Genomic DNA, 72,089 nt, shown 5'->3' on the forward strand with positions numbered 1-72,089 from the left:
CAGCTCACTCCAGGCCCCGCCTTCACAGCTCACATCAGGCAGAGCTGCAGGAACCTTCAGGGTTCAAGAAGCCTGTAAGAATTACTGCTTGTTGATAAACATTTCATACAATTAAAATCTTTCCTTCATCCATGTAGATTCGGTTTACATGATGCTGTGGTACAGAAGGACTTTTGCACGTGAGGGTTCATTACACTTTGAGTGTATTTTCAACATCTTCCTACGCTGACTTTCTCTCTTCACCACGAATGTTCCTGCTCCCTTAGACATTTCATGTCTACTCTCATGTCACATTTGCATACGTGATCGTATCTAGCTATGTAAAATCTAGACTATCTGTATAAAATCTAAGCACTACAAACAAGAGAAGACACAGTATTTGTCTTTCCGGACTGGCCCAGTTGGCTTAATAGGATTGTCTCCAGTGGCATCATTTTCCTGCAGATAACAAACGTCATTCTTTGTTGTAGTTGAGCGCTAACAGACTGGTCATCCTGACAGAATATCAACAGTAGAACAACTCAGTTAAATGACATCATCATGCAAATCACCCAGAAGACAGCTTCAGAATGTTCTATGAGAAGCTGTAGAATAGATAAATGTTCTTCTCAGGTTCCCAGCATCCTTTCTCTGAAGCAGATCTAGATAATCCTATATTCTAGGACATAAAACAAGCCTACCAAACACAGGAACATGGAAATCATTTCTTATATTCGATTTAACCACAATGGAATAAAACTAGAAATCAACATCAAGAGAAATTACAGAACATGTACAAACTCGTGGAGACGGAACAAAAGTCTCTTGAATAATAAGTAAGTCTTTGAAGAAATTAAGAAGGAAATTTTCTATTAATAGAATTAAGTGAAAATTCGAAAGCACAACATGCCAAAAACTATGCGATATAATAAAGCACTCCTTAGAGGGAAGTTTATATTTATAAATGCCTATAGCAAAACGTCAAAGAAATCTCAAATAACGGGAACTATCCTAAACCTCCATATTAATTAATTACTTAATGCACATTTTGTTCTGTGATATTCCTTTACTCATCGAAAGTCATTACTACAAGGTATTGAGGAAATGGCTTAGGGACTAAAATGCTTGCTATGCCAGTATGTGGACCTGGATTTAGATGCCCAGCACCTATATAAAGGCCCAGGGAGGCCTGACAGGAGGGACCTCAGAGGTTGACTCACCAGACAGTATGGCTGAATAGGTGAGCGGTAGATTCAGTAAGAGACTGTCTCAATGTACTAATTAATGCTAATACTAGTAAGTTTGACAGCCATTGGAAAAGTCGTCCAACATTGATGTCAAGCTTTCACATGTACTTGCAAGGATACATGAATTCACATGAACACAAGGGCATGGTGCACATGTGACCATATGCATACACACACACACACACACACACACACACACACACACACACAAAGGTAATAAAAAGAATACCTGTTCCTACAACTGACTTTTTGAGGGTTTTCTGGGCATGGCGGTGAATCTTCATAGTCTATTTGATTTAATTTTGAATACACAGCTCTGGGTGTATCTGTGAGGGTGTTTTTAGAAAAGTTTAACGGAGCAGAGAAGACTTATTCTGAATGTGGACACACCGTCCTCTGCAGAGAGCCAGCACTCATCCCCCTGCTCCCTGATGGCAGATGCCACGTGACCCTCCGCCTCGTGCCCATGTCACCACTATGATGGGCTATGATGGGCTGTATCTTCAAACTGTTAGTCAAATAACACTTGAGTTGCTTCTTGTCAGAGATTTGGTCACAGCAACGAGAGAGGTAAAAAACCACCACCAACAACAAAAACCGCTCAGCATGTTTAACTTGTCTTGCTTAATTAAATTCTTTCAGTCTGCAAGATGAAGGTTAAACACTCCAGTTTTTCATGATGGGCCTCCTTATGCAGAGGTACAGTTGTCACTGGTCCTGCCTTCTGTGTGGAGCGGAGAGCTGCTGCTGTCCCTGCTCTGTCTACTCCACTCTGGAGTCCACAATGGGAACTTGGTTTCTCACCCCGGCCACTGGGCAATTGTACAAGTTTGTTGTGGGAGTTTGCACAGGGCTGGACATACCTCTGGGGTTTACACTGCTGTGTGCTTCCTCTTGGCTTCCTGCCCCACACTGGAACTCTTCCACTTGGCTACAATCCCCGTGACGTGACCCCACACATCTTGTCAACCTTTCAGGAGTCTTCAACAAGACCATGACACCCACAAGAACACAACCCTTCCTCTCTTGGTGTCTCAGTTTTACTTCTCCTTATTAATAGATATGCAGAAAAGGTTCATTTTGTTATATAACTGTCTTCTTCTTGGCTTCAAACTCAATGTCCCTGTCCACGATACTTACTTCCTTAGTGTGCCCATACATGTTTCTCGCATACTTGGTCATGCCCTCCTCCAATTATAATCACAGCAGTATACACAAATATGCTTTTTATTTTTTAAAATCTCAGTCTTCAATTTTACCAATAAATATTTGGGAGCCAGATGCTGGGGTGAAAGCCTGCTAGCTCAGAGAGACAGAGAAAGCATCTTACTGACTTTGCTCCTCAGCTGATGTCCCAGAAAACTCCTGCCTTCTCCCCATACCATTTCAAGCCACTCTCCTCAATCTAAATGTCCCTCCCTTTTACTTCCTATGTATCTCTCTATCCATCCTCCTGACTCCCTCTTACTCTATATGGTATTTTCTTAATAATCTCATGTTTACTTCCTGTCTACTGATTTCTTGCTCCACCTCTTGACTTATGGTTGATTTTATTTAATCCTGTTTTCAATATTCAAGCAGACAGCTTTGAATAGGTTAAAGGTGTGTGAAAGGGCTGAGCCACACCACTAGAAACAGGTTTCTTCCATAAATAACACAATCTTGGGGTTCACAGCAAGACCAAATATCCTGCAAAACAAATGAAATTCATGTCCCAAAGTCCAGTCACTATAGGAATTACTCCACAAATTGTTCTTTGACTAACTCTTGTCCTTGTGTTCTGTGTGCGCTGTGTAACTCGAGGGTCCTTATCTGACACCTAGGGTCCCAGTCTTCTGTGTGTGCCCTGCATAACTCTTGTCTTTGTGTTAGATGTTTACGCTGAGAAAACCATCTCTATTCCTATTTCAGTAAGCAATCCTCTCTACCCGCAGGTGTGAAAAAATAGATAGCGAATGAAGTTTACATGATAAAAAAAGGTAGAACTAAGAGGTGTGAGTTCGATGTGTGGTTCTGAGGTTTTTAATTTAATGTCATGACAAAAGTAATCAATACACAACATCTTTGAGCTACAAGAGCGGCACAGTGAGGAAATGATAAGCCTTGAATCTGAAATGATAGCTACTTCCGGCGGGGGAAGGTGAGGAGCGGAAGTGTGTGAGGGGGAACTGGTGCGGTTATAATTTAATCAACCACTGTACACCGTGTTCTAGGCTCTAAGTTTTATTTGGGGTCATGATCTAATGCTTCTGTGTGATCCTGATATCTAGGTCTGCTTTAGGCCAGAGCATGCTGGAGATTATAGTCAACACCAGTAAAATCATCAGTGCCCTGAAGACTGTGGAACAGAAGCTTCTTGCCTCTAGGCCGGAATGACACCTGATCTGAGGATGCCCTAGGCAGCTTGGTCTCTGAAAAAGCAACCCAGGGAGCGCTTGTGAAATGCTGACTGGTGCTAACACTCCTCAGCCTAAATTATTTAATAAACAGGCAATTTGGTAGTGTTATAACTTTTAAGTAGAACTTGTCCACAAAGTAAATTGCTAAATTAAATGTATTCCCCTATTGCCACATAGAATTAGAAGTCACTTTTGACGCTAAGCTACTGGTGAACCAGAGGACCCCTCTCCGGTATTGACTCTTTGCGTTCCTAATGTGAGTCACGAGTTGTTCGAACTTTATTGTTGAGTCACCAGAAACAAGAAAATCATTGACAAAACGTGAACTTTTGTTACTCATTTCTCAAATAATTGCTATCCTAAAGTGATAATTAAAGCGGATGTAGAGTCTTTTTTTAGAAGAAAAACAAAGAGCCGTCAATTCAGTAGTTTTCTCACATGTTGAAAATGACGTGACTAAGGTGAGCGCTTCGATGTCTGACTTGTCAGGAAATGATTAAGCAGCTGTGAGTCCTGAGTCACAGGCTGTGGATTTTCATGTGACTCTCGTTTCCCTAATAGAAAATCTTACACCCTGGCTCCTCCGTGGAATAAAACACCACTAGCAGAGCTGATGGGTGTGTCCTAAACTCAACCATAATGTTGCACAATGTCACAGTCTGATTTCTGTTGCTGTGTAAAAACACTGTGACCAGAAACAACTTAGAAGGGGACAGGCTTTATCTGGATCACACTTCCACCACTGAGGGAAGTCAGGGCAGGAACTCCAAAGGAAACCACAGAGAAATGCTGTTTGCTAACTCATTCATAAGCCCTTGCTCAGCGAGCTTTCTTGTATAGCCAAGAATCTTTTACATGGGAAATGGCTCTGCCCACAGTGGGTTGGGCTTTCTTACATCAAGTAATAATGAAGACAGTCCCTCCCAGATGTGCCTCAAAGGTCAATACGACCTGGGCAATGCCTCAGTTGAGACTCCTTTTCATGTGACCTGAGGCCGTGTCAAGTTGACAAAGCAAACCAGAACACATATCTCACACAGAGGCCAGTCCAGATGTTGCAAAACGTATCCCAATTCCATCTGACAAAGAGGAGAGCTATTTGTGGGGCCTTGCAGCAGCAAGAGATGAGTGTTGGTGCTCAGCTGGCATCCTTTGCATCCTTTTTTTATTCAGTTTGGGATGCCAGTCCACGAGGTGGTACCATCCATATGAAAGGAGAGTCTTCTCCCAGTTAAACCTGATTGGAAACTCCCTCACAGACCTTGCGTTTCACTATGGTCCTAGCTGTTTGTCATATGATCTCACTGACAGTGAAGTCCACCACCACCCGAAGCAGAGGCTTAGTTACTCACACCTTCAGAGGTTTTTCTTCTTTTGACAGTGCTCACCCTTGGAGTCCTAGGTTAGCTCTGGCACAATGGATAAGGGCCTGAAATAAAGGAGCCTGGCATTTTGTATCTGACCTTGAAAGGTACTGCTCGGCAGAGAAATTCTTGAGATGCAAGGCTCCTGGGGCTGTTGGAGCAGACGATAGGAGAATCTGAACACCTTAGGCATTGCACCCTGACTTTTCTGTGTGTGTTCCCCTAACTCTGCAGACAAAGTGGGCCTACCAACAGCTGCGTGTTTTAATAATTGACAACTTGATGTCATTCACCAGCTACCACAGCCTCTGCTGGGAATTTCTCCTGCATACCCATCTGAAACAGGATGTGAGCAAGGCACTTAGTAAGATGGCATGAGCCTCTGCATTCAATACTCTTAAAAAGTCATTTGATATTTTGTCATGTGAGTGTGAAAAACTTGGAATCACTTTCGGCTTAATTTTTCCCATTTCATGGCTGATGTGAGCTACGGTAAGAAAACCAATCTGTAAGTTGAAGGGAATGCAACACTTTCCCTTTTCTGCTTAAAATTTAGTTGATTCTAGAATAAAAAGGAGTAGAATGTCATCTCACATATCGGAAGCCTCTGGGAATATGAAGACTACCCTGAAATGATTCATTGTTTTATTGATCTTATTCTTCTAGAAGAGGCATTATATCTTACCAGCCTAACAGGCCTGTTCTCTGAGCTCTTGAAGGCATTTCAGTGAAAGCCACTCATCTGCCACATATACAGACATAAACACACACACATACATCAGAGCACACAGATGCACATACATATATGATGCATACATATGTCTTCACATATAAACATGTGTATACACAGATGCATACAGAAACACACATACATGCAGAAAAACACATATGGATACCCATGCATAGGCATACACATGCACACATGTCTATACACATAATGTATATGTATATGTGCACACATGTACACATATGCACATACAGAGACACATAGGTCTATACCTATGCATATGCATGCATACGATACTCATGCCTACAAATACAAGGTACAGACATAAACCTGCTTGTGTGTATACATGTGCACACACAGGCACACACAGGAGCACACATGTATGTAGACACAGGAATGCCCACAGACACATGGACACTAACCAAATGCACAGACACAGACATATACTGGTAAGCATACGTGCACATAAACATCTTAGATATATGTTCTACTTCTTCCATTCAATATCTAGCTCCTAAAAGGAAGCAAAGACGCATGGAAAGTCACAGGAAAATACAGAGCCAGAAACCAGAGAACAGGGAGTCTGGGTAACATTTCCAAAGCAGGGCATTTTAAATCTGAGATGGTGTGAGTGTTGAGAAAGATTCCTCTCACTAAACACAGGACATCTTACAAGGAAAAAGGTGGAAGTTTTAGAATATTTACAACAGAAGCAGAAGCAGCTCCCGGAGTCCCGGAGGCGGGGGGGGGGGGGGGGGGGGGGGGGGGGGGGGGGGGGGGGGGGGGGGGGGGGGGGGGGGGACACAATGAATACAAGCCCTTGCTGCTCTTGCAGAGGACCAAAGTTTGGCTCTCAGTACTTCCACTGCCAGGTCCAGAGGATTCCGCACTCTCTATAGCCTCTGAGGGCACGGCACCTCCCACCCGCTATAAAAACAAAATAAATACAATAATCTTGGGAAGAAAAAGGCAGCACCTCTTTCTTCTTCTGTGTCCTCCAGGACCCTGCTTGGGACTTGGCCTAATGATCACCACCTTTATCTCCCCAGGGCTGCAGAAATGGGTGGAGCTGGTGAGTCCCCAGGAGGGGAAGTAGGAGCAACAAGTCCTTCAGCCTTACCAGTCTGGGAAGCTAATATTCTTCCATGGCACTCTGTAGACGACACTCCCAGTCAGTAAAATAAGCTACTGTGTTAGCATTCAGTCCTTTACACTGGCCTGCTATGAATCTAGCAGCAAGATGTCATCAGCAGCAGCCAAGATGTGACATGTTAGCTCTCTCACTATACGCATTCGCTATTTCTCTTCTCGGGCCCCACCCCCACCCCTTTCCTTCTGCTCTTGCTCATAGGCTGTCTCTGCACCTCCACCCAAATAAACCTCCCAGGTGAGCAGTTGTATGGTGTGATTTTGCGGTGCCCCTTGGCTCCAAGCCACCAAGGTCGTCTTCCTCCGCTAAACTTTTACATACTGACTTCAGTACCGACTGAGAGGCCCGTGGCTATGTGTAAGGGGTGCTGTTTTAAACAGTGTGTTCAAACTTTGTCTTTTTGTGCAGAAAGATAAACTAAGCGCCAGCAGGGGCAACGTCTTAGTAGGCTCAAAGTGTTTCCCCTGATCAAAGAGGAAAGCTTATTTTAGAGAAGGGGATATTCCTCAATAGTTTCAGCGGTATTTTATTTTTAAAGCCTGAAGACAGTTCTTGGAATATTTTGTTGTAGACAGTTGAGTCATATTTTCTTATTGCTTTCTGGAAGTTTCTGAAAGCCTTTGATTTGTATATAATGAGTATTTGTTTTGCAACACAGCAAAAGCAATTTTCTCCTTAATTATCCAGTGAAACTCGCCCCCTCCCAGGGGGCTCTTTGCTTTCCAATCTTTTCCAATCTACTGAGCTGAGCACAGTGACGTACTGGTTCCGTTCATTTAACATCGCACATTTTAAGGAATTTTCGCTTCTGAAGTGTTGTGTTTATTTGAAACTCCCTTCTGGTGGAACAACTCTAGTTTTCTGGTAATAAACAAAAACTCCTACTTTCTGCTTCAAGCCCCAAAATAGCTTAACTTCTTAGGAGCAAATTCTCACAGGAGCAGTAAGTTTGGGTACAGTTCCCTTCTCTCTCTCTCTCTCTCTCTCTCTCTCTCTCTCTCTCTCTCTCTCTCAATGTCTTTATCTTTCCCATACAATGTTAAAACATTTTGATATTTCCCCGGTATTTCCTAGCCTGGTATATATAATGAGAGAGGACAATGTGGGCCACAGACTGATTCACAGTTAAACACTAGTAGCGAAAGCAGGAAGGCCACTGGCAACAGGGATGAACAAAAGAAACAACTTCGGATGGGGACGGGAGCTGCCAGTGGCCATGGCAGGACCCGTATTCTCCAGGGTGACTCGTGAGAAACAGCTCTGAGAGATGACTTGACACTCGGCTTTGACACTCTGTCCTCTGGGAGCTCCTGGAACTAATTTATACTGTCTGAAATTGCGTTTTTTATATATGTGATGTCTACATCTCCGTTGCTCATGCACAATGTTTATATCAAGCATTCAGCACCCCCAGGCTCATTTCAAACAACGATGGAAGTTCTTATAAAGATGATCAAATGAGTTTTACTAACTTTCTGTCCTTGTGAATTTCAAGACAAAACTCTTCTCACCTGGAGACTTCTAGTTTGGTTTAAGTACTAAATTTTAACTTAGTTTTATTTAGTTACACAAATTTCAATTGTTCCCAAAGCTACTGAAATGTTGCTAACTCCTAATGCAGCTCAAATGTAGGTTTTTTTTTTTCCTCCTGCCATTTAGTGACCTGGCTTCATGCTCTGATGTCCCTTGTGAGACTCCAGAGTTAGCCCTTACTGTGTCATCGCCATGGAAATGTGATGTAGTTACCTCTTCCCCCCCCCTTCCTTTCCCACCCCCAGAGTCAGTTTTTTAAGCCTTATTCCGTCCAGGGTCACAATATTTATCTGAACAGATTGGCCTAGAGAACCTATCTCTTTTTCTCTGGAGAAAGGTTGTGCGAGTTGATGTCATTTCTTGAGATTTTTACAGGAGAAATCACTTAGATATAGAGAAAGTAGGAAAAGAGATATTAATGTAAGGAGAAACAATCACCAATTTACATTTATTTATATATCAGGGGAATCAGTAAAAAGTAACCAGGTCTTGCTTTCCATTTATGGCCTGTTGGAAGCAGCGGCAACGGCAACCCCCTACATAAAAGCAACCATTTATTTGGCCTCCCTGCAGTAGCAGGCTTTTGTGTGGCCTTCCTGAGAACAGTCTGGCTGTGCTGACCTGAGACGGCTGTTTCTACACAAAAGGTCTGAAAGGCTGTGCTCTCTTCCTTGTTGTGTGCGGCCGGGAGCTAACGACCCCGAGAAGTCCGCAGTCACTGCTGAGACTCTCTCCGTTACTGCTGCCGCTCTGCTTTAAATAGCAGTCCAGGGTAACGCTCCTCTGTGGGACTCAAGTAAATTTAATAATTTCTATTCAGACGCACGTGTGCTTTAATAATTTCTATTCAGACGCACGTGTGCGCACTCCACTGAAGCACCGCTGGAGTGATGGGTTCCAAACGGTCCAGCAACAGCACGGGCACAGCAGGGGCGATGGATGCCTGCCTCCAAGACCCACGCCTCTCTCCCCTTCTCTCTGCAAAGGGCAGGGTCCTGTGTCACCCTCAGCTGAACAGAGGCATGGCTTTAGCATCCTACAAGTGCTATCTGCTTTCGTTAGCATCGGCGATAGCTTCGCGTTCCATAAACAACACACGAATTCCAGTGGGTAGACTGGGTGTGTGTCAGCTCGCATGGTTTTTTGAGACAGAGATTCTCTGTGGCCTAGGCTGGCGCGGAACTCCCTGACTCCTCCACCTCAGTCTCTGCAGTGTTAGGATGTCAGGTGTACATCAACTTGCCCAGCACAAATGCATGTGTCTTTAGGTAGTGTATGTTAAAATCAGGGTAGGAGACATCCTGGCTGCTTTATTTAAAGATGGGAAATAAATTGCTTGAAATGGTAAATTCTTATTTCATAAGCAAAAATGAAGAGGGTTTGAATTGCTGTGCTTTAGCTTCAGCAGGAGAGAAGGTGGTTACATATGAAGTCAACAATGCATGTGTGTTAATTTAGAGGTCAAAGGTTAATGTGTGCTAACTTATAAGTCAAAGTTCTCAGTTATGATCAAGACTCTGCTGCTTGGCCAACTCTCTCACAAGTGACCAGCAAACACATACTGGTACAGAAGAAGCAATCCTTCTCTGTAAAAGGCGGGAATAATAGCCGTAGGCCCCTCTACTGCAAGAGTTCAGTAGAAACAAGCGAAACCTGCATAAGCATCCTTCCTAAACAGCTGTGCTGAGGCCAGCGCTGTGTACGAGAGCCACAGACTTTGGTGTGTTTCCAAGTGTCACATAATTGTCATACTCCCTGGAAGGGAGCTAGGTGTTTCTGCATGCAGGGCAGTGCTAACCACAAACATAAAAAGGAGTGTTACGAATCCCACAGGTTCAGTTATTAGCCAACAGTGAACTGTCAGATATAAGGTTGGAAATCCTTGGAATTATGCCTTGTTTGCTCCCACAACACAAGACAAATTTGGAGTCCACACGCTCCCATGTGATCTCTATGCACAGCTCAGACCATACTTTGATATATACTGCACTAAGCACCTTTGTCACGGGTGACTTTCAGGAAGCTTGCCAAATTCATGAGAGCCCATTCTGCTGGTCCACCCATGCCCACTATACTTGACAGAAACGTCTTTCCATTTGGATCATCATATCCAGCAGACCAGCATAAGGAAAGAGATAGTACATGTTTTCTTTCATTTGTAGCCCTTAGAATTATTTACAGTTCCATAAAACTACACACACACACACACACACACATACACACACACGCACATGCACACACAGGTTCCATAAAACCACACACGCCCACGTGGACGCGCGCACGCGCACACACACACACACACACGCACACACACACGTGCACATGCACACACAGGAACACTCTGCAACAGGAAAGCAATAGGGAAACTAGGGGAGGGAGGAGCATAGGAAGAGACAATAGGGTGGGAACAATAAATGGAGGTAGTGGTCATAGCTTGAATTTGGTCAAAGTAGATGATCTACTTGAAAGCAACTATCTGTATAAAACTCAGCATGACAAGAATGAATAAACACCAATGCATGGGGACAGGAGAGAAGAGTAGTGAACCGTTCATCTCAACACGCCTAGAAACAAGGCTTGTTTTCTTTCTTCATCCAATGAGCATTTACTGACCGTCTTAGGTGGGGTTACTACTGCTGTGTTGAAACACCATAACCAAAGCAACTTGGGGAGGAGAGGCTTTATCCAGCTTACGTGTCCCATCCACAGCACCGTCCATCATTGAAGGAAGTCAGGACAGGAACTCAAACAGGGCAGGAATTGGAGGCAGGAGCTGATGCAGAAGCCATGAGGGGTGCTGCTTACTAGCTTGCTCCTTCTGGCTTTCTCAGCCTGTTTTCTTACAGAACCCAGGACCATGAGCCCATCACGGGCTGGACCATCTCTTATCAATCACTAATTAAGAAAATGCCTTACAGGATCTTACGAAGGCATTTTCTCAATTGACTCTAGCTTGGTCTCAACTCAAGGTCGACTAGCCAGGACACTGACTGTCTTCACAATGGCCCCTTGTGGTGGAGACTGAGACAGTGGGGGAGGGTAATGCTTGGGGGTCTTTCTGCAATACTGGGGTGAGCCGAGTCACAGGAGCACACTGGTGCTGATGAACTGTGAAGAAGGTTAAGGAGGAAAATCCCGAGATGTGAGGCAGGCTCAGAACACTGACCTCTCCCGTCTCCCTGCCGGTGTCCGAGCAAGGCTTTCTCATTGTGGAGCATGAGGATTAGCACCTGGACCGATACTAATTTGGGGGCCATGGGTCTTGCTGAAATCACAGATGACAAACATGGTTTGCCAAAGGGAATGTCAGGAGGCCAGTACGAAGCATTCAAGGATCCCAGGTGCATTGACTGACAAGTCTGGGAGCAACTGAGGCCTCTGGGAAAAGCAGGCTTCAGAGACCAAGAGGACTTTCTGGGACGTGTATTATGAATCCAATGAGAGCAGGAAGCGGATTTGCACGGAGTCAGAAACACCACACCCAGGGTGCAGCACGCTAGTGCAAGTCTGTAAACCTTGTTCACACAGTGAGTTCCAGGCCAGCTAGGGCTCCGTGAGACCTGTCTCAAAAACAAATATCCAAAGAAACAAACACAAAATAGGCTGAGGTATGCGTGAAGTGGCTTTTCTTATTTCTGTGGCCAAACGTCGGACAAACGCCATTTGAGAGGTTCACTTGGCTGGTTGAGGTGCTGTCATGCTGAGGAAAGCAAGGCTCTAGGAGCATAGCGCAGCTGCTCATAGGGCACCCATCATGAGGAAGCAGAGAGAAACAAATTCAGGTGCTCAAATCAACTTCTCCTTATTCGGTCTAGGTGGCCAGCCCATGGATGGGCGCTATGCACATTCAAGATGAGTTTCCTCTGCTCTATTCAATCATTCTGGAGCATCCTCATTGTCATGCCTTGAAATGTGTTTCCATGGAGATTCTAAGTCTGGTGAAGCTGACAGTGAAGACTAACCATCACAGAGAGTGGGTGTGGAAAGCGCAGAGGGACTTGGGAAGAAGAAAGGAACTTAGAAGAAAGGGGAGACCTGGTTGGATCCTAGAGGAGGGAAGACTTTAAGCCTGGCTACATTTTTGTAAGTGAAGTGAAGGAGAAGGAGGTCTGAAGTGATACCAATTACACATGGTCCTTGTTCTCCACCGTAGTTCTCTGGACCATGACATGTTCAGGAGGCATGTTGTAAAGACAAATTGAATTCCAGTAGCTCTCTCTTGTCTGTGCTGGGCTTGAGTGTCCAAGCGTCTGGCTTCTTCCTGGGTTAGCTAAGGTACATCCACTCTGTTCATGGCTAAGACCTACTTCATGTGCTCTCTGCCCAGTTCTACCCTTCCCTCTCTTCAGAGAAGGTCACCCAGAGGAAAAGTTTCTCTCATATTATCTTACTCATCTTAAAATCCAATAAAATGTGGAAATGTGATTACTATGGAAGAAACCATTTTAACCTGCTTATGGAAAAAATCGAATAACTCAGAGAATTTCTTGGTCTGAGTCATGTTTATTAGTACAAAGTTATTCTTGATTCATAACATACGTGGAGCCATAGCACACTTAGTACTAGCAGATAAACATTAATATAATTTTATATTATTGTCTAAGAGGAAGAAAAACAGGTTATAGTAATGCACTAGGAACGTTTCCATAAATAGACGTCTCATCAACCTTTTGTGCAAACTTGAAGACGTACAACAGAAAGATAGCATTGTACAAATACTTCATATCAGAATAGTTTGATACATTTTTAATGTAACTATTGCGTTTTATAGATAAAATACTTCCAAAGGCTCATGCATTGAAGCATAAGCCCTAGGGCTAGTGCCAGTAAGTGGTGATTACATTATGAGACTGTTGGTCTTCTCAATAGATTAACTCATTGATGCATTCACAGGTTAATAGCTATTAGAAGGTGGAGCCCGTTGGAGGAAGTTACTGGGAGTATAACTTTGAAGGATATGTGTAATTCTCACCCTTTCCTAGTAAGAGACTGATGTTTTACCATTGACCTCCACTGATCACATTCTGAGGCTCTAGGAGTTCCGTATCTGTGGTTGAATACAGTACCAAGGATCCATGAATCCCAAAACATGAACTTTGCATACCTGTGCCCTTCAGCAGGTCCAGAGCAGTGCTGGAGTTGACAGATGCAGTACACATACATGAGACATTGCAGGTAAGAAGCCATCTAGACAATGAGCCCTAAAGTAGGGCATTGTGTTTCTAAGTGTATAAGAAACGAATGGAACCATCATGTCATTTGGTGTTGGGTTCAGAGAAGTTTTGTGTCATCCCTTAAGTGTTTCATTTGCCATCAAATGTGTGGAATTATTACTCTAAAGAGCAATGGAGTTAAAATTCAAAGGAATACAAGAATATTGCAGTAATACTTATTATAGCACCACACTGTGCATATATAATAGACATCAAGAGGCAACGGTGGACAAAACACATGACAGTGGGACCAGGACAGGCACTAATGCACTCTTTCAGCAGTGTCTACTGGACCGTTGTGGGCCTATAAAGATATATGGAAGACCGGGCAAAGATGCAACAGAGCACAACTTTCTCTGGGAGCTAAGGAATCCTCCCTTAAGGTTGTAGACCAGCTAGGATCTGAGGATGGAATAAAGGTAGGCTATTGGGGTCTCAAGTGTGGTCTCTGGAGCTGCTGTCCAACATTACCCAGAGCATCGTTGGAAATGGAGGCTGCTGACCCATTGAGTTTGCAAGAGATACCCAGCGCTCTCTGCGGCTGTAGCCAGGGCTGCAGGTACAGGTCTAGTCTAAGAACAGTGTGCAATCTCAGAACCTGAGCAGAGGACCAGAGCTCAAAGTTACCCTCAACTCCATAAGAGATTAGCCAGCACTTCAGCGTGGAAACCTGTCTCAAAACAATATCACTAACAAGACTAGCTGAAATAAAGCTGTAATTATTTGCTAATGAATACCTTCAACTTTCACAATCTTACTATTTTAATGACTTATTATTTTTTTGAGTCAGCATGTTGCTCTGTAGTCTTGGCTAACCTGGAACCCATTACACAGTTCACGTTGTCCTTAAACTAAAAGTGATGTTTCTGCTCCAGTGATTTGTAATTTTTTTTAGTAAATACTAGTCATTGTATTTATATAAAAGTGTTATTAATACTCTTGCTTGTCTCTGTCTAAATAATCTGTGATGTAAGCATGTGAACAGAACAGGCCTCTGCTTAGTGTCTAAGACCCTAAATAATGAGGAGAATAATACATCCCATAGGCTGGTCTGTTGACTGACTCATGTGCCTGTCTCCAATTTCCTTGAATGGTCTCTTTATTACTAAACGCTAAATTACAATGTGTCTGAAGGAGAATTAGAAAGACATTTCTTATGAGATTGAAATCATCATTTAATTTCAGCAGACCCTAGTCTGTATAATTAAAATCTAAGGTTGTTGTGAATAAGAAAGCAAAACAATCAACTGGTGCTCCCTGATTAACTTAAAGAAGGAGTTTCTGCTCTCTGATTAACTTAAAGAAGGGGGTGCTACTCTCTGATAAACTTAAAGAAGAAGGGAGGTTCTGCTCTCTGATAAGCTTAAAGAAGGGGGTACTGCTCTCCAATTAACTCAGAGAATTGGGGTGCAACATTTCACTCACAGAAATGTACACACACACACACACACACACACACACACACACACATACACACACCACTGAAACAAAAACACTGACTCCTGCCACCATAAGATAACCCAGTAACTTAGTGAAAATGTGAAAGTTTTTGTTTGTTCCCTTAAGATTCAGGATTATGCCAACTCCATCTCTTCCTTGGAATTTGGGCTAGTTATCTGTAGTGGAAAGGGTTTTTTTTTTTTCTCTAATTCTGATGTGGGGTTAGTGAAAAACTCTCAACAGAGGAATCTAAGATGACTGAAAGACACTTAAGAAATGTTCAACATCCTTAGCCATCAGAGAAATGCAAATCAAAACAACTCTGAGTTTCCATCTTACACCTGTAAGAATGGCCAAGTTCAAAAACACTGATGACAACTTATGCTGGAGAGGTTATAGGGGAAAGGGAACACTTCTGCATTGCTGGTGGGAGTGCAAACTGGTACAGCCCCTTTGGATATCAGTATGTCAATTTCTCAGAAAATTAGAAAACAACCTTCCTCAAGACCCAGCAATACTACTTTGGGGTATATATCCAAAGGATGCTCAATCGTGCCATAAGGACATATGCTCAACTATGTTCATAACAGCATTGTTTGTCATAGCCAGAACCTGGAAACAACCTAAATGCCCCTCGACCAAAGAATGGATAAGGAAAATATGGTACATTTACACAATGGAGTACTAAACAGCAGGAAAAAATAATGACACCTTGAAATTTGCAGGCAAATGGATGGATCTAGAAAACATCATATTGAGTGGGGTAACCCAGACCCAGAAAGACAATTACCACATGTACTCACTCATAAGTGGTTTTTAAACATAAAGTAAAGAAAACCAGCCTACAAACCACAATCCCAGAGGACTTAGACAACAATGAGGACCCTAAGAGAGACTTACATAGATCTAGTCTACATGGGAAGCAGAAAAATGCAAGATCTCCTGAGTAAATTGGAAGCATGGGGACTATGAGAGAGGGTTGAAGGGGAGGTGAGAGGAAGAGAGAGGACCAGAGAAAAATGTATAGCTCAATAAAATCAATTTTAAAAAATGAAAAAAAAAAGAGTCACATGAGTAAGGTGTTCAGTCACAAAGACAAGCTACAAGTGGCAAAAACATGTTTCTCCATAGAGGCACATGAATAATAATAGTCAGCTGAAATTAATTATCTAATGTATACGCTCTCTATCTGCCACACCTGGGAGTGGCACAAAAACACAACCCCAGAACAATTCGGTTTTTCTGGAGGAACTGAGGTCACAGGACTCATGTCTTGTTTTCTTGGAGTTTTCTCACAAGTACTCAGAATTCCCCTGACGTTACTCCATTCTTGGATTGTGTTTCAGTCATCTGAAAGGAGAGAACTTCAGTTGAGAAAAATGTCTCCATAAGATTGGAGGGGGAGGGCATAGCCCATTGTGGGTGGTGCCATCCCTAGGCTGGTGGTCCTGGGTTTTATAAGAAAACAGGTTGAGCAAACCAGGGGAAGCAAGCAGGTAAGCAGCTTCATCTACAGCCCAACCTCGGCTCCTGCCTTCAGGTTGGAGTTCCTGTACTGAACACTGATATGAAAGTATAAGCCAAACAAACCCTTTCCTCCCATGTTGCTCTGGTCATGGTGTTTCATTGCAGCAATAGTAACCTAAGATGGTCAGTGTAGCTATGTAACAAAATACAAAAGATTGGAGCTAAATAGTCAGCATTCATTAGCTCATGCTGCACAGTCAGGCTCTGCTCCCAGACTGCAGAAGGATGCCTTCTTGTAGGGGTGGAGAGAGAGAGGGAGACAGGGAACTTCCACTCATCCTATAGACTAGACCCTAATTAGTGTTATTTCCTTCATCATAATTCCTTTCTAAAGCCCTCTTTCCCAGTGCAGCTACATCTGGTATTACAGATCTGAAAAGTGGATATAGTTGTGGGGTGCAAGTTGAGACCACAACGTGTATTGTGATCTCAGGTTAGTCAGTGTTTCTGAGTCTATCTTCTTGGAAGGTGCTGTGGGATAGTCCTCTTGTACACTGTCAAGATGTGTCATTCAAATTGATTGACCAGTAGCCAGACAGGAAGTACCAGTAGGGTGACAAAACTAAGGATGATGGGAAAGAGAAGGGTGGAGTTAGAGGAGTCACCAGACAGACACAGAAGGAGATGAATGTACCATGCTAATAAAGGTAATGCCACAAGGGTAGAGCGTAAATAAGGAATACAGATTAGCTTAAAATGTAAGAGTTACCTAGTAACAAGCTTGAGCTATCAGCTGAGTATTTAAAATTCACATTAAGCCTCCTAGTCAATTATTTGGGAAGTGGTTGCTGGGTATTTGGTAACAGGCAGGTGAGAGAGAAACGTCTGATTACAGGAGGGTGATACCATGAGGATAGGCTGAACAAAACCCCCTCACAGTGTGCTTAGAAACATAAGAGGAGAAGCCATGTGTGAGCGGAAGGAGCTGGTGATGCAGGATCCTCGCTTAGGCTCAGTTCATGGTTTCCCAGTGGCAGAGTGGGACAGCAGAGGAGTCAAATCTTCCTGGATGCCCTACCCCATGGTTCCACAGATCTTCTGTGAGCTCAGGTCTCCCCAGGTCCCATGCTCTCCACTGACTGAGGATGAAATCTCTCCACTTTCCTCAAGTCATTGTACTAAAAGTTGGACTTTAGGTCATTTATTTTCTCACAAGATGGACAGTTAGCTTTCTTCTCTAGCTTCTCAAGAACCAACACACTGGACTTGAAATATTAAGTTTCAGGATCTGTTGGTGTAGTTCAGGCAATACTGAAGCCAAGCATTTTTGCAAGATCACTGTTTGGCAATGCCTGTGTGTATGAGAGAGATGTACTTGGGGGTTTTTACCCATGTCAAGGGACAAGTAAGGACTACAAGACCACAGAGAGCAGCAGGGACACTAATTCAGGTGAAGTCATAACTTCTGCTCAATTTCTTATAAACCTGAGAGGAAACAGTCTTTAGCTCTCTGGTGGTGGAATCCATTAAATGGCCATAAAAATAGCTGTGCCCAAGAACCAGGCCCGTCAACCCAAAAACTGATGGAAGACCCACATCTAGCTGTTCACAAGAGCTAAACTAGTAAATATGCCTGAGACCACCAAGTGTGTTGGCTTTGGCACTGAGAATGTCCTTGGTCAGATCAACTGTTTCAAAATAAGAGATTCTCTGTAAAGGGAGCTGGGCCTACATACAGATAACTAATCCTCCTTTTTCCCATGAGGAGTGATTCAACGTGAAGCTCATGGAACAGACTTTTTCCTGCTTAGTGTTTATTCATGTATGCAAAGGTGTATTTGAAAGAGATACAGTATGAAGGAAACATTCTAAATTTTTCTAGTGGGTGAAAAACTGTTAAAATGGTTAATTTCTCATACAAATTAGCAGCTGGACATGAAATAAAGTATACAATACACACACCTAAGATGAGCAATGTTAGCAAGAACCTGTGAACAAAGGATGGAATGGAAGAGACATGATTTAAGCATGATTTGGGAGCTGGCAGACGTCAGCAGGGCAGGGAATGAGCCTGGGTAGTGTTTAATTGATGGACAATTATCTTCTATTTATTTCATGCACAGAGTAAGCTTGGACCTAAAGGGAACCCATACATCCGTGGCTAGCACCTGTGAAAATGACTCTTCTGTGAACTTCACTTTCAGGAAGGAGGCTCTGTGGAGTGGGCATGACCTGGAATGCATTAAAGATTCAGACAAGGTCAGAGGGGACACTTGTTCACAGTGGAGGGCTTGACTCGGGTAGAAAACAGCAGTCTCTGGAGCACGAAGCTGTGTGTACGAGGGAAAGCATTCTTTCCATGGAATTTCTAACTCCTTATTAATACTTGAACGCAACTCCACAGGCAGGGAGGCTAAAGTGTTTGTCTTCTCTTTAATTTAATAATCCTCCGGGGGCTGAACAAGTGCTTGAAACTTTATTATGACAGTCATATATCTGCTCATTTTAAACATAAGTGATTAAAGTTGAGATGCTTCCCCCATGGTATGTAATTAATTTTACGAGTGTGTGTGTGCGTGTGTTTTAGATATCGTCTTGGTTCTTGTTCTGTTGCTATGATAAAATGCTCAGAACAAACAGCTTAAGGCAGAGAGGGTTTATTCTGGCTTACATTTTAGGGGCACAGCCCTTCCCGTCGGGGAGGTGAAGCAGATAAACACACCACATCCATAATCAAGAGTGAAGAACCAATCGTCTTGCTCTGTGTCTTCTCTCTTCATCTTGTCTCAGGCCTCAAGTTCCAGGGGTCATTTTTCATAGACAGAGTTCTAATGTGACCCCAAGTTCTAAGGTGAACACACTGCGTGGTACCTTCCCTGAGTGGGCTCTGAGATAGCGGGCAATGTGATCCCTCAGCATCGTCAGCCCACATGAGACTTTCCTCCCAGGCTAGAGCCAGAATCCTCCTGCTGGGCTTGAAAAACAAGCAACTGCACTGAGACTTGCAGTGGAGGGCCCTGCTCTAGGCACCTTGTAGTTGAAGGAGGCCCCATCCAGGAGCTATTGGAAAGTCAGTCCAATAGGCTTGAGTTGGATGAGAAGCCAGGGATGGAGCTGCAATGGACCACTAGAAAAAAAAAATCTCAGTTTCATTTTTTTCTCCACTGAAGAATCCAGGTTAATTGCTTATCCAGACAGATACCTGCCCCAGCCACGAGGATTCCCGCTATGAGCTGCTGAATCATCCATTCTTCACCAAGGGCACTATTGGAATAAGCAGTAAAGTTAATTTTTGATTTGAAAAAATCTAGAATGACCTGGGAGGCACGCTTCTGGGCATGTTTATTACATTGACTGCTGTGGGAAGCCCCATCTCATTTATGAGTGGGATCATTGCCTGGGCAAGGAGGGGTCCAGGACTGCAGCATTCAGTCGCCTATCCGACTTGTTGGCTACAGATGGGATGGGATGGGACTAGCTCCTGTTGTTGTGAGCCGATCCCCCCACATGGTGTGCCATAACTGTGAGCTGTGAAAAAAAAAAAAAAACCCAAACCCTTTCCCTCCCATAAACTTCTTGCATCTAGGTATTTTTTTTTATCAGAGTAATAGGAAGGAAACTAAGGCAGTGTTCATGTGTCCGAGAATGACAACATCCAGGCTCCTCTACGGCTTGGTTTATGTGTCGATGGGAGACTGAGTTCGGGCTCATGGAATTGAAAACAGCCCTTGGCATTTTCTCCACTGCCCATGGATGAGATAGAATGCAGGTGAAGCTCCTTGAGGAGACTCCATATTTCCAAGGAGTCATGGGCCTGAAGGATTACTTTGTTTAGAGACTCTGAGCTCCATCCCAGAGTTATGTGGTTAGACAAAACAGATATTGTCACAAAGACTCACTGGACAGAGGGGTTCATCAATAGAACACTGGCTGCTTAGCCTAACAAATTCAAACCCTCAGGACATGTAGTTTTGTTAAACAGTTGATCAACTGCTCTTAGAAGTTTATGCCTCCCTCATCAGTCTTCAAATTAAGTTTTAAATTAATTAAAGGACAGTGTTTGGGTCCAAAACCTTGTCAGTTAGTCTATGCTGTTTAATCATAGTTGTCGAATGAACTAGATGTAATTTTCTAAGAGGCATGTCTCTAGAGGCCAGAAGTGCTCTCTCTGCCATTCAAGGCCTGGAAGGCTGTTCTGATCGGCTCAAGGACATTTCTAGGACCAAGTGTGATTCAGTAGGTTAAAATCCCTGGCAGCAGCCTGGCTATATAGAGGTCACAGGGAAAGACAGGGCTGCTCCTTTGCCTGTCTGCCTCTGCACCTGGCTGGACACATGGTCATCTGTGGATTCTCTCTCTCATCTGACTCACAGTACACATTTCCCTGCCTCTTAAAACATGGCCCAAAACACACTGGTAGGACAGATTTTCTAAAGAAAAACAGAAGTTCACCTGTTTTCTTTTCTGTGATTCCATGAGCTCTCGATCGACTCTCAAGCTGCTTGGAAGAATTCTCAGCTCTGTCTATGGTGACTTGTTGTTTGGAGGCACTCGCCCTTCTGCTTTTCAGTGTGAGGGCTAACATCCTCCTGCAGATGGGGTTATCTTTATTGTCACACGTGAGGCTGAAGTAGCCACATGAACCTCTGTTGAGTCATTCAGCCACGCCAGATGCATAAGAGGTCTGCATCTGAGGCTGGGGCAGTTCTGCTTTGGTTCTAGGATATTTCTGGTGTTGTGTGTGATTCAGACGTCTAAAATAACCAGGGTACAGGTAGTTTGAAGAGCAGCACTCATTTTAGTACAGCCCTTTGCCATTCTCTTCTCGAGACTGCTTCATTTCTGCAATGGACGGCTCCTTTCAGTACCAGCTGGAGTCCTCTGGCCTTCATACTGGGTCAATAGACAGATCAAGACTGTAGTTCTGTGACAAGGGAAGAGTTGAGGCATTACTGTAAGACCTTGTGGCTCAAGTGCCTGTTAGAGTCCTATGAAAGGGGATGTTCTAAACTATGATGACAGTAGAATCATTTTGTCAGAATCAGGGGACCGGGTGACTTAAGACTTTTCCCCTTTGAATAATGAGGATCTGAGGAAGTACGGACCTGAGCTGAATATTAAAAACACCCACTGCCAGATAGAAAACTAACGAGGAAAAGAAAGAAATAATTCTCTCCTCGTTCTTCCTGTTCTCTTCCTCCTTCTCCTCCTTCTCTCTAATATTTTGAATCTACCCAAGTGTAGTGGCATTTCCATTGTTTTTAATAATTAAAGCTTGCCTGAAGATCTGAGAGTAAAAGAACCCCACTGGTCAGTCTCACAGACTAGGTAATTACCACTACACACACCTGTAATCCCAGTAGCCACTCTAGTTTGCCATAGAAACCGGGCAGTTCATGACTTTAATTACAGTGGTGCATGCCTTTAATTCCAGCCCTAGAGAGGATTATAAAATGGGAGGAAATAGCTCTCAAATACAGTCTCATTCTGAGATTCGTGGAGGCAGGATCGCCATTTCAGACTGAGGTACAGGTAAGAATCAGTGGCTGGATGCTTTGCTTTTCGGATCTTCAGGTTGAACCCAAATTTCTTTCTCTGAGTTTTTATCGACCATGTTTCACCTAGCTAGTGTTGAGCCCTCAGAACTGTCAGCTTTTATTAGTGAACAAGGTGCCCCTGGGACTGTCTGTCAGCTCTGCCATGTGGAAAAGAGGCAGAAATCTTCTGTTAAGACTCACCAGGGTTTTCTGGTATCCAGGAGGGATCCTGTCTCCGAAGTAGGACAATATCCTATATCACAGAATTCTCCCGAGAAGTTAATTAAGACTGTGAGCAGCAGAACATTACTGGGCTTGGGTTTTCTCTAAACTTTGTAAAGCCCTAAGAGGTCCAACCCAAATGCAGAGGTGAATGGTGTTTTTATATCATTCTACAAGCATGAGGCTTCTCCTAACATGTGTACAGAGAGACTAACAGTAGTGAAGGCTATTAGAAGCCCCCATCCCTCCACATAAAATCACTGTGTGTAGCACTGACCCTACAGAGGCTGTGCCACCCATGGAATTGAACTGAAATCCAAATACTGAGGAATGACTAAACTGGGTTTGTCTTTAGTAGTGTAACCTGGCAGGACTAAAAAAAGGGGGGGGGGACAACTAAAATGAGGGGCATAAACAAAATGTGATTAATCCAGAAGCTAAATGTGAGTTCCTTAGGAATTGTTTATGAGGGGTATTAAAAGTGCATCTGTGGGTACAGAAGCCCGGAGGACACTCAACAGGATCCTTTAGGAGAACATACCTCTGATATGAGAGAAAACACCAACAACTGAAAGCAATCCAAGGCACTAATTCCTCTCTCAATTGCAGTGGGTCCTGTGATCTTCCAGAATCAGTTTCCCTGTGCAGACAGCAGGCATCAGACAGGAATGAGCACAAGTGCAGGTCACTGTGTTCTCAATACCAAGATGCTCAGAGAAGCAGACAGGCAAGGTCTGCTTCAGGTGTCATGGGAGGAGAACATAGGCTTGTGGGACTGAGAGCTGCCCAGACTGAACACTGACATTTACACGTGTGTCAGTGAGTTTACCATGTGCCAGCCGTGACTGCTCCCCACAAGGTTCCACCCGAGCTGGGTGCTCATGGTTAGAAGTGAGTCTGTCACAAGCCTACTGTGGCTGTCCCCTGATGAACCCTGCTTTGAATTTCCAGGGAAGGGGAGCTGAGATAATAGAAATCTCAGAATGCCTGTACCCATCCTCACTTGGGAGTGAGATTCATCCCAGAAAGGGAGGGGGGATAGAAACAAATTCTTCCCTACTAGTTACTGGAGAATAGGAAAAGAAGGCTGCGTGTCCCAGCAGGGAGTGGACGGAGAAGATGAGAGATGGCGGTAAAATCTCTATTGCCTCTGATGCACTGGTCTATGCTGTGGGACAATGGCTTTACCCTGTAAAGATTTGTTTCTTGTACTTGTTTATTAAAATGTGGTTGGGACAATAGCCAGGCAGGAAGTATAGGCGGGGTGACCAGGCAGGAAGTAGAGGCGGGGCAAGAAGAGAATTCTGGGAAGAGGAAAGAGTCTGCAGTTGTCACCCTGACAGAGAGGAAGCAAGATGAGAATGCCTCGCTGAGAACAGGTACCAAGTCACGTGGCTAACAAAGAAAAGAATTATGGGTGAAGATGTAGGATGTAAGAGTTAATAAGAAGCCCCAGCTACTAGGCCAACCAGTTTATAATTAATGTAGAGCTCTGTGTATTTTTTTGGCACTGAACATCTGTCAACAGGTCTATTATTCGTATTTTGATAAATAAATCTTGCTTGAAGATCAGAAGGGCAAAGCTATGATAGAGGTCAGGCAGTGGCGGTACACACCTTTAATCCCGGGATTTTGGGTATAGAGGCAAAAGGATCTTTGTGAGTTCAAGGCCAGACAAGATCATTGTAGAAATAGATCCAGGTGGTGGTGGCTCACACCTTTAATCCCAGTACTATGAAGTCTTACGCCTTTAATTCCATCCCTAGAGGGGATATAAACTGAGAGGAGAGAGAGAGTCTTAGTCTGCTTAGTCTGCGGTCGCCCAGCTTTGGTAAGACTTTAGTGGGTGACTGCTTTGCTTTTCTGGTTTTCAGGCTGAACCCCAATTTCTGTCTCTGGGTTTTTATTATTCGTGCTACACTCTGACCTGTCTGTGTCTTCAGCTGCAGCCCAGTATTTTCAAGCCTGAGTAAAAGCCATCCCAGACCATTCATGCTGAGGGCATTTTTCTTTTCTACTGCTGGCTTTTCCTGGAGCAGGGCACATCGTCCAGGCAAGGCAGGGTAGACAGGCTGCATCTGCTTGCTGTTTGCTGCCTGGTGAGTCTTGGTCAGTCTAGCTTAGTGCAATTTATTCTTCTCAGAATCTGTAGGAGTGTTCTGTGAGTTCTCCTGGAGCTAAAATCCAAGTGTTGGCAAGCTGGCCTCTGTTGTTAATATCACTTCTGTGCTCATTCTGTTCTGAGGCAAAAGTCAATTCCTACATTGTGGAGCTAAGATCCCTCGCTGGCTGAGAGCCTAGGGCTCCTTCAATCCTCCAAGCTTCCAGTTTCCAATGAGACTGGCAAAGGTGCAGTTGTGCCTGGACTGTAGACCTTACTTCTGGTCTGGAAACAGGCTTTGAGGGCTCCTGGGAGGCTATGGAGTGTCCAGACAGATGGTGAGTGCCTACCTTCCCAGCTTCAGAGGGCAGCTCTGCCTGACCTGCTGCAGCATCAGAGACCTCAGCAGCCTTCAGGCTGAGTCACGCCCTTGGCGATTCCAGTCGCCCTGAGGATGATCTTCCTCCTGTCACGTGGCACTCCTGTCTTCCTCTTTCTGCACCTTCTGATAAACCGCACATAAGCAAACATAAATGAAAGTCAGGGGCTCAGTTCCACTGCGGAGATGTAGGGAGGGCCTCCCACACCCATTTCCCTGAACTTGTACTATAGGAAGCACGAAGTCATTTCATTGCCATATCTTCTGGGTGCAAGCAAACGTTTCCAAAGACACCCGTGGTTAACTCCTGGACTCAGAGTCAACATCAAGCATGGCGACACTCCGTCTCTGTGGGAGGTTGGAACCTGACTCCAGGGAGGGCTGGCCCCAAGTTGCAAGATGACTTTATCTCATAAAGACATGAACAACCCGCTTCTATGGATCAAACCAGTTAGTGGCCACAATGGCATTTCAGTCTTAGCTAATTCTAAGCTGTGTGATGGGTACAGTTGGTGCCATCTCTGGTCCTTTGCTTTGAGAACTGGCTACTGCTTGTAGCACGTGCACAGTTGAAGTAGAGGCTGTACTGCTCACCATCACAGAAGGGCAAGATTCTTTGCTGGCTCTGCAACCTTTCTGTGGGTTCCCTGTGAAGCACAGCAAATGTTATTTCCACACTTACTCAATAGCATAAAATGACTTCTTTTCTGCTGCCATGGAAATGATTCTGGGTAAGGGAGAATACTTGTGCTTCTGATGATATATTATTTTCTCTTCAACGTTTATTAATCTGTCTGTGTGTACATGTGTGCTTATGGATGCAGAGGTCAGCAGACAGTTTGTGTGAGTCTGGTCTCCCCTTCTAGCATGTGTAGCCCACGAAGTGAACTCGGGTCATCAGGCTTAGCGAGAAGCCATATTATTTATGAGACATCTTGCTGGTCTTCTCATCATATTTTCAAGCAATACCTGTACTAGTTTGTCATTGTTCTGCTTTGGAAGAATCACGCAGAGGCACCTCGAGATGTTGCTGAGCTGTGCACACACAGGGAGTGTAGACTCACTCAACAACCCCTGCCAGAACATCCACTGTCTGCATCTAACATGATGTGGGGCTCATGGTGGAGCTGCACAAAGCTCCCTTCCTATAGCTGGGGAGGTGGACTTGATTCTTGACACAATGCGCCTTCATGGAGATGAGCCAAAGGCGTTTTATACCACTTCACTCTTCCGCTCGCTTCCCTGGCTAGCACAGCTGTAGCCATGGATGGCTCTATCCCGGGTGCTGCTCACACAGTGTAAAGCTACTCAATCCCTCATACTGCCCCGTGAGCCTCTCTAAGTCCATTCCCAGCATTTTTATTCTGACGCCTTGTGTATTCATTCACTCGCTGCCAGCTAAGCTCCCCATGACAGTGGCACCCGTTTCCGAAGGTCTGCCATCCTCAATGCTTATTCAACACACAACACTTATTCAACACACGCAGAATGAAGAAAGTGGGGAGAATGAACTGAGAGGGGTAGGAGCCTCTGAGGGAGGCTTGTGGCCGTTTTTCTGGCATGTGCTGGTGACAGGCGTCAGGGAATAACAGCTGCAATACAAGGGGGAGGATTTTCTGAGTCCCCCGTCCTGCCCCGCCCCACCGCTGGTATGACTCACCCTCTCCATGGAAACCACGTATTCATTGAAAACTAGAAGGCTGCCCCCCTACCCCGTGCACAAGAAGAACATAATGAGAGAGGGGAATTCTTTGTCACGCTAGTGTTTTATAAGCCTTTCTGAGTTGGACTTGGGAAGCTGGGGACCCTGCTTGTAAAGACAATCGCGCGAAGCTGCGCACTTTTGTGCCATTTTGGATCGTCTGCTCCCCGTTCGCATTATGCGATTCTTTGAGAGCAGAATAATAAACTAAGGCGTTATTCAGTACTTGCATAAAATTTTCGTAGTTTGGTAATTGCATGAAATTTTCATAATGATCCCTTTCTTTTAAAATAAGCTGCACTTGATTTTCATCTTGGGAAAATTCTGTGGAACTCAGTATGTGTTGCTTTGTAAAATGTGTGCTCTTCACAGCATGCCTTAGGTTTTAGTACTGAGTTGCGGTTTCAAAATGATTGAATCACTAACTCCTGCTAATCTGATGACGTTTTATAACACACTCAATTATATTTCAAGTATTAAATGCCTCTAAGCCCATTGAGATGGCAAATATGATTTTAAACCTTGCTGTGATCAGGGTCTCATACCATGCTTGTTCACCTTCATTGTCAATTTGACTGGATTTTGAGATCACCTAGCACATGCAGCTCCGGATATGTCTCTGAGGGCGACTCCAGAGACATTTTATGGAGGATGGAGAACCCATCCTGATGTGGTTCCTAAGAACTGCAGATGCAGTGGGTTAAGAGACAGGAAAAAGAACCCACACTTGGGAGACTTACCTTTTTGCCCTCATTTTTCAATAGGTTGCTTGAGAAGTTTATAGAATGGATTTTGGTTATATTCATCAGCCTCTTCCAGCTCCTCTCAGATCTACCTTCCCTTCCCTAACCACCCAACTTTGTAACTCTCTCTCCCCCTCTCTCTTCCTCTCCTTATACATATTTAAGACCCATCCATTACAGCTTATGCTTCCCATATTCTTTGGGCTGTGTGGTCAACCTACTAAGGGCCACGACCTTAAAAGCACTGATTCCTCCTCTTCCTGCAGCTACCAGTTGCCACGCTCTTCTTAGGAAGGGATGGGACCTTGTGACCACCTCCCGTCTCTGTTCTGGGACTCTGTCGGGCTTGAGCAGAGCTGTCCATGCTGTCACAGCTGCTGTGAGTTTGGGCACTAATGACTTGGGAGTAACCAACTGTTCTCTCACGGGACTCAAATCCCACTCCACAAGTTGGAACCCATTCTAGACACCACTATCTGGGACCAAGAATCTCTAGTGAGATAGGTCATGGACCCAAGGAGGAGACCTACTACTAGTAGGTATTTTTTTAAACTAAGGCTTGCAGTCTGCTGGCTTTCACAGAGAGGCACAGCCATCTTACCAGGAGGCCATCTGCCTTTACTCTGGAGGTGAGGCTGCCTATGTTTTCCAGGGCTGTGGAAGGTTGTTAATATTCCTTTTGAGATAGTCATTACTGAACGAAGGGGGTCATGTCATCCTAGAATCAAAGAAGTGTGAGCCCCAAAGATCCACTCAGGGCTGTGGCTTCCTCTAATATAGCATCATTTAAAGTAAAACATTCCGATTTCACCATGGCCTCCACAGTTCTTCCCTGGGCCTGGGTTGTGTCCCTGAATAATCATGTGTGGTCATCATACATCTTGTCACATGATATGAGCCATTCACTTGCACTGAACATAAAATATATTTTATTTTGTGCATGTCCATGCATGCAGACTTGGCTTCTATGAGTTTGTTTATGTGATGTTTTGTCGTGGTAGGCTGCTGAGGAGGGGCAGTTAGTTCTCTTCAGGAGTGTGGCACCTGAAAAGCCATCCATGTTCCGGTAGATGGTCCCACACCCATGCACGTGGAAGCAGTGGAGAGGACTCTGTGGGTTTGAAAACGAGAGATAGAGATGGACAGAGAGCTCATGAAGTTAGGGGAAAATGTGGTGGTGGAATAAAGACATAATTTGGAGGGGATGGAATGGGGGTGGATTTGATAAGAACATATTATATGCATGTATGAAGTTCTCAATCAAAACCATGGAAAAGATATTGAATTCAAAATATATTTGTTGGTGCTGGAGAGACGATCAGCAGTTAAGGACACACGTCGCTCTCATGAAGATTCCTGTCTTGGGTGTGTAACCACACCCACTTTATGCGGTGCTAGGAATAGGACCCAGGGCTTTGTGTGTGCTGGACAAGTGCTCTACCAGCTGAGCGAGCAGCCGGTATAACATGAATTTTGACTCCTGGGCAATTTATGTTAGATATAAAATTCTGTTTGTTCAACTGTAAAAATCTTATGTGATAGTTTTCTTTAGAGTACAGTGTGTTCTTATCTTTTATCTGTTTTTACCTTTAATACCCAAAATAAAATGGTAAGATTAAAACAAAAGATTCCTGGCTTGGTTCCCAGAACCCACAGAGTGGCTCCCAACCACCCAACCACCCATAACTCCGGTTCCATGGGATCTAGTGCCTTCTCAGACCTCCTTGAGCGCCAGGCACACATGGTGCACATACACACACAGAGGCAAAACGGTCATACACATAAATTTACAAAGAAATAAAAAATGTATTTGTTGAAGAAGCCAAAGATTTGGCAAAGTGCTGAGATTTCTAGAGGCTTTTGGCTACATTCAGGTCTAGCAAGTACACCTAGGGGCTCTTTTCATTTTAAACTTTTGATTGTGTATATTAGCTGTGTAAAGAGTGTGTCTCCTGATGGCATCTTCATAATGTATATATTGTACTTGGATAAGTTACAGTTCCCACCATCTCTCCCCCCATTTGTTCTCTCTCACTTCCCAAATATGCCTTTTCTACTTTAACATCTTTTGAAAAGACATTTAGTAAGAGCCCGAGGGATGGCTCAGATGTTAAGTGCACTGGTTGTCCTTCCAGAAGATCAGGGTTTGAGCCCCAGCACTGACATGGTGACTAACAGCCACCTCTAATTCCATTCCCAAGCCACCCAGCATCTTTTCCAGGCACTGCACAGATGTGGTGCACACACATACTTGGAGGCAAAGCACCCATATACATAGAATAATTTTTAAAAAGTTATGTAAGTGAAAATGCATTATTTGTTTTTCTGAATCCTACTTCACTTCCTGTGATTATCTCTGGTTGAATTCATTTTTTTTGTAAATAACAAGATTTTATTTTCCTTTATGGATGAATGCTATCCGTGTGTGGGGCTGGGGCACAGTTGCATGGCACACAGCAAGCGTGGAAGTCAGAGAGGTCCACTTATGGAAGCTAGTTCTCTTTTTCCACCTTGTGGGTTCCAGGGGTCAGACTCAGGTCTCAGAGCTTGGCAGCAAGTGCCTTTACCTACTGAGCCATCTTGACAGCCATGTGTGTATCTTTTACTCGCTGCTCCATTTATGGACACCTAGGCTGGTCAGTTACTGACCACTGCGTGTATTGTTGCGATGGCCGTGGGTCTGTGGGTGTCTCTGTGGTGTGCTCCCTTCACATCCCTTGGGTACCTTCACAGGAAACATCAAACTGGATCAGATTGTAGTTTTAGGGAATTCCAACTTATTTGCATGTGGCTGACCTAATTTGCGCCCCCACAAACAGCTTTTATTTCTCCTTCAAATGTGTCCGAGAATTTTATAGTCTTGGTCAGCTGTGTTTTTGTTTCAGCATTTGAAATACCTTGTCTCTGTCCTACTGGCCTTCAGTATTTCTGCTGAGCCGTCTGCTATCTCTTTCCAGGGTCTCTGTGGGAGCCACTTGACACTTAGCTCTCCCAGCTTTCCGAATTCTTTGCTGTGGTGGTTTGAATGAGAATGGCCCTCGCAGGCTCATATATTTGAACACTTGATCCTCAGTTTGTGCCTTTTGGGGGGTCTTAGGAAGTGTGGCCTGTTGGAAAAGGTATGTCACTGAGGTGGACTCTAAGGTTTCCCAAGTACACACTATTCCCAGTTAGCTCTCTCTCTGCCTTGTATTTGTGGATAAGATATAAACTCTCAGGTACTGTAAATGTACGGAGCTTACAGAGAGCAATAAAACACTATTTTAAAGAATTTTTTGAAATTCCACAAAGAAAAACAGAAAAGAAAGCAGGGGACTATCAGAAGTCAAGAAATAATTGTCACCACGGCTAAAAAAGAGGGACAGAAAGACAATGAGGGTAAAGTAGAAAACAGACCCATACTCCAATCTTGGCTCGCCGTGGGCAACTGGGAGAGTTTACAAATTTGGTTAGATTTTATTGCTATAATTATCCCTCCACCATCACCTCTTTCCAACTTCCTCTGGTCCTCTTAATCTTTTCTCAACTTTATTTGTATTATTATGTCTCTTTGTATTTTGTTATGAATAATCCCCTGAGTTTTCCTATGCAGAAGAACTCCATATGTAAATGGGTGTGAAGTTATTCACTGTGGCTATGAACAACCTACCATCATGGCCATACCCCTAAGGGAAAGTAACTCTTTATTCCCTTGGTGGCCATCAATTACCAAGAGCTGCTCAGCTAAAGGTGGGTCTGTGGGCCTTCACTGTCCACTGGAATTTGGACTGGCTTGATCTCGCACAGCCTTTGTGAAGTTAGACACAGCCACTGTGCATGGGTGCATCCATGAGTCGTCACGGTGCCTCTCAGGATGCTTTAGCTGTCACATCGCTTCAGACCTATCTTTGGTGACGTTCCCTGAGCCCTGGGTGCTGTGGGCCCTTGATGCGGATGACCCACCCACAGCTGAGCACTCAGAGGTCCTCATACTCAGCACTTTGAAAGCTTTTGAGCTCTGCACTAAACACTGCCCACTGCAAGAAGAAGCAGCTCTGGCCAAAGCTGAGAGCAGCACAGACCCACAAATATAAATATCTGGAATGCTGCTTGACAACATGTCTAGTTAGCAAAACAATGGTGGGATCTTCTTCTACCTATGAGCTCCCCAGTCAGAGGCTTTGACCAGGTGCCAGGAGTAAAATTATTTTGTGGAATTTCCTTCCATGGGGTGAAATTACTTCCATGGAGTGTGTGTGAGTGTGTATGAGTGTGTGTGTGTGTGTGTGTGTGTAACAGTAGTAAGACCAGTGAGTGGATTCATCATTTCAATTTTTATTTCTCATGTGGAAAACCAAATAATGGGAAATCAGTACAGTCAATCTGGCACCTATTATTAATCCATCTTTGACCTTAGGGTGGGGAAAACATGTCCTGGTCATCATACAATGGGTAGAGTTCTTCAAGGTATCATGGATCCAAGAATATAGACAAAAAGAACCATAGTGCAGGTCAGGTGGTTTAAGATGCCCATAAAGCCTTCAAGGAAGAGCCAACAGGGCTATGTCTCTGGAACCTCTGTGTAGACTGTGCTCACCATGGACCGTCACAACACAGAATCCTGGGCTCAGCTTCAGCACCACTTTTTGTCTGCACATGGAGTTCACAAAAGCCAGGGCAGGCCCTTGACCTTATGTTTAGATGGAGAAGGAAGTTAGCCAGCAGTGGAGCTTACACACAAATCACACCGAGAGGAGCCTACTGCCGGCTAACTGTGGTATAAAATAGTTCCTGCGTGGGCTTCAGTATTTCTCCGCACTTTCATTCTGTATTTTTACTGTAATGACTGTAGAATTTTTGGGACAATTTAATGCACACAGATGCTGCCATCAACCATCCAGAAGGGGGATTTTACTCTAAGAATGTGGAAAGAGCCATGTTGTCATAAAGTGTGTTCTTCTTTGGATCCACCCCCTCTTTTTATGATCTGTCCAACATCATATTCCTGCACCTTCATGGGTGAAGAAGACCTTTCGGGACTCCAGGATCCGAAATAGACATCGCAGCAGGGAGGGGGCAGGGCCCAGGAGGCCCTGGAAGCCCTCTCGTACAATACCTCCTTCCACTCTAGCTCTTTCTCCCACTGTGTTCTTTTTAGCTCAAAGTGCTTTTTTATAAATGCCAGTGGGGAGAGAAAGGCAGGGGGAGAAATAGTGTAATGTCACTGTGCACGGACTCGAACTGCTTACTCCTTGCGCAGTTGGCACCTGCCAAAACAGCTTTCTTCTGGAGACAATCTTAATAAAAACAGCACACTGAATTTGTGGATGTGTTTATGAAAGGGAGAAATAAGGTAAAAATAAAGAATTATTAAAACCATCTTAAAAAAAAAACCTCGTACAAATGAAATGAGAAGTAATTTTCTTCAATACACTCTTCCCCTGTGATTAATGTCATGGAGTTGGAGACCCCTGAAATAAAGACAAACGACTCAACCAATTTTAATCAAATGCTTTTCTATTGTTTTCTGCTACAAGAGAATGAATGGCCTTAAACCCAAGTCTCAGGCACGTCAAGCAGGAGGGGTATTCTACAGGTGAAAACTGCAGGAAAGCCTTCAATATCCGTGCAAGCAAGCAGAATGCTGATCTGTTCTGCAAAGTTAGTGGCTAAGATGGCACAAAACAACCTGGGTGGGCTGGAGAGATGGCTCAGTGGTTAAGAGCATTGCCTGCTCTTCCAAAGGTCATGAGTTCAATTCCCAGCAACCACATGGTGGCTCACAACCATATGTAATGGGGTCTGGTGCCCTCTTCTGGCCAGCAGGCATACACACAGACAGAATATTGTAAACATAATAAATAAATAAATATTTAAAAAAAAACCCTGGGTATCTGGGTTGGCAAGTTACAGAAGGTAAAACAGTGGTTAGCCATCCATTTCTTTATCATAAAAAAAAACCAGTTATGTCTGCACATCTACGTGAAGCGGGTGGTCTCTAAGTCAGGATTGCTTGCTGGGAAATCATCTTCCAGGAATTTGAATTTAGGACTGACAAACACAGTCATTAAGAACCAAGATTAAGACCTAGAGCAAAATTGAGTTTCTCTGGCCATCACAGTTATTAATGATGGAAAATTCCTAATACAATGTTGCTTGAAATTTCAACTGTTTATAATGCTACTAACATGAGCATGCCTGCATCAGAGGGTTCCCCACAAGAGCATGTCTGCATGGGGGGGTTTCCCACATGAGCACGCCTGCATTGGGGGCTTCCCACATGAGCATGCCTGCATTGGGGGTTTCCCACATGAGCATGCCTGCATTGGGGGTTTCCCACATGAGCATGCCTGCATGAGGGGGTTCCCACACGAGCATGCCTGCATTGGGGGTTTCCCACATGAGCATGCCTGCATTGGGGTTTCCATTAGGCATGGTTAAAAACCCCACAGAATTGACTTTGTGTTTGCTTTAGTTATTTCTCTTTGCTTGTTGTTGTTGTTGTTGTTGTTGTTGTTGTGTGTGTGTGTGTGTGTAGGCCAAAGGTCAACTTCAGCAAACATTCCTCAGATACCATCCATCTTTATATTTGATACAGGATCTCTTGTTGGCCTAGAAATCATCAAGCAGGCTAACCAGAAAAACCCAGAGATTCACTGGTCTCCAACTTCATAGAGATGAGATTAGAACAGTGCTTCCCCCCCTTCTTTTTTTTTTTTTTCAAGACAGGAATTTTCTGTAGCTTTGGAGTCTGTCTGCAACTAGCTCTTGTAGACCAGGCTGGTCTCGAACTCACAGAGATCCACCTGCCTGCCTCTGCCTCCTGGGTGCTGGGATTAAAGGTGTGCACCACCACCGCCCTGCTAGTGCTCAGTTTTTAAATGTGGGTGCTGTGAACTGAATTCGCGAGTCTGTCATCTGCGTTATCTTCCCAGGCCTCTTTGCTTGCTTTTTATTATCATTCTTGGAAGATAAATTTATATGCTTTAAAGAAAAATACAATATAATACACGTTGAATACATAATCATGGCATAAGTACAGCCCTAAGTCATAAATCAAATCCACTGCCAATACGATAAGCACCAATTCATTGCTGTGAACTTCCCCCAGCTTTCCTTTCTGTAGCTCGATTAATAAAAACCCAGAGACAGAAATTGGGGCTTAGCCTGAACACCAGAAAAGCAAAGCAGTCACCCACTAAAGGAGTCTTACCTTTTACCAAGGCTGGGTGACCACAGACTACACAAGCTAAGCCTCTCTCTTCTCTCAGTTTACAGATCCTCTAGTGCTGGGTAAAGGCATATGACTCCCTAGTACTGGGATTACAGGTGTGAAGCACCACCACCTGGATTTGTTTCTGCATTGATCTTGTGTAGCCCAGGGTGGTCTTGAACTCACAGGGATCTATCTGCCCTGTCAGCTGTACCCTGCACCTTAAGAAGTTCACTCTCCTCTCGGGATGCATATGCCTCTGTTCTCCTGGCCCAGGTGTACTTCTCTGTCCTGGAGCCTCACTGATGGAAGTGACTAAGTAGCCACACGTGTCTTAGAAAGAAAGGGCTAGAAACAGTTTGGTGAGGATCTTACTCAGTGTTGTGGACACCTTACCCAGGATAGGATTCCTTCTGGAACCATCAGCCGTGCTTGCAACACACGTGTATTTTCTCAAGGTCTTTGACTTTGTTATTTTGTAGTTTGGAAAAAAAAAAAAAAAAGCAAAGTTGGAAAAAGCTTACAACAGGCAAACTCTTCTTTTTCTTTCCTTTGGAAATAGGTTAATACTTTTAGAAGAATTGCGTCTTTTGACATCTGACCTCAAAATACTTTATTTAAAGAAGTAAAACTCGAGCCCACACTCAGTTTTGATGGTAAGCTGACATTCAAGAGAGAAGCAGCTGAAGCTGCAGCCCACTTTCTGCAGAGTGGGAACATCAGAAGGTCACTCCTGCAGCTCCCGCTCTATCCCAGAACACACAGCAGAGATTCTTTTGAGCCTCGTTTTCACAAAGGGCAAAAAGGAGGCAGGAGGAATGAGTTAATAGTGTCGAGGAAGAAGCAGCAGAGAGAAAATGACGGTGCTGGCACAAACTGTGGCAGAGAGCGTAGTCAGATGGAGGAGGGCTCGCAGTGCGGAACGACACGAATCTGCAAAGAACAATGTGTTAAGACAGGGAGAGAAGGACAGGTGTGGGAACACAGCACTTAAAACCTAAGCATGTGTTATTCCCCTAACAAGGAGAAGAGAGTTGGGTACCAGCAGTGTCCAGGCCAAGGTCAAGGGCGCTCTTCGCGGTGGAAGACTGCAGCCATGGGTTTAAAGGACACATCCTGCTCTAAAGAACAGCTGGATTTGCATCCATCTTCCTTCCCCTCTCCTAGTTAATCTGTGGACGCCAGATGCAGCTAAGACTTTCAGGGGCCCCTGGATGGGTGTCTCTTCCTAGTTAATCTGTGGATGCCAGATGCAGCTAAGACTTTCAGGGGCCCCTGGATGGGTGTCTCTTTCAGAGAGGAGAGGGGCATTTAAAATGTCCAGCTTTGTGGCAGCTGTACGAAAATGAGATTGGGAGGAAACACTGACACACGTGTGTGACCACAGGGTCCACCACGCCTACCCCTCTAGCTTGGGCCAGCATTAGTGGATGCCCACAGTAGGACATTCGGGCTTGCTTGTACAGCTCTGTGTTCAAATTCCATCCCTCCTCCTCCACCCACTTCCAGTGCTGCCAGACCTAACATGCTAGCCACAGGCTATAGAACCCAATGTGTTTCCCTGTACATCCCTTTATTCCTGCCCGTCTATACAGACCTGTCTATACTGTGTGAAAGGTCTTTCTCCAACCACTCTGGAGCCTTAACTTTGGAACTGAAAGGGAATCCATCTTCTCTTTCTGGCTCCTCTTGTCAGATTAATGATGTCCTGCTGGGATGAGATCTTCATGAACTGTATCCTCTTCAGAGGACCAGCCTCTTTAGGGCCAAGACATGACATCCATATACTTATCCCAGCATCAAGAAAGTACATGTATTTGGATAAGCTGGCGAGCCTTAAAAGAGATGTGGCTTTAATAATTTTATATGCAATTGCGTAACTGATTCATACAGTTGTGGTTCAATGCCCGTTTCAGAACACATGTGTCATTATTTACCTGTGCGCATTTGCTTTATAGTTATTATTAAACTTTCTCAAATGAAGCAATTTCCGAGAAAATTTAATTCTGGCAAAATTCCTACCTATATGTGTGTCCTGAGAAGACTGTGAGATTGCTTTACAAATCCAGGATTAATCTGGAGACCCGCAAAGGTAAAGATTTCCCTGCAGTGTGTGACTGATGATACTCTCCCTGGCTGCTCTCTTCCAGTGTAATAAAATTGCTGCCCGTGCAAATAAAAACTGGCCTACTAGCCAACTGATCAATCATTTATTTAATTCCTCGTTTGTTCTGCCAACTCGGATGGCTCTGTGTGTAGACTCTAGGTAGGGACTGAGGTAGCAGTGATGAAGCAGTCAACCCTTTCCTCCAACAGTAGAATAATGTGGGAAATCGCATGTTTTTTTTTCCTGCAAAATTCCTTTCCAGTATTATAATTGCTAAACTGAGAGGTACTGATTGACAATTACAAATAGAACGCCTCCATTATGGAACCTCATCCTATGCTTAAGATGATAAGAGAGGAAAAACGTGGTCAGAGGGTTCTTGATTTATCACGTATGTGTTAAGAACTCTCTTTTACTCCTGAGTCAAGAGTGAGAGAAACAGGAAAATTGCAGCCACACTTTCTGTAATGAAATGGACTCATGGCCCAGGCATCCATTTCCTGGTACCCATTACTCATGTTTTCACACATTCACACCTTTGAGTTATTTGATATTTAGTTAGGGTTTTAAATTTGTGTGGGTGTTTGCCTACATGTGTACACGTGCACCACACGTGTGCCTAGTGCTTTCAGAGGGCGGAAGAGAGAGTGCTGGGTTTCCTGGAACTGGAGTTGCAGCGGTGAGATGAACCTGGGTCCTCTGTAAAAATAGCGGGTGCTCCAACCCCCTTTTGGGGTCTTAAAACAAAGGCAGTTCCTTGACATTATTTAGTCCATAGCTAACTGGAAAAGTTTCAAATAAGCTACCCTCTCAAGTGTGTGTGTACATGTGTATGATGTGTTCACACGCACATGTGTGGTTTACAGACATGACCTTGGGGCTCGTGCTCTGTCTCTGGAAAAGTGTGTGGGGTCAGGATGCTGGAAGGCAGTTTCGGAGAGACCAGAGAGCAGCAGAGGCTGTTGAAGTCCTCAGAGTTCCATGGAGGTATCTCCCAGCTCTGACTGTCAGAGGGAGGAGAAGCCACTAGTCTCCTGCATTCCAGAGGCAGAGTTCTCCCCATCAGGGACACCCTTGTAACCTGGACACTGGGTGACATCAGACCCTTTCTGTATAAGAGATGCAAAAAGGCAGAGGTTCTGTCCTTGGGCCAGATGACCCAGATGAGGTTCATTTGCTAGGAAGAAAGTGCCAATGTAGAAACCACAACCAAGCCTTAAATGGTACATCTCTGTTAGTGTCCACCCTCTTACAAAGTTCAAGTAATATTGTAGAAGCGAAGGCTGAAGGGATTTAGGAGCCATAGTGTGGAGATTACTGCTGTGCAATGCTGTATTCTGGGCATGACATTCCAGTCATGGAGTCACAGCAGCTGTGCTTACCTGGACAAGACCTAGATGGTCCATAGTTGTGCAATAAACGGGAGGGTCCATGAGGTTCTATCCCTAACAGAGAAAGTAATCTCCTTCAGGATGTGGCCCTTGTCAGGTTGCCCAGGTACTAGCTGTACTCAAGTACATAACAGTGGGAGGACCACGTGTGGCAGAGTTCTGAGAAAAGTGGGAGGGAGAAGTGGGGTGGCAGACATATCGAGACATGTTGTAAACATTTATAAATCTGTCAAAGAATAAATACAAATATTAAACATAAACTATTTCCCTTAATTTGCTTTTGTCTGAGAATTTAATCACAACAACAGAAAGGAAACTGAGACACCCGTTACCTCTGCTCGTAACATTCTGCAGCTTCTCTCACACGTGTTTACAAATTCTTCCATGTTCCTCACACAACCCAGTTCTGAAGGCCTAACAACTGCATGGTCAAGCAGAGTGACTGGAACAACCTCGCTTCTGGTACCAATTATCTATGTTACTTGTGTATCTCTGTTAATCAGAATGCCTTACAGAAACAACTTCAGGCAGGGGAGATTTATTTTGCCTCATGATTCCAGAAAGTCTCAGGACATCACAGTGAGGAAGACAAGGCAGAGTATTTTTCTGCAGGAGCCCATGGCAGTTACCCCTTACATTGCAGTGGACCAGGAAGAAGCGTTGGTCCCTGAATCATGGGCCAGGCTCTATCCCTCAAAGTTGCTCTTCCTCAAGCCATGGCCCATTTCCTAAAGGTTGCACAGCCTTCCCAAACAGCACCAGGCAGAGAACAAGAACTGGTAATATGAGCCTATGGACGACAGTTCGGATCCAGGATCCAAACCGTAACAGAGGGGAAGTTGTAGGTCAGCTGACAGGTGCCTGTGACATTGGACCTGCCCATTAGGCAAGGTCTCTTAAACCACAGAGTCAAAAATGAGGCTGAACTTTATCCATAAAGAATGGGATTCTCCACAACTCAGTTTCTGACCTTTAAATTTGCCCAAAAGAACTAAAGAGTTTGTAAATAAAATTCTGTAAGCATCTTCTCTTCACAGGGTCACCTGTTGACCTACCCCAGAGATGTCCTCTACCTCCTGCAGAGACAGAGGGTGCTATTCCAGAAGATGAGCAATACTGCCTCCTGTGACCACGTGTAAACGGTGTAAACAGAGAGGGTTGTCATTTGATCAGCAGATGTGATTCGGATCATTTGAACAGGACTCAATCAGTTTCATTAGCTGTTAACTGCAAGGTTCTTTACTAACAAAAATTTTGTTGACAAATATGGTCTACATTTTACAAGCCCTTTGGCTAGTCAGAGGAATAGTGCTATAGCTTAAAAGATTTTAATGGGAAATATTATTATCTTCATGTTTATTCATTAAAAGCATGTACACATGCTCAGTTAAGGAGATAATGTACTATAGAACTATCAAGCTGATAATGTAGACACCTTAGTTTAATTGTGTATGTCAACACATACCCTCCACCCTCCCCAAACCAGGGACAGCACCTGATAAATTGTTGCAATCCTGAAACAATTGTGTCAGCTTCCCATCTGATGTTTTCTTAGCACTTATTTTTTTTATTTATTTTGCTTTAAAGATCATTTGGCTAGCAACCATCATGATGCATTCCTTTCCAAAGCTGGCTTTCAATGTCCCTCATATAAGTTTTATTCCAGTATGCAATTAAAGCGTTTTTAAATTCGATTTCCATCTTTATCCTGCTGCATTCATTAGTGTTTAATACGTCCTGACCTCCGTTTGCTCTTTCTGTGTTTCCTGTGCCTTAACCTTTTGGTATGTTTTAAGAATCAGAAATTTGCTTATTGTTTTTTTTTTTCATATTGGTTCTAGTTCTGCTTGACTGATCCTTAGAAGACAAAATTGTGTTTATAACTGTCTTTCTCGTTTAGGCGTTTTTTTAAACACTTTTTTTTGAAGTTAAATTGTTTGAATTTAAATCTAGTGTATGGAAACCGCTGGGCTCAGAAAAGTCATTGAACAGTTCTTTCGTTCCTCTGCCTGCTGGGAACTGCACACCTCTTGGTGGATTAAGTATCCCAGTATTTGCACATCCTGCATTGGTGTGTGGGTAAGAATTCCAGGACCCATACAAATACTCAATTCAACTTAGAAATCAGAGAATTAAATCTTTTCTAAGAAAATCATGGACCTTTGGAGAGGAGCCCACAGAGGGACAGAGATTCCTACAGAAAAGAAAGTCTTGGAGTAAACTCTAAGAAGTGACCTAGAATCTCGCTAATGAGGGCCAGAGATTCTGGTGGAGGAGCTGGTGACTGACAGCCCACAGGAAAGAAACTGAGTTAGGCTGCATAACAGTGAAGCCCTCCACCGTAAAGGTGGGCATGGCTAGATTTAGATGCCCAGGCCTAGAGCATGGGTTTGGTATGTGTGGTTCATGCATGAATTAAAGATACACATTGTTTTATGCAGGCCATTCTGACCGGCTAGTAGATTATAGAAAGACCATTCAGATGGTGAGGCATGCTGAGGGTGTAGTGTGTCACTGAGGGATGGAGCCCAGAGCTGGCTCTGCAGGTGTCCTGCAGCAAGCTGGCAAGTAGGAGTAAGTGCAGCAGAAGTTGCAGTCAGCCCCCAGGCTTTAGTTTGCATTCTGCAAGGCATGGTAAAGGCTTAGAAAAGGATTAGAATACCAAGGCAGCAGAGGGCGAATGTGAACTCATCTATAGACCTCTGTCAGGTGTCCAGGAGGAGGGCTAGCCTGTGGACCTGTGGCTGGCACATGGCATAGTGAAAGGGCAGTTGAAGGCGGAACATAGGAGTGGTTTCTCAGAAGACCAGTGAGTTGTTCACAAGAGGATGGAACCTTCGGGCACCAAAGGGAAAACCAGTTGGTTAAAATGTAGCTTAAGGTTAACACCAAGGGAACTCTCAAGAGGACTGAGTGTCCAGGGGACATGTACAGTGAAACAAAGGGCCCAAGATAGACCTGTTTATTGCTAGATTGCTAGAGATGTCTGTGAAAGAAGATGGCAGACGATACAGGAGATGGTGCTGTTGCTGGCTTTCTTACCCTAACTTCACCTATATTAATTTACCTTGTAATTCTATTTCAAGCCACTGGGAATGAATCCACTGGCTCTTTGCTATGGACCCAGGCTGCCTAGAACTGCTGAGAATCAGCTAACACACGAAACAAAAAGATACAGCCTCGGTATACACACTACCTCTTCGTGTTCTCTTTCTAACCACGGTCCTCCCAGTGTGAGCGTCCTGGTGATGAAGAGCACCTCGTGCAATTGTGTGCTGCTTGTAAAAGTTTTCCTGCACACTGTGCTGTTTCAGCAGTGAAAGCATCAGGACGCTGAAGTTTGTTGCTCAAGAAAACACTTAGGACAATGAGGGGTTCTGACTACGAGCAGATGAAAGTGATCGAGCCCAAGCTGTTTGTCAAGGATAAGCTATCGCACAGTGATAAATTACTTCATTGCTGAACTCCAAAAAAACAAAAAAAAAAAAAACAAAAAAAACAAAGCATGATGAACTCAGTTGGCTGTGACAGTGCACTATACACAATATTAGACAAATTGAGTGTGGCTGCCTTAGAGACACGTCAGATCGGCTGGGACAGGGGTGTGATACTCTGGAGAATGCGGAGGGTACTGGAATATGCTCTTTTATCAAACACATTATATAGAGAGAAGCATCGTTTCTTAGAACCAAAATAGCATTTAGGATGATACAGAGATTTTTATTCTCTACAATTTCTGCTTGACTACTTTTTTTAATTACTGTCATTCACCACTCTGTCAGCTGATGAGACTGATCTTAAGACGAGGGCCTAAATATCCCCTGTTTACTGAGAGCTCTTTTGGAAATAAGTGAAGATAATATTTCCCACTTGCATTGTGCCCATTAGCAAGTTCCAGGGCTAATACATGATCATCTGCGCCATTGTTCTTTAAGTCACTGTGACCACAGTACCCGATAGAAACAGCAGTGACCAGCCTGGTCCAGGAACACCACAGTGCACTCACATCTTGGTGATATCCAACAACTCTCTATTAATGCTCACTCACCAAGAAGGGAATTATGCCTGGTATTGGACATTTAGCCAACTCCCCAGGGCTAGTGAAGGAGAACCTACAACTGCTACATTACTAAACCAGCATTTACTAAATCCCTAACTGCCTTCTAAATATTTGTCCTTCTATCCACAGACAAGTGTGGTCCTTACTCCTCGTGAAGGAAATGTCTTTTTGTAACAGGAGACCATTACAGAAAACCACAGTCAACCAAAACACACAGTTCTGGAAACCAGTTCCCAAAAGGCATAGCTTAAAAAAAATTCCCACACATAAGTCTCAGGGAATATTGTGAAAGAGGGGGCAGAAATATCAAGGGCCAGAGGACTGGGGATTTTGTTATGAGATTGTGTCTCCTAGTAGTATCAGAAGCTAGACCCATAAATACTCATCAACATGATTGTCTAGACATGAGCTGAACAAGGACATCAACAATAGACATCCCAAGGTGGATATGGGAACGACTGTGAGGCCTCAGACCTGCAGAAAGAATATCAGAGCAATTGAGGAATGCTGGAAACAAGAGAAGCAGTTTTCCCAGGGAAGAAGACACCAATTGGTTGTCTATTACCGAACATGTGTATGAATAACACAGCACAGTTTGAGCAGGTTATATTTAGGAATGTATAGGTATACACACATACACTTAGTCACACACACACACACACACACACACATGCATAGTAACAGAGTTAATGGAAAAAGAGGCCACTATTTTAAAAGAGACAAAAGGAGTTATATGGGAGGAGGGGGGAAAGGGGAAATTTTTATAATTATACTATGATCTCAAAAACTGAAAGAAACAACAACAACAACAACAACAATAATAATAATAATAAGAAGAAGAAGAAGTCAAAAGCTAGCCAAGCTCAGCATTCGTCTTTCTCTCTTCTTGACTGCAGATGTGAGCTGACTACTGCCTCAAGCTCCTACCGTGTGCTTCCCTGCATGATCGACCATTCCCAGGAACCATGAGCTAAAACAAATCATCTTGTCTTTAATGTCCTTTTGTTGGGTGTTTTTTATAGCAATGAGAAAAATAACTAGTTTGTGGGGGGATATTTCAGATCCACACCATATTGTGATCATAACACTATTTTTTTCTAAATTTTCTCTTATTGTCCATTAGTTACTCTTGTTCCTTGACAACTAAACTCATGTATGGAATATGTTACGGCTGTGATCTCATCATATCATCTTTTACCCCCCTCCCTCCCTATCAGCCCCCTTTTCTCCCTACCGGTCACTTTCCCAGGCTTGACTTCTGGGTGGTTTTGTGAAGCATTTAGTTGTCTGTGCAACCCCTCTATCGGGGCTATCTGGAGGAACCTGGTGGGGTCATTGCTGGAGATCATACACAGCAATTATTCTTAGTAGTTGCAATGGTGATTAATGAAATTAATCTTAGGTGCCTTACTGATACTGTGCAATTTGCATCGAATTCAAGTTATTACTGCTAAAAATAATATTCCCTGAAAATGGAACAATTTCACAAAATGGTGTCCCAAATATCAATTTTGCCAATTGGCAAGGCAGAGACTAACGTCTTTTTATAAAGATGACCATTTTTCATAAATATTGTAGTGAAATTAATATTTACAGTAAGTGCACTATAAAAGTGAAAAGAAAAAATTTCTTGACAGAAGAAAAACATGATGGGGTGATGGAAAATTATAGCACTTGGTCAAGATGACAGCTTCCAAGCCACCACCAGAGAGGGAGACACCAGAGCCCGTGAGGCCTTGGGCAGTGCTGGACGTGTTCTTGGCCTCCTTTGCCACCTCAGCCATTAAGGAGAAGTGGTATCCTGCAGGAGCGAGCCTCTTCATTAGAGCTGAGAAGTGGATGCTCGTCTTTGGAGTGTCACCAAAGACTGGGTAACAAGTTTTAAGGGCTTTGAGGGCATCTCAACAGGATTTTGAGTGGTAATTCAGGGCTGGGGATGCAAGAAAGAAAGGACAGGGGAAAACGTGCAAAGAAACCTCAGGAATGCAGACACTTGTGACTTGAGTCGGGACATCGCCTAACAGTGTGCTGACACCAATAGAGTTTTCATTGATTTCTTTCTGGAGACGGTAGTGAAGGCGTAAGTCACGAATAAGGCCACACCAGTTTGGAGTTATGATTAATAGAGTGTTATTTATTTAAAGGGGAAAACTTACAGATCACCGTCTAGGACAACAGCCCTCTGCACAACCAGGAAGGGAGTCTAGTCTCCGGCGGAGCAGGAAGCGAAGAGAGCGAGCAGAGGAAATAGCCGCTTTTTTAAAGGGAGAGAGAGACCACGCCCCAATGGGCTGGTATCACAGCAGCTATTGGTTGGAGGGGCAGAAGGACCTCCCGCAACACGGTAGGGTTTGGAGCATGTAAGCCCAGTAGGCATCCACGTTTAGACAGAGTGACCACTGAAGGCAGAAAGGCTGCAGTCTGATTGGGTGAAGCAACAGCATTCAGGAAGGAAGGAGGCTTCTGTGTCCTCCGTGTAGAATGCAGAGAAGGAACCAGGTGGTGCTGAGCTGGAGGTGGGTACCACGTCCTCACAGCTGCCCACTGTTCTCTGAGGCCATCTCCATCTAGGTAGCCCTGGGGTCCCCAGGCCGGTGCATGGGTATTAGTAATTATTTCCTAAACTGACAGCCGGGAAGGATGCTATTCAGGATGCAGCGGATGTTCTTGGTTATCAACTTGGCATACCAGGGAAGAAGGATGTGCAATTGAGGAGTTGTCCCCTATGAACATCTCTGTGTTTTATTTTCTTTTGATTGCTATGTGGTGGAGATTGGGGAGGGCCCAGCCACTCCTCAGCAGATAGTCCTAGGCTGTTGAAGGAAGCAGGAAGCCAGTCAGTAAGCTACATTACTCAATGGTCTTTGCTTCACTTCCTGTCTTGGCTTCCCTTGAGAATAGACCATAACCTGTAAGCCAAGTAAACCTTTTCCTCCCCACAAGGTACTTCTGGCCATCGTGTTTCTCACAGTAGCAACAAGCTCCTGGGAGGCTTTCCTAGAAGTGAAAAAGGAGTTGGGGTGTGTGTGTGTGTGTGTGTGTGTGTGTGTGTGTGTGCGCGCACACACACACAGGGCAGAGGGTCTATCCTTTGAGGTCTGACAATGGTGGAAGCATCTTTTGGAATGTTGTGGAAGTACAAAAAACCTAAATAAATAAAACTCCATACATTTCTGACGTAGGCTACTTTGACTTAAGATGGTAAAGTGAAGAGATGCAGAAAAATTCTTTTTTAAAAAAAATATTTATTTATTTATTTATTTATTTATTTATTTATTTATTATGTATACAACATTCCTTCCATGCCTGCCTGCATGCCAGAAGAGGGCATTATAGATCTCATTATAGATGGTTGTGAGCCACCATGTGGTTTCTGGGAATTGAATTCAGGACCTTTGGAAGAGCAGGCAATGCTCTTAACCTCTGAGCCATCTCTCCAGCCCCTAGAAAAATTCTTAAATCCCTTTACAGGTCCTTGGAAATTATTGGATGAAGATAGGAAAGTTTTTAGCAACTGGGCAGCAAATACAAGAAATTAAAACACTTCAGATCCTCAGGAGCGAGCCGTCGTGTAGTCGGCTGTGGGTGGGTAAAGACTGAAGGCCTGCTGACAGGAAGTCATTAGTCTCCTCGGCTGTCTGAAGACATGAAGGTTCTCCCAGGACTTGTCTGCTCCGGCAGTTTCCAGGTTTAGTCAGTTTGCAGCAAATCCTCCTGTCTGTGGAGACCACACTCCCCATTCAGGGTGGGGTAGCATGGGCTGGCATGGACTGGGGTGGGCCTGGAATTCCCATTCTCCAATACCAGTTTCCTATCCCCTGCAGGGCCAGATAGGAACCTAGTTCTCACTTGAAGTCTGTGGGAAAATGGGTAAAGACGTGCTGAGAAAGCTAGCCTGCTGCAGGCAATGACTGAGCTCACTTCCCCCACCCCAAGGCTGGTACTTCCCACTGGAACTGGAGTCTGCTGCTGTCTTCTCTATGGCGCTGGAGGAGATGATTATGGTGTTACCGCTCATTGCCTTTTTGTCATGTGCTGGACATGAAACTTAAATGTGCACAAACATATTTGATTTCATCTTTTCCACGGTCCTTTGAAAGATATTACCGTCCCATTAGAGCTAAAATTCAATTGTATCATTGAACTATGAAACTCTAAATGTAGAAAGAACATTCTAGAAAATCAGAAGGAACTGGAACAGAAACCAAGGTCTTCAACATTCAATTATCTGGGGCACGCTATGGGGCAAACTGAACTGGAAAAGGGTTGTGAATTAGTCCTAGGAGGCTCAGTGCCATGGCTGGTTGTACTGGTGATTTAAAGAAGGGAAGCCATAGTGCTTTCTGTGCATGACCAGCAAACACACAGTTTAATTTAAACAACTGCTTTTTATAGCAGGTCTCACACGGGAGTGGGTCAAAGCTGGGAAAGCAGGATAAGGTCTGAGAAAAGTCCTGTGTGAACCCCAGGCTGAGCTTGTGGGTGTCACATGGCTGCTCATCCAAGCCAAAGGCAGACCTGAGATGCCCACCAAGTTCTGTGATAAGAGCAGCCCACGTCGGTCTCATCGTTAAGACTTTTATACTATCAATAATTTCATATTTAATCAACACAAACCCAATATTTTCACTCTTTAATATCTCTGCTTTATTTTTTCTTTTGCTTCTTTTATTATTATTGATATCAAATATTGACTTACAATCTCATGAAATTTGTCATGACATAGAATTCTTGAGCCTCAAATTTTTCATCATAAAAACTCTATTTTATAAGCACTGAAATGAAACTCAAAGATAAATCTGCTCCCAGCAGGGGACCTCTAACCAGTGTGACGGTTTAGATGTGATTTCCCCTTTGGAGAGTACATTTCTACCTTGATTATACTGAATAGGGCAATTTCATCGGGATATGGTTTTGCAGATTTGAATTTTCCATAATTATTTCTCTTTCTCGGTGAGTCCTATTGATTTGCAATCTCATTTGCAAAGGTTTTGATCTATTATTTTTTTTTACCATTAATTCTGTTTTGTGGGTCCCATTCCATTCTGTGTTTTGCTCGGTGCCCTGTTCTATTTGAAATCTGTATACTTAAATCTGTGATTCTCCAGCTGTGTTTCCCCCTGCGGGCAGAGTGAATATTCTTCTCTGTATTGACAACACCCACTCCACAAGCACTTGCTGTATTCATCGGTGTAGCATCTTGCTGCATGCCGCTGAGAACACAAATCTGCAACCTCTGCGGTGTCCGTGTTCTCACAGCCATCACCCAGCTCAGGGCTCAGGGAAGTGATCCTTCCTATTCCTCAGATGGAACTCTTGCAGGCTGCAGCCTTTCCTCACCTGCCCTGGTGGCTCCATCTTCCAGGACGGATCTGCTCATGCTGAGCTGGAAATTGAAGTTAGGTTGACCCATTTTCAAATATCCTCAACACTCTTCACTGTATCAGAAAAAGCTTGACTTGGCTCAGCTGCGGGGAGCCAATGGACTGTGGCCAGCACGTGCAAGCCAAACTGTGCTGGACACGTGGGTTCCCTGCCTTCCCTGGAAGCAGAGCAGAGGTGCACCCTCGTTCTCACCTCCTCACTCTTTGCCAATCTTTAGAGGAGGTCTGGAGTACTGGTTGAACCCACACAGACTGTTTACCAAGATGGCTCCAATGGTGCCCCTGAAATCACTGGGAGCTGGGATCTCTTTCTGCAGGGACAAAACTGGGAATTTTCAAGAGAGCCAGTGGTGGTCTTTTTCATCATCTAAAGGGAAAAGTGAACGATCCTTTGGGTCCTCCATGTATGTTCCTTGAGCCTAGAGAGAAAGGAGAGAAGCAGACAATGAAGTCATCCCAGAGTTGGGGCTGGAAAGACTCCAAGAACCTTTGCCCACAGAACAATTATTCCTGTACCTGTTTGCTGCATACCGGAGCTGTCACCTGCTGGGTGTCAGGTCCAGGAGCATGGTGGAGCATTTATTTCCCTAAAGCCCAGCACCTTATGGTTGTATATCCTTTTCTGTTCCTATCCTTAGCTGTTCTGTTAGTATTCGCTAAGAAATGGAAGGAAGGCTACCTGGAAGCATTTAAATAATTATTCTTTATCAGTAAGAATAAAAAGTCAACTATTGGGGTAAGAACCTGAATGACCAGAGAAGCTACAGAGAAGCCACCAGAGCCCTCCCACCTCTCTCTTTCCTTCCTCTAAAAAGGCCAAGATCCTCCCTTAGCTCCACCTTACTACTTCCTGTCTCCTATCTGTCCACAGTCCTCTAAACCTCTGTGGTTAATTTTGGTCAGTTTTATTTTCAAAATGAAATCAAAATATCACCCAACACTGCCTTCCAAGCACGGTTCTTATGAGCCATAGCGTACATTTTACACTTAAGTTTTTAACCGCCCTTGGTCTTCTCAATAGCACACGAGGAGGACAGTGTTCTTATTCTCACGTTACAGATGAAACAAAATGAGGCGCAGAGAAGTTAAGTCCCCTGTCTGAGACCACGCTTGTAGGTGGTGAGCAGATGTGTGTGCTCTCTGTTCTGGTCACAAAGCTCGAGGACCACTCTCACCTGACTGACTGAGTGGCTGTCCCTGCTCCAGGTGGATCCTCAAAGTTAACCAGGGATAGCCTTACAAAGCGTGGGCTGATTTTGTAGCAAGCACTGTGACCAGTGTTCAAGTCAGTCTATTTGAGGATGCTGAAGGTGTGTCTTGGATGTTTCCTACCTGTTGATATGTTTTCACCTGGGTTTTACCATGGCAATGTCTATCCTTCCAAACAAGGTGTCCAGTCCTGCTATAGGCAGGCCCAGGTGAGCACTGTTCCTAAGTGAGTGGGCTGATGTAGCTAGAGGCGGGTTTGAAGACGGGAAGGCAGAAGGTCTCACCTTTGCCCCATTCTTAGAGGCAGAACCCATGTCAACCTCAAGGTTGTGACTACTTGCTGTCTTCTGTTTCCTGTTTTCCCCTCTTTCTGCATCTTTTTGATGATTAAGAATTCACATCTAATTATTCTCTGAAACTCACCCCCTCAAGAACAAATATCTTCTTGATAATATAAACTCCCCAATGGGCCAAAGCAGCGATGTGTGGATGTATTCAAGACAAGGGTAGTTGTGCCTTTGAGCATTCTACTGTTCTCTGACCCATACCCTGTGATGCGGAACACAATGCTAGCAGTCTGTTGAAGGCTGTTCATGCAGATGCCAGGAGCAACAAAAGATTGTTAATGTGTCAAGGCAGGTTCACAGAAGACAGCCCGAGGTGTCTCTTCATTAACTACATGCTCAGATATTAAAAGTTCCTAGAGGAACTGGGCTGTGATATTGTTTCCTACAATTTCCTACAGCAGGAAAGAGAACTATGTAAAAAGCAAGTCACTGTGGGACAGTTGGGGATATTTGCCAGTGTCCCTCTTCTGGATGGTATTCACCTCTCTGTATCAAAGGCTTCCTAGCTGCTATGATTCTGACAGAAAATCCCAGATGTTATAAAGTGGTGGGGTGGGCAGAGCACTTTGGATGAAAATTTAGACTCTACTGAATCAGCCATGGGATTGGTCCCTTTTGCCACTTCTGTGACAGTATACCCGATAAGCAACTTAATTATTTGAATTCATTAGTATTATTATGACTGTGTTCCCAGTCATGGGAAGAAGAGAGGTGAGTGCCACTTCTCTGATTTATCTTTTAATTCACTCTGGGACCCCAGCCCAGAAGGGAAATGGTGTAGGAGGATCATTTGTCTATGTGTTACCTTCATTGGTTAATAAAGAAACTGCCTTGACCTTTTGATAGGCCAGTACTTAGGTGGGTGGAGTAGACAGAAAAGAATTCTGGGAGGAAGAAAGCAGAGTCAGGCAGATGCCATGAATCTTTGGCTGGAGACGGACAGAGGTTAGGATCTTTCCTGGTAAGCCACAGCCTCGTGGTGCTACACAGATTTAATGGGAATGGGTTAATCAAGATGTGAGAGTTAGCCAATAAGAGGCTAGAACTAATGGGCCAGGCAGTATTAAAATGAATACAATTTGTGTGTTGTTATTTTGAGTATAAAACTAGCCATGCGGGAGCCGGGCTGGATGAAAAGCAGGCCTGCTCACCTCATCACTACAGGTTCCATTGGCCTTAGAGAGAAATATGAGTTGAATTAGTTGAAGTATTTGCACTTGGCCTATGTGTCAGAGAGTCTATACAAGCCAGCAGGCAGAGCTGAGGCCTCCCAAGTGTTTGAGATCTTCTTAATTAACTTCAGCATCTGCTCTGAATGGAGACAGAGGTCTGGCTGGCTGGACCATCTCCGAAGCAGTGATGATCAACAAGGATTATCAACCTGACTGGATCTAGAACCACTTGGGGGAGACAACCTTCTGAGCATATCCATGAGAAAGTTTCTAGATTTGGTTGACTGAGGTTGGAGGACCTACCCTGCATGGAACTGGTGTCATTCCATGGGTTAAGGGCACGGAATGAAAGAGGAAAGCCAACACTAACATTCATCTCTCTGCTTCCTGACTGAGGATGCAATGGGACCTGTTGCCTTCTTCTTGTGCTGCCGAGCCTTCTCCACCATGATGGACTGTAACCTCTCAAACTGTGAGTCAAAATAATTGCTTCATTCCTTAAGGTGCTTCTGTTGGGTATTTTGATAGGGTGAGTCTGTAAGGACCTCAGAACTCTTTAAGACAGTGTTCCTATTCCCCAGCACCCACCTTGCATATTCCTTGGAATGAGCCTCCAAGTTCTGAAGGCAACCCTGGGCTTAGCCAACTCTCTTAGGTTTCAAAGAGAAGAGAAGCGTCGTCCTGTTTTTTACGCAGAAGGGTTGGCAACAGGGCACAGCCTGTGTGAGTTCCACCGGGGCCACTGTCTTTGTTTACTAACAGAAAAATGCTGCTGAGGGAGAAAAAATGTGAGGTGGGTAGAGGAGGGATGGAATGGAAGCCAGGAGGAGTAATACAGAGTGATAAGTTGTAGCTAATATGTTGTTCCTAAGTGTGCGCCACACAGCACGTCCTCTACCTGAGCTAACAGCAGTGTGTGTGTGTCACTGACTGCAACCTACGCTAGCTCAGTGACTCCTCACGACAGCCCGTTATCACCATCTATAATTTACAGGATCCATGAAGCTGAAAATATTTAAATTCCAGATCCACAGCTGGAGGGTGACAGAGCTGTAACTTGAGATTTGTCTTCTTTATCTCTGGTCCCAGGCAGCCGATTCCCACATTGGAAAGCCACCGATTTATTTTATTAAATGCAAAACAGTACAGAGAGAGCATGCATCATGCTTGAGGCCCTTCTAATGATCGTCGGCAACATTAACAATATAAGCGGTAAATTGATTAATGGATTTGCGTCTTAAGTCTCCTGTGATAAGATTTCCTACCATCTCCAGAGACTGCTAGATGCGTCGTGAATATTCAGAAGTCTGGCGACGAGCCACTCCTGTCTTCTTCTGGATTGCATTATCAATCAGAAGCAGGAGCAGGGCCGTCAGGAGAGAGGGCAAGCCCAGCCCTGTTTTTCTTTCATTTTTAGCACACACACACATTGTCTTTCCAGTGGTAAGAGATACGTATTTTTTATTTTAAACATTTGATTGATAATGACCTTTTAGAAGCAATATTATTTTGTACTTAATTTAAATTATAATTTTTATCAAAATTGACATGGTTGGACAGCCCCCCATTATTTTTTTATTTTTTATTTTTTATGGTTTATTAAACTTTATTTTATGTGCATTGGTATGAAGGTGTCAGATCCCTTGCAACTGGATCTTCAGACAGTTGTGAGCTGCCATGTGGGTGGTGGGAATTGAACCCAGGTCCTTTGGAAGGGCAGTCAGTGCTCTTAACCACTGAGCCATCTCTCCAGCCCCATGAGCATCTCCTCCCATTATAAGTACATTTAAGTAACATTAAAAGAAGACTTTGTAAGGGGGTTATTTGGATTTAGAATGTCTCACAAGAGCTTTGACCTCAGATGATCCTGCTACTGTGCATTGGTAGGCGGGGAACCTTTAGGAGGGAGTACTGGTGGAGCCCTAGCTAACAGACTTTGGGGACACCACTGGCTCTTCCTGCTTACTCTATCTGCTTTCTGACTAGAGTGACGTCACTCATGCCATGGAAATTCTGCTGTGCCACAAGCATAAAAACAATGGCCAAGTGACTCTGCGTAAACTCTCCTCTACTGTGAAGCTAGAATCAACATTTCCTTTCTCTTTTCTGTTATCCGTGGCAAGAATGGAACCAGGGCCTCATGCCTTCTGTGAGCAAAGTGGTATGCTGTAGAGTCGAACCCCAAAGTACCCCCATTTTAAAGTTGTGCTGAAACTTCTGTGCATCAGAAAACCAGGCTGGCACAAAGGGTCCACAGGAGAGAGCCTGGCTCTCAGGGAACCGGTGACGCCTAGGACAGCTCATGCATCTATGTCAGACATGATGATTACCCTCCTCCTCCAGTCCTGCTTCCTAAGTCCCACAGGTGCTGAGGACACAACAGGATGAGGACCTTTACACCCCGTTTGCAGACCTTTCTGGAGCAATAACAGCAGCCTACTCAGTGGTCACAGTAAAGAGGCCATGCCGAGTTGTCTACCATGTGGGGGCAGACTCAGTGTTCCTTATGGGAGACCTTCATTGCAAGTCACAAAGACTAAAAATGCTTGTGGAAAAAAAAACCAGTATTTTTCTAGTTTCTAGGGGTGTGGCTACACAGGGGAGCACTTCCAAGGACTAAGGAATATGGAGGGATTTGAGGGACAGGTGAGTGCTGGCCAGGCCTGCCCTTGCTACAGAGGGGAGAGGCTTGTAGATCTATTTCCATTTGCCTAAGATCTTGGGTTTCTCTGGGAACTGACAACTTTTTGGTTGTGGGCAACCTGTGCTGTTTGCTGACAGCAGATTCTGCAAATCCCTTTACACTGATCCTCCCATGACAAGAGCCTTCTGAAGAACCAAGGGATGGACAAGAGCAAAGCCGCAAACAGTTTCCAGTTTTTCATGCTCGCCTCTTTCTTTCTCAGACATGATGTGGAAGGTATCTGTGTCACCTACAATACAGACATGCTCATTTTGCCTGGGATGAATGAAAACTCAAACAGCTCTGACCTGCATATTAGTTCTCCTGTGTTTTTCTTTCGAGGCCTCAGATGGGAGAGTTTCTGTGGGATTTTCGTGGTTTCTACATAGGATTTTTGCCGATTTCTTGTGATGGCAGCCTATGAACCCAATCACATTACTGAATAAATGTCAAGTTCAATTCACCAACTGTATATTTCTCTGAATGTTCGGAGGAGAGAGCTAGGTAATGAAGAGCTAGGAGGATAGAACTAGTGGAGTTCCTGCTTGCCCTGGAGGCAAGAAGGGTAGGCACATAGGTGTGAATGTACATGGCTTTGAACTAGATGCAGACCAACAAGCATCCACACGCCCCATGTGACTGAAAATTTGTCAACTAGGGAAAGAAGAAAGGTGCTAGGACAAGGCAAAACCAGGCTCTGTTCTACTTCCTTCTCAACACTTGGTACCTGGTCTGCTTCTGTACTGTGGGTTTATCTCTGTGAGAGATGCTCTGAAGGTCATGCTTGTACCAGAAACACAGTAGAAGGCAGGACTTTGTAGTGACAGGTGCAGCGAGTGTCTTAAAGTTGTATTTTCACTGCTGTGGTGATCCATCTATTCCCCGTGCTCCCCTGGAGTCTACGTACCGAAACACATGAGGTCATTGAGGGCTCTTCCCATATCGACATATATTTCTAAACTCACATCAGTTTGGGTAACTAGACCATCTTTCAGTTACCTACTTGTCAAAAACTTAGAAATTATTTCCATTAACACAAAACTTAAATGTGTATAAGTCTCCATTGGTCTGTCTTGACTGTGTAGTTCTGAAGCCATTGTTTTTCTGTGGATGCCCTTCAAAGCCCTGCCCAGACTACTAGTGCTCCTGCTCAGAATCCTGGGTCCTCCCCATTGTTTCATTGTATTTTGTATCCTTTTAAATCCCGAGCTTGTTTTTCACCCAGTGCCTTCATGATTGTGTGTACAAGGCAATCAAAGGAGGCTCCAACTTCCCTGTAGTGTTTCCATTTGCCCAGGAACACAGGCCATCTGAGAAAGCAAGTTAGTTCTAATTTCCTCTGGAGAAAGCTGAGCAGGTATCTGAAGCAGTGTCCTTTGTTCTTTCACGTCCTGCCAGTCATCAGAGGGCAGCTCTTCTAAGCCCAACACGTCAAGGATTGTTGGAGGAGGCCGTGGAGGCACGTGCCCTTAATCCCAGCACTAAGGAAGGAGAGGCATATGGATTTCTGTGAGTTCAAGGCCAGCCTGGTCTAAAAGAAATTGCTGGAGGACCCTAAGTAGTTCAGAGGCTCACTTGGAATTTATTTCTGCCCTTTGGAAATACGCTTATCTGAAACACGTGATAATGTGAAGCCCCGGTGATATAGTTGTAGTCAATACGTTGACTTTCCCAGAAGCATCTACCAGAGCTTTCTCCTGCAGTAACCATGGGTAAGACTGTCCACAGCTTGACTTCCCACAGTAGCATCGTGGGTTCAAAAGTTAATTGATGTTTAATTCTAGATAATTATACTTTTGGAGATCTGGAGAGATGACTTAGTGCTTAAGGGCACTTATTGGTCTTGCAAAGGACCCTAACTGGGTTCCTGGGCCCACACAGTGGTTTACAGCCCTCCTTAACTCTAGTTCCAGGGCATCTGATGACCTTTTCTGACCTCTATAGGCACCAAGAACTCATGTGGTACATATACATACATGCGTGCCAAACTCACACTTAAAACAATCCTAAATTTGCATAGTTTTTAAAGGAAGTATTTCTTCTTCCCCCTCTTCCTCTACCTCTTTTTCTTTTTCTTCTTGAGAATTGCATTATGTTTTTTATCTCAGCTCATAAACTCCTAGAACAGACATTCTTAAAGTAAAAATAATAAAATGTGTTAATAGCTTGCATTTCCAGTGAGAAGACTTTCATTTCCATGCTGAATGAAATCAATAACTTAGCAACTGTCCTCTACGTGCCTGTATTATATATTACAGTCATTTAGCAAATTCAAAGAAAATTCAAGGACATCCATGCTGAGAAAAAGTTTTAAAAAACATAACAAATAGGATATAAATATAAGTTGAATAAAATAACAAAACATTCCATATTTTAAACACATGACCCAATGACTTCCCTTGACATTGATACACGATTCAGGTGCAAAGGCTTTTCGGAGGCTTTATGAATGAACTGGACTTTGAACTAGACTTTGAAAGCAGTTTAAAGAGATGGATATGATATAGTAAACACAAATGGAGGTCATGGGTTGTGATGGGTTTAATGAGAATATCTCCCATAGATGTACATGCTTGAATACTTGGTCCTCAGTGGAATTGTTTGGGAAGGATTAAGAGGTGTGGCCTTGTGAGTGTATCACTGGGAGCAGACTTGAGGTTTCAAAAGACTCCTGCCATGGCCAGTTAGCTCTCTCTGCCTCCTGTTTATGGATCAAGATGTGAGCTCTCAGCTCATCCTGCCTCTCTGCCTCTGCTTTCCCATCATGGGTTCGAATCTCCTGAAATGGTAAGCCCAATTAAATACTTTCTTTTATAACTTGTCTTGATCATGATGCTCTGTTACAGCAGTAGAAAAGTAACTGAGACATGGGTCAACCCTTTTATTTAGGGCAAAATATACAGCCTGTGGGATCTTGACACATAGCTAATAAACCAGGTAAGGTAGAAAATATCAGAATTTAGTGAAAAGTGATCCTGTGAAATCCAAGGAATTTTTCTTACTGCTGGAAAAAAAAAACACCCAGAAAAAGCAACTTAAGGAAGGAAGCATTGATTAGGTTTATAGTTTAGGTCTACAGACTATTGGGATGGAGAAGTTCTGGTTGAGGTAGCTGATCACACCGCATCCTTAACTAAGAGAGTAGAGGCTATCAATGTTGGTGTTTGGCCATCTTCTCCTATTATTTGGTCTGGGGTCCTGGCCTATGGGATTTTGTTGCCAACCAATGGGTTTTAACCTAATCTAGTTAATCCCTCATGGGCATTCCCAGAAGATTCTCTCCTGGTTGTTTCTAAACCCTATCAAGTAGACAATATTAACCCTTTGATATAGCTCTTAGCAGAAACAAGATGTTCATCTCAGTGTCTTTACCTGAGACTCTATGTGTTGACACCTGTGTCCTTCCCTGACTTAGGCATTTGTGACTGTGACCTGAATAAATCCTTATAGAGAATCCAAATCCCCAACAAATGGAAGTTGCTTATGTTTTGGAAACTGGGCCATCAATATGCTTAATTGGAGGAATCTTAAGCACAAACCATAGCTGAGTAAATACAATGGATTTATCTGAGGGCAAAAATAAATTATCTGGCTATTATCGTATTCAGAAACACATAACAAGATGCAAACATCTTTTTCAGCCTGACGGTGTGTGCTCATAAGTGCTAACTACGCTACTGCAGGACTCAGAGATGAGAAAATGAAGAGTCGAGGGTGAGAGACTAGCCTGGGAAAGTGTGAAAGCAGTTTGGAAGGCCGGTGAGCACATGTGCAGAGGATGAAAGCAATATCCTAATCAGCCATGATGCCTGCTCCGTCCTACCGAGTAGCATTCCTCTTGCGAACATCATTGGCTTCACTGTGGAGATTTTACAGAAGAGACCCCTGGGCCTATGTGCTCGTTCACCAGGGCTTTAGTGACACCGAACTAAACATCAACCTTGACAATGACCACTGTTGAAGAGACCCTAACTAATTGCATCATTTGGAGCTTCAGTTCTGAACTGTGACCTTGGCTCCTCACATCCCCCTTTATGGTCCTGGTGTTTGAATCCATTTGGTGAAGATTTATGTTTTATTTGTTTTATCCATGTTATAGTTTCTCTATGAAGCGTTGCTATGAGACGGATTTGCAATAAAGTCTAGCATCCTGATTCTTTTTAAAAAGAACTCTATTTATTTTTTGGTTGTGTGTGTATGTGTTAAAATGTGCACATGTGTGTAGGTGCCTGCATGTGGGTCTGCTTCTTCCTCCAGATTGTTGGCGCATTTGGTCTACAAGGGTGGAGGGAGCGGAAGTGGAGGACAGGATTAGACAGCTGTGGGTATGGTGGAGACAGGAGAGGACTTCGGTGAATCAGCTCAACTTTCTTCCAGAGGACAGGGGATATATAGGATTGGGAAGCCTGGGGACCAGCCCCAATTTGCATAAAGTGGTATGTATGCTCCTATCACATGACTTTGTATGTGACAGCAAGGTCCTGTGGCCAAGCTCTGAGTACAGGTCTTAGTTACCGTCTGTGCAGCAGGGGAAAGACTTCTAGCAGAAAACTGTGCCAAGGGTCATGCTAGAGATAAATCAGGCATCCAGGCTCAGAGACAGTTTTCGGATAAGGTCAGGCCCAGACGTTCTCCAGATAAAGGCAGGTGGACAACAGGAAATCTCGTGGGTGATGAGGGAATCCTCATGTTGCCAAGCTTTGGAGAAAGTAGCCAGGCCCTGAGAGACTGCAACCTCCGAGCAGCAAGACTTTCCAACACCTGCAGATCCCAGAGGAGGGCAGTTAGCCCCTGGAACTGGAGAAACAGGCAGTTGTGATCGCCTGATGAGTGTACCAGCTTCCAAATTCAGGTCTTCTATAATCAGGGCACTCTTGTAATGACTGAGCCATCTCTCCAGCCCCGCACCTTGATCTTGACCTCGCCATCTACTGATTATCTTTTCTCTTTCTTTCTTTCTTTCTTTCTTTCTTTCTTTCTTTCTTTCTTTCTTTCTTTCTTCCTTCCTTCCTTCCTTCCTTCCTTCCTTCCTTCCTTCCTTCCTTTCTTTCTCTCTCTCTTTCTTTCTTTCGTGAGTGATTTCCACTGTAGGCTGGATATTTGGATATTTGGGGTATGATGTCATAGGACTCTGGACCTTACATACAACATGTGAGCCTGCTTCAGCCACCAACCTATGACTCAGCTCTACTAAGAGATGCCTGTGGGCTGCCTCGTTAGTGCCAAATGAGGTGAGAGAGTGCTCCAGGTTCTCTCGTTGTCTCTGCTGATGGGCCAGGGTTGCTTCCCACCTCTCAGGGGCAGCGTTGGTGCTCAGAGGGAGAGCTAGGGGAAAGCATGAATAGGCCATTTTCTGGGAGGACATCATCTCTCGTTCCCGTCTCGATTTCCTTTCCACATGATGCTCTTCATCATGTGCTTAGGATCCTTAATGCACTATGATTGCTTAGCTGGAGGCCGTCTAAATTACTTCCCTGATCTGTCAATCTTCAGCGTGGGAGTGTCTTACGGAAGCGTGACACAGCAAATATAACAAGGAAAGAGCAATCCTCATTTGAAGTAGGGCTAGTGCCCTGTAACCACAGTAACTGGACTGTTTATTACCTAAACTGTGATGTCAAAAGTGAGGGTTAAAAAATGGTGCTCAGTCAACTAAATGGATGCAATTTACAGTTTTTATATTTTTTTAAAACCAGATATGTGTCTATACAAATCAGAGCAAAATACTTTAAAATGCTTCTTTCTCTGTCATCGTTTCTCACCAGAAGACTAAACACATAAGCATCCACCTAGTGCTGGAAGTTCTTGAGTGTATGTAAACCAAGGCTGCTGTGTAACTATTTCATCTGAATTGAGACAACCTGCTCCTGAGGGAGGAGAGAACTTTCCACAGCTCAGAACCTTACAAGGCGCACCAAGGTATCTCTCTAATGTTCTGTAAGCCACGGACAATTGCTGGGGAGCAGGAGACTCTCCGGGAAGCCATCTGCAAGTTGTGCAGGGAAATTTTAGGGATGCAGCTTTCATGAGTGCAGCCTACCGTGGCATGGGATTTTCTGTGGTGGAGACGACTTGGATCGCTCACACTCCTGTGAATAACCTCAGTAGACTCATTGGCTCACGAAGATAGATTTGGGTGGAATTAGTTTTTTTTCAATTTTTATAGCAAAATATTAGATATTTGGTGACCAAATATCCTGCTACAAAGTACCTTTTGGTCACTGATGTTTTTAAATGGCAAAAAAAAAAAAAAAAAAAAAAATTCAAGTAATTGTCTCATTAAATATCTCATTAGTTTACCGGCTGCAAAATCAAAGGTTTTCTCAATTTGAACTCACCCAGATTGGAATAGATACATGTTCAATTTAATATTTCTAGTGAAAAATCAACACTTTAGTGGGCATCTCCCCAAGCTGCTTTGTGCCAGAGCACAGCTGAGCTACAGAGTTTAGACAGCGCAGGACTTCCTGAACTGGAGCCGACCTGCCTGTTTCTTCATTTTTACTGTAAGATTTTCTTCATTGTGATCCAGTTGCCATGGAGAAAACATTTGGCATATCATGTCTCAGAGACTCAGTTAAGGACACCAAGGTAAGCTGAACGAGATGACAGCTACATTCAGAGGGCCCACCTAGATGTTCTAGGCGACTATAGGAAACCGTAAGCTCTGGTTCATTTACAAAGCAAACCCTTGGAACATTCAAACTTGTCCGAATTTGCTTGATGATGAATGATAGACGAAGGGAGAAAATGCGTCTGCACACCAAAGTTTACCAGGAAGATAGTTAGGCAAAGTCAAGTCATATAAACGAATATGCAATACATCTCAAAAGTTGCTATGTTGATTTAAAATGTTTATTTGAATTACTATGTTTAAAGGATTTTTTTCTTTGCAGGACTGGAAGCTGAAGCCAAGTCCTTACCCATGCCAGGCCAACTCTCTACCACTGAACTATCTTGCCCTCTCTAAGCAAGCCTTCTGTCACTGGGCTGTCCCCCAGCACCGTGAAAGAATTCACTCTTGTCTTACGTTATTAATGGATGGGAATAAGTCTATATAGGAGTGACTCCACACGTGGAAAAAGGAAATTTTCTTTGTCTTTGAAATTATTGTGTGCTATGTTCCATGCACTTTTAGGGAAGCGGGCGCAGGCACACCAAGGACCATCCACTGCTCTGGGGAGCAGCAATGCCACAGAGCCTTGAGCTCCACTGTGTGTCACTGGCGCCCTCTGCTGTCTTTACCTGGTACTGCAGTTGGGAAATAGCCAGTGTTTACTGTACTGGATTAAGAGACTGTCTTTGTAGTTTACAACTAACTACACAGTAGGGGTTTAGATTGCAGAAGATTGAAGGTTCTTTCATTACAGTTTTTATTACAGGATATTGAAAATGACTTGGGGTTATATTTGATCTTCATTATTTTAAATAAAATACCTTGTTTAAGGAGTGAACGCAAGAAGCCATACAGTCTTATGACTACCGACATGGCACCGAGCACCCGGATGATGCCGGCCTGGGGCTGACTCACTGTTGTATTTCTGAAACCTCTGATGAGTCACAGATTGCCTGTCTCTAAAACAGAGATGTAATTAACAATACAATATTAGACCAGCAGGGTTTCTTCAGGGATTAAATGGGATCACGAGTGCCCACAGTCTGGGACAGCCTTAACTACCTTTTCCTGTACCTCACAGTTGTCATGCCTGGGTGAATGAAGTTCATCTTCTGACCAAGTCCGGTGGCCTGATCAGGGAATGGTGTGTGAGTCCCAAGAGCCTCCCTGCTACCAGTCTGCAGATCTCCAGACCCCCACACCTTTAGCCGGTTGCTTACCCCAGGCAGAGAGAGCAGAATGTCCCATGCATGACCTAACTCTGGGAGACCAAGACACAGGCTCTTCCAGAGCTTTTCAGGGTAACTGAAGCCCTCACCCCTACACACGCAGTCACACAAGCACAAAACAAAGCAAAAAACAAAGAGGCATGGCTACAAAGTGTCGGGGCTAGTTATCAAACTTATTCATAAGGTGGTGAGCCTTAAGATTGAAAAGTACAAATAAGTCAACAATGAAGAGACAGACTTTATCCCTATATGGTTATACAGATGGGGAAGGGGAGGGCTGAGAGAAGGGAGGTAAACTGGTTGGTATGTAAAATAAATAAAAAAGCGTTATTTGAATAAGAAAGTAATAAAAATAAGAATGTTTAAGGTGAAGGAAACATCTTTTGCATTACTGGTAATTCTGTTACACACCTGCAAGCACTAATGAGCAGAGAAGAACACTCTTCTGCACAGCTGACATGAAGCTAGACTGAAGCCACTAGAAAGCACAAATTCACAGTTCTTCAGAGTCACCCGAGTCACTGATTCCCAGAGTGAGGCTGACCTAGGAATGGACACAGTGTGATGCTGTGATCCCTTGCTGGAAATCCTTCCAATCTGCTGTCACACCTGGAACATATACTTTGATTCTCAGACACTGTGATGATTGGCTTGAATTGTCACCTGGACCCTAGTTAGAGTCACTAGGGAGAGTCTCACTGAGGGACTGTCTAGATCCGATTGATTAATGGGGCGGTTGTCTTGATGTAGTTCATTCATATGGGAAGCCCCAGTTCACTGTGGATGTCCCCATTCCCTGGATTGGGGCCTCGAACCATATAAAGTAGTGGAGACTATTGGACATTGAGAATGCATGCGTTCATGTCTCTATGCTCTTGACTGTGGATGCTATGTGACTAGCTACCCCAGTTCCCTACCTGGAACTGTATACTTAGGTAAACTCCTCCTCCTGCAAGTTGCTTTGGGTGAGAGTGTTATATCCAAGCAACAGAAATGGTATAAGAATTCTATTCATCACCTGAAGCTGAAATAGAGTGAGACACATTTGCACACGCTCAAGGCTTCAGCTTGGAACTCTCTATGCTGTGGGCAGACTAAGCTCCAAGGCTCATGCCAACATGGGGGATCAGCAGAGGGTCCCTGCTGGCAGCAGGATGCTGGCAGAGTACACTTGTGGCCCAGATAAAAGACAAGGCAACAGGGATCCAGACAGCTGCTTTTACAGATACCTGTGTCTTATCCACCTGCAGAGCTTGCGGGTCACAGTGGCTAAGCTAGACACTGATGACACCCCAGACTAAGAAATCAGGGTTTTTTTTTTTTAGTGAGAGGACTTCATAGTCACTCACCAGAGGGTTGAGGACTGAAATTAGGAGCACCAGATGTTTTGTCATATGGGTAGAAAAACAAAGTTAGAATAACAGAAAAAAGTCTGGGAATAGCTGTGTGCCTATTGCCCATCCTTAAAATCAGCAGCATTCTGACAAATTATTTTATCCATAGCCACAACTTTAAAAAAAGAAAAGAAATGTCTCCTCTCCTGTAGCATGGCTAGACAGATGGGCTTCCATGGTGAGAGGATTAAGGTCTGCAGGGAAAGGCCTCAGGCTGCCCTGCCTGCTGCCTGCTGTGTGGGAAGCAGCTCGGTTGAGCATGCTTACATTAGTAAAGCCTCCCATATCCCATATCGAGTGGACACTTGATGAAGTTTGACAGGTGCATAAAATGTTTAGATATGGAGCATCTTGTAAATGCCCAAATCTCCCTGATGACCAGAGCTGTCTTTTGTTCCATAACTTATCATTTCAAAAATTACAGGTAAATGTCTGAGTGAGAGATAGGTAGGGCCCTGGGGCTTGCTAGTTAGCCAGCCTGACCTACTTGGCATGCTCCAGGCCAGTGAGAAACCTGATTTTACTAAACAAGGTGGATGATGCCTGAGAAAAGATATTGGAGGCTGACATCTGTTCAACACACACACACACACACACACACACACCTGTGTTTCTGCACATTCATGCACACACAAAATTACATGAATGGAATAATATGACATGGTTCTTCATGTCTGGAGTTTTCATGGCCCAACAGCTTTGAGGTTTATCCATATTGGTGCATGTGTGTGTGCTTCATTCAGATTTCCAGATGAATGGCAGCTCTTTGGAAAGAGGGATCATAATCAGGTTGGTCACAACCTTCTCAACATGGGGCCATAGAGAGATCACCAAATGCCAAATTTTGTTATTGTAATTGGAGATGCCACGAACAGTGACCCCAGCATTCATTGGTGTTTGTTTTCTCCCTGAAGAGTAACACATTAGATACTATGTCACAGATAATCCCCTGAGAATAACACGTTAGATACTATGTTACAGATAATCCCTAAGAGTAACACATTAGATACTATGTCACAGATAACCCCCTGAGAATAACACGTTAGATACTATGTCACAGATAATCCATAAGAGTAACACATTAGATATCACACCACAGGTGAATCCCTAAGAGTAACAGATTGGATACTATGCCACAGGCCTGTTTAACCTTGTAGCAAACTACCATATGGTCTTGTCCACATTGGGGCTTTGCTGTACCACATATTGTACACAGGAGCATGTATGGTATCATATCAGCCCAGTGTGATTTGTGCTTTCCTTAAGGAACATTATCATGAATACATTTTCATGCACTCGTGGTCTCCTGTTTACTTTTCTCAAGTGTCTGTGATTAATTTGTCCATTTTGTTAAATGAATGTTTTACCTTCTTATGGTTCTGAGTATCATTTCTTGGTCATATATATGTTATATTATACTTATAATGTGATATATATATATATCACATTTCCTCTTCAAATTGAGCACTGATTCATCTTTTGTGATAGACCTTCATGTGTCTTTGTTTCTATGAATGTGTTTCCAAGGGAACAATGATCTTTTCAATGACTGATGCTTCATGGTCCATTGGTGCAGAGAAAAGCAGCACTCAGCATTTACTTCACATTGTAAATTAAAGTAACTGATGGGGAGCATAGATTAGTGATAAACTGATAACGTTTCTAGAGAGATCAGCACTGCGGACTAATGTCTCTTATAATAGGAAATGCATGCACTGTGGACATTTTCCCTATTTCATTGTCCATATCTAGCACAATGCTGAACGGATGCTGCCTGTCTTCTGCTTCGACCTCATGAGTGCTCGCCACACCCTCTAACAGTACATGTGTCTGTGTAATGACCTGAGGAGCAGCAGAGCTGGCAGCCCCAGCAGCACTAGCGACCCTCTCACCCAGTTCTGTAATGTCACAGACCACATCAAGCAGCTTCTGATGGGTGGAAGTTGGTACACCATGGGCAGGGGGATGGGACCTTCCTGTGTCCACCTAGTCTGATGTAGGCCCTGAGCCTCCCTGGTGAGCATACTGTTCACTGTGGCAGGATATTCCTATGAAGGCAAGACTGCAGACAAACATGTGCTTACCAATCCAAATTCCCACTCCCTCCCCTCCACAGATGCTCCCCCACCCCTCCAACCCTAAGGGAGTGCCATGTGGAAAGTCCAAGGCCCTTCCTACTACATCTAAGTTGAGCAAGGTTTACATCCAAAGAGAAAAGGATCCCATGAAGCCAGTATATGCAGTAGACACATCTCAGTGTCACTATCAGTGGCCCCTCAGTCTGTCCCAGCTGTCAACCCCCTTCAGAGGGGCTTGGTTGTTCCCAGAAGCATTTCCTTATACAGAAAGGAGATTTTCTTTTAAAATCAAGGCAGTAGCTTGCTTTGAAGATTCACCTCGGAATTCTCATTGCTTGTCCATTAGCCCATACCACACACTGCCGACCTATACTGTCTCCTGCCTTGGAAGAGGCTCTGAAGCAGAAAACTAAACAAAGGCCCATCTGGATCCATCACAAGGCACCAGCAGGCTTTTCTAGTCCAGCTTGCCTCAATAGCTGTTGGCCTCAGAGGCTCAATTCTGATCAACAAATACTGGTGGTTTTTGCGGGAGAGTTGGTATTACTGATTCCATGGAACCATCCTTGCCTTCTTATCCTTTAATTTCTCCTTGTTCTGTTTATATTTCACAGTGTGAGTAGAACCATGGCTGAACAGTAAATAATCAGCTATATTTATAATAAAACTGATGTCTTTGGATGGATTTCTGGCATCCCATGCTGTTTTCATGGCTTCCTTCCTGCTCTTCAGGCATCACAGAAATAAACATGCCTTACTATCCGCAGTCTTCCTGTTTCATGAAAGACAGTTCCCTGAGCCCGCTGGCCTCCATTTCTTTTACCACCATCTTGTGGACAAAGCCCTTGTGACTGAAGAATTGGGAGAGGAATATGAGCAAGGTGGTCTTGCCCCTGAGGGATCAGCTTGTTCCCTTTATTCTGTCTCCTGTTGGTGACAGAGAGAGAGAGTAGATCAAGTTCTGGTGGTGGCTCAAACTGTGGCTATGTGGAGGAAGAGGCAGATCACACACAGGCTGGGATCCTAGCAGTGGCTACTGGTTGAATCAAGAAGCCCAGATCACATAGTCTTCATTTTGTATTATAAATGATCAAGGCTGTAAGTAGCTGAGGCCACTGGCTCAGCCTAGAGAGTCCTGAAAGCACCCGGAATACGTGCCAGACAGTTAAGAGTCTTTGTTTCAAAACTGCTGCTAGCTGCCTGACGGTATCTCTAACCCAGAAGAGAACAGTCACAATAAAACAGTCAAAAGAAGCCTGCATGAGCAGTGAGACACCGAAAACCAGTGCTGCCTCCAAAGTACAGGAGCCATCCCCAGGCCCAGGTCCCCAAAGGCCACCAGCATCCTCTAACCTGTGCCCTAAACAACAGTAGCCATCCTGAAGCCCAGGCCCCATGCACTTTCTCATCCAGAGCTGTGACAAAGGAGAACTGTCCTTTCTAATCACCAGGTCAAGGAACTACAGGGAGCAGAGGTAAGGCAGTTCACTCTTCGTTTCTGCAAAACTGGCTGCGATCCAAACCAAGAGACAAAATGGCTGCCATTTTGACAGTAGCGGTGGTTTTCATAGTCCTAAATCCAAGTTCCTGCCCTCCTCCCTTTGGCTGGGTACTTCAACCAAATTTCAGAGTTCAGAGTTACAATCATCCCGGTCACCTGGCATAGCTCTGCCTAAAATTCCCCATCTTCCTGGGACTCAAGATTCCCTCCCTTGACCTGATGCTTGGGTGCAGTTCTAGAGCAGAGTGTAAGTTTTCACACTTAAGATAAAGGAAATACCTAGGCAGGCAGGCAGTCGTTGCCTGGGAAGGCAGGTTCGGTGTGTCTTGGTTACTTCTGATCTGGTAAACTTAAATCTGAGGCATCTCTGACACTGAAAATAGATCATGCCCATCTCATTTCTTACAGAAGATAACACATATGATAAGTGTATGCTGAAGCAAAACGTTGAGGGAAATTCCGAGACTAGACAGAATCATTTCATTCATATTTCCCTGAAAACCTCTGCACTGACAGATACAACCCCGTGCTATTCCTCCCCAGATGGCAATGGCTTCCTCCTGTTTCAGGAAGGAGAGTATATTGGATGACAGGGATTTGCTTCACCAGAGATAATAACTTTGCTTCTACAGACACATTTTAAGAAACTCCCTCTCCCATCTGTGCTTCCCTCCCACACTAAGTTTCTGGAGAAATTCCCTTCCCATAGCCGAGATCCCATTAACAGCGCTAGAAAAATCTGACGGGACTTTCTCCAGACTGCCCAGAGCTCTCGGATGACATCTGGGCGCAGAGTGAAAAATCCAATCATTTTTTTTTCAGTTGTCACATTAAATATCTACATCATAAATAATCTTCTCTAATGGGGGCTCAGGAAGGGACCCAGCTGGCATTTTCCCACCCTGTACATTAGCTTACCTTTAAAGTGGGAGAGAGGGCATAACACTTTAGCCAAGAGCAGGTGTCGTGAGTTGAAAGAAGAGCACTCTGTAGAAAGTGCTCAGTACCTGACAGGTATGGGAAGTTCTTCTGTATACATGCTGCTTTTATTGGTTAATAAAGAGGCTGTTTTCAGTCAATGGCTTAGCAGAATATAGCCAGGCTGAAATAGATATATATAGAGAGAGTAGGCGGAGTTAGAAGAAGCCAGCAGCTGCCACAGGAGACAGACGCCTCCACCAGAGCCTGCAGAAACTTTGCTGGTCAGCCACGACCTCATGGTGAGGCACAGATTAATGGAGATGGGTTAGTTTAGGATATAAGAGCTAGCTAGCAATATGCTTAAGCTATTGGCCAAACAGTATTGCAATTAATACAGACTTCTGTGTGATTATTTTGGGAGTCTGGGTGGCCAGGAAATGAGAACAAGCAGCCTCCAACAACACCTGACAAATGAGATGGACACACAGCTATAGGGTAAGGGGGCAGCCATGTTCCTCAGAGAATATAACCAACCTTCTGGTGTAAGTACATTGAGAACTGAAGTTCCCAAAGAATAAGCCACTCCCCCATTATCAGGTCCTCCAGGATTCATTGACTGATTAGAGCTTTGTGGTTGTGGGGAGTTGGAATGTTACAGATCATCTTGGATCATCTTCAGCCACTTTAATAGTCATCAATTGTCCTTTTCCAAGTTTGCCCTAATCCTCTTGCAATTACCTCTTTAAGCCTTTGGAAATATCCCTGGCTCCACCAATCTGCAAGCTAAGACTGTCCTCAGATAACACCAGAGACCTATAATAGACAGCTTCTTCCCTGTAACCTGCTTACCCCATGTTCCCATCCACATATTTGGAAGGATGGATTAATTTGGTTCTGCAGCTATGGAAACTTCATGGCACTGTTCCGTGTAGGAACATTCTATGTAACAGGCTCCTGAATCTGTGTTTTGGTGCTGTGGGCCCTGTATTGTCACCTTTGAAGTGAGGGTAAGTCGAGTGGGCAGCCTCCTGCTCTGGGTCGCTTGCTACCTGTAGCCCTGTCCCTATCTCACCTGCTGGCATGGCTCCCGCCATCACACCCTGGCATTTACTTTCACTGTGACCCAGGGCACTGAAAGGCTGCCCTGCAGCTTGTTTGAAAGGTGTTAGTTCCCCTCAATCCCAGCAAGGCCTCCTGTGTTTGGGTTCTACACAGGCTTCAAGGATATAGAGCCAAATCTTTTAGCCTTCCATGACTGGATCCAATCTTTAATGTAGATACCCCTCTGTGGTCTTAGGTTGTAAGGCTTTATCAATTCAGTGTGTGTGTGTGTGTGTGTGTGTGTGTGTGCGCGCGCGCGTGTGTGTGGTGTGTGTGAGCTCACGTGTGCGTGTGTGCATGTGTCCCCATGCACTCATTTGAGTAGGTGCTCACTCCTGTGCACTCACAGAGTACATCAGATATCCTGCTCTATGCCTTCTGATCTTAGTCCCTTGACAAGGTTTATCCCTGAACCTGGAGCTAAGCAGGACCAGCTAGCTCCAGCAATTGTCCTGTCTCTTCCCATACACTCACTGCCCAGTGTTAGAGTTATTGCACATGGCCATCCTGTTTTTTTTTTTTTACAAGGGATCTGAATTCAGATTTTAATGCTTGCCTAATATGAGCTCTTAGTGCTTATCCCTCTCCTCAGCCCCAGGTCACTAAGTATTTCCTATTGTATGCTCTCTTTGTGACTCTGCATGTGTGGTTTTGAAATAACTATAAGCAGAAATAAAAAAATGTGATTAACTCCAAAGACACGGTTCTTGCCTCTAGTCACAGTAGCCATGCTTGGACTGCTGGAGAGAGAAAGAGCTAGGGGGGAGAGGTGAGATTTCTATTTCAGAGGATACTCTGAGACACTCCTGTCTATTTATTGAGGTAGAAACTTCTACATCTATCCATGAAGTGTTTTATAAGAATTTAAAAGTAGGGAGCACTGTAGAGTTAGAAGAAACTCCCAAACACACGGATATATCCATGCCTGGCTGGTTCTGCAATCCAAGCGAAGAAAGATGGCAGGAGTAATTAGTTTCTGGGGATTGTTATAATGTTCCATTATGATGTGGAGTTATCTTGTGGATTATGCCAAGCCTTGAACAAATATCATTTCCTCTTAGCGAGTTTTAAAGTCTGTGTTAAGTACACGTTATTTGCTGGAAAGAAGCTGCCCAGGAGACCTCACACTGACTGCTGTATCTTAAGGTCAACCCGGAGGCTTAACTCACTTGCTTTTCTTTATAGACTTGCACAAATACTTCCTTCTCTCAAATCCGTCTACCTAGCAAAAATCCCTTCTATTCTTATATTTACCCAGAAGCAACTCATGTTTTATTATGGGCTTATACAAAATAAATAATTATAACCAAGATGAAGATATATCCATAGTTAAAAGCTAACATTCTAATTGAGCTGGATTTTGACTAGAATTATCACACAATACCAACCCAGGCACAACAGCTACCAATCAGGACAGTATGGACGTCCTGTTGATGGCAGAAGTGGCTGTCACTCAGTGCAGGTTTGGGACAGGACACCAGGTGCTGGCGATCCAGCAGTGACAGGTTCTCTCCTCCATCCAGGATACATTGTAACCCAGGAGAATGCCGCTTCCTTTGGTTCACCCACAGAGTGTTTGAAAAGTATCATGGACCAGAGACTCGATAATTAATGCCATCAATGTGCCAAAAGGAAATAGCTGAGGGGACCAAACTGGCTCCAAGTTCTAGACTCAAAGAAGCTTCCACGATTGTCAATTTCCATTGCCTATAGAGTTGAGCATCAGCTCTACCAAAGACAAAGAAATCCCATTTTCATGGGGAAAGGGACGGAAGAAATGCTTCCATATGCTGCCAGATTGTCTTAGTTAGGGTTTCTATTGCTGTGAAAAGCCAGCATGACCACAGCAACTCTTATAAAAGAAAACATTTAATTGGGGTGGGTCGCATACAGTTTCAGAGGTTCAGACCTTTATCATCATGATGGAGAGCATGGCTGCATGGCAGACAGACATGGTACTCGAGTAGAAGCTGAGAGTCCTATGTCTTCCAGGCAACAGGAAGTTGACTGAGACATTAGACAGTATCCTGAATAAAGGAAACCTCAAAACCCACCCTCACAGTGACACACTTTCTCCAACAAGACCATATCTCCTAATAATGCCACTCCCTACAAAATTATAGGGGCCAATCACATTCAAACTACTATGTTCTACTTCCTGGCCCCACCATTTTGTAATAATATCATAATGCAAAGGCATTTAGTCTGACTCCAAAAGTCCCCATAATCTATCACAGTCACAGCAATGTTTTAAAGTCCAAAGTTCAGTGTCTCTTCTGAGATTCATTCTATTTCTTAACTATAATTCCTTATATAAAAATCAAAATCAAAGAACAGATCCAACAAGTAATGGCACAGGATAGACATTCCCATTGCACAACATGGGGAAGGGAGCAAAGTGAGGAAATACTAGACCAAAGCAAGGCTGAAAACCCAGCTGGGAAACTCCAGATTCTGTACTTCCATATAAGATACCAAAACACTCCTTAGATCTCCAGCACAGGTCTCAACCCCTGCAGCATGTGGATGGCTACTCTTAGACTTTTCCAGCCTAAACTGAAAAAGCCAATCTAACTAATGTGTACTCTGCCCATTTTGTTCCTCCGGGGAACCTCAAGTAATACAACAGTAATAGGTTGATAACTATTAATTCTATGCCAAATACTAGTGGTGTGGGAGAAAAAGGTTCCTGGTCTAGCTGGCCTAAGACAGAAAAAAATCAGCATCCAGCACTAACTAGAATTACCTCCTATGTACTGGAATGATAGGTGTGTGGCATCATGCTCAGTATTTTATATGATTCTGTGGATCAAGCTCAAAACTTTGCATGCTTGGAAGTACTCTACCCTCAGAGGCACACCCTTGCCCCCCTAGACAATTTAAATGTCAAAATGTTCCCAATTACACCACGTTGAAGAAGTCTATCATCTTCAGAAATTATTCTCTGAGCAAACACCAGGCAATAAAGGTTTCCACCAACATCGGCATGAGGCCTGAGGCATGGTCTTGATGAAAGAAGTGAGCTTGTGGGTAACAGTGACTTGCAGTCTGTGCACAAAAGGATAGAAAACAGCTCTGCCATGCTGGACTAAGCAGGGCAAGCAGGTAGTACCATATTTCCCCTAGCAATGGATCTGTTTAAATTCATAAGAAGTACTTAGCATTTTAAGAAGCAGTCCTGGTCAAAAAATAATTATAAATACACAATAAAGACAAATCCAGATAGAAAAGACCTCTAAGAGGGTTACAGTGTTGGGTAAATGCATTATGTAGGCTTGGGAGAGAGAAGATAAAGAGTATAGAAAGTCATAAAGAGAAGTAAATAGCATTAAAAAAAAAGTAAAGTCTTTAAAGAGACAGTACAGACAGTCATAGATTAGAGGAGTAAAAAAATAATAAGCCACGTAAAATGGAATATTCACAGAGAATCTGGATTGTGTATATTATTGTGTTTTCTTTGAATTTTTTTGACTGTAAAGGTGCTAAGTAACCAATATATACTTTAAAGGTATTTTGTCTTAAGAATTTGGGTCTAAGGATAATGTTGCTTTGGAAAAGAGATTCTTCTTTTGTTTCCACAGAGGTGAGAACCTGTGGATTTTTTCCAGCTAATGTGGTTTGTTGGACCAAGAGCCCCTGAAAAGTTGCCTTGAACACCACTCAAAAAATTAAGCAGTTTGGAGAGAACTATGCCCATATACCCAAATATTGTTTATAAATGTGTCTTTACATGTAAAGGGAGATATGCTATAGAGATTTGCATTGGTATGGATCTTGGTTTATTGATACAAATTTAAGGCCAATTTTGATATACTGTGTATACTATGTTAAAGTTGAAACCTTCCTTTTTATTTAAACAGAAAAGGAGAGGTGCTATGCGATTCCCCTCTGTATGCTGTGGATACTATTGGCTAATAAAGAAACTGTCTTGGGCCTGTGCAGGGAATAGAAGTAGGTGGGATAAACTAAACTGAATGGTGGAAGGAAGAAGAAGGAAGAGAAGCCCTGTCGTCCTGCTGGAGACAGATGCCAGAACTTTACCCGGTACACCACTGCCAAGTGGTAATACATAGATTAATGGAGATGGGTTAAATTTAGATGTAAGAGTTAGCCAATAAGAAGCTAGAGCTAATGGGCCACACAGTGATTTAAATAATATGGTTTCTGTGTGATTATTTTGGGGCAAAGCTGCCAAGAACCAACAAGCAGCAACCACACAACAAAAATGGCTGAAGTGGCAGGAAGGGAGGTGACTATTTATCTTAGTTAGGGTTTCTATTGCTGCAATAAAACACCATGACCAAAAGGCAATTTGGAGAGGAAAGCTTGTGCTTCTACATTGCTGTTTATCACTGAAGGCAGTCAGGACAGGAACTCAAGCAGGGCAGGATCCTGGAGACAGAGGATGATTCAGAGGCCATGGAGGGGTGCTTTTTACTGGCTTGCTCGGCTTGCTTTCTTGTAGAACCTGGGACCAGTAACCCAGGGATGGCACCACCCA

The 72,089-nt window shown here is 44.0% G+C and overlaps 1 long non-coding RNA gene across 2 annotated transcripts; it reads left to right on the plus strand.

Moving 5' to 3' along the window:
• Nucleotides 1-13,515: 13,515 nt before the first annotated feature.
• Nucleotides 13,516-56,773, plus strand: LOC126515381 (uncharacterized). Of its 2 annotated transcripts, none has more exons than XR_007595838.1 (3): nt 13,516-13,574; nt 18,643-18,778; nt 56,390-56,773. It is a non-coding gene; the product is annotated as an uncharacterized lncRNA (long non-coding RNA). The 2 variants fall into 2 exon arrangements; XR_007595839.1 differs by lacking the exon at nt 56,390-56,773 and adding an exon at nt 42,850-42,869.
• The last annotated feature ends 15,316 nt before the right edge of the window (nt 56,774-72,089 follow it).

The sequence above is a fragment of the Alexandromys fortis genome, unplaced genomic scaffold (assembly GCF_014885135.2).
Source record: "Alexandromys fortis isolate MF-2015 unplaced genomic scaffold, M_Fortis_MF-2015_v1.1 scaffold_160, whole genome shotgun sequence".
NCBI lineage: Eukaryota > Metazoa > Chordata > Mammalia > Rodentia > Cricetidae > Alexandromys > Alexandromys fortis.